Source organism: Acipenser ruthenus, chromosome 3, assembly GCF_902713425.1.
Source record: "Acipenser ruthenus chromosome 3, fAciRut3.2 maternal haplotype, whole genome shotgun sequence".
In the NCBI taxonomy this organism is placed as follows: domain Eukaryota; kingdom Metazoa; phylum Chordata; class Actinopteri; order Acipenseriformes; family Acipenseridae; genus Acipenser; species Acipenser ruthenus.
In genome coordinates this window covers 106,764,050-106,836,138 of record NC_081191.1, presented here as the reverse complement: position 1 = coordinate 106,836,138, position 72,089 = coordinate 106,764,050, and the positions used below count along the sequence as shown (strand labels likewise).

The window sequence follows — 72,089 nt, the reverse complement described above, 5'->3', positions numbered from 1 at the left end:
CAGTTTCCCAAGCACGCTTTCTTGGTGCTGAAAGAATAACTCCCAAAACAGAATCACGAGTACAGCACGGTATCACAGTGCATACCATCGGTGTGTAACATAGACCGAGGCGGCAGATACTAAACAACTGCCTGTATAATGCAGGAAAGCTTTGCTTTAATAGACACATACAGCAGTATATCAACCCTAGATCGATCAAGCAACAGTTTGCACCTCCTTACCTTGCATTCACATAGATTTCAATATCAAATACACTGCTTATACAGTAGTAGGCTAGGCTACTGATTACTGTATTGGTACATTTTGTCGGCATTTTGAATGTAAAGTTAATGTACGAAAGGTGCTCCTTTCTTATTCCACTGCCAGTTCAGCCAGTTTTATTTAAGTTGATTTGCCCCCCAGGTTTGTCAAGCAAGTTTTATATATATATGTATATATATATATATATATATATATATATAATACAAAACAGTTGATTCCAGCTGGCTCAATTAATCTTATTAATTATTATTGTTGTTGTTAATATAAGTATGTATTTTCTTATAACAGACGCCCTTATCCAGGGCGACTTACAGTTCTTACAAAAAAAACACATTACAAAAATCAGATCACTCCAGACACGGAGCAATAGCGGATCACGGGTAATACTGTAACATGGTACTGTAACAGAAAACAAGAAAGTCAAAAAATGTAAATGAATTACAATAGGTAACATGCACTCATATTTGTGTGACACCTGTCAAAATTGTGGAGACAGAAGTAGAGAAATCATAAACTCACTTCGCAGCAAACAGCACAGCATAGATACATCTGTTGGAATCCCATAGAATCTGTGCTGGCCCTTTAAATATTTAGCTTATTAGCCAAGCTAATACCAGTGATAATAATAAACATTAGATACAAATGTATGCATGAGTGCAAATTTCACAGGCTTGCAATGTGCAGAATGTTTCCATTGCATGCGTTTAGCTAAGTGCCCTATCCTCAGAAACATTGGCAAAGGGCTGCAGTGCCCAAGGGCTCAATCTGTAAAATCTCCCTGTAGTTGTATCTCCAGAGGCTCCCTTTCCTTCTCATGCCCCTCTCCCGGTAATTCCACACTCGAGTATAAAGACACAGCTGACTTTATTTATTTTTTTTTAGTATTTTTATTTATTTCTCATTGATATCAGAACACCCACGATCTGCGTTCCATGCTATTGACTATGCCATACGGGTGTGGTAGGAGCAGGGTGCGTGGTGAGTAGGGGGCAGTTGGAAGGGGCTTTCTGCAGGAGCATGAGTAAGGGATACACATGTGCAGACTGCATCCACAGGCAGCGTTCTTAGCCAGCTCCATGCTGAGATTCCCGTCTTCGGGGCTTCTGAATAGACTTCTTTTACAGTCCACACTTCTGTAAATATGTTTATGTATAGTGTAAGGAGCACAGGGTCAGAGCTACTCAGAACACCGGCTGACAGGCGTGTTTCTGTAAAATAAAGAGTGGAGTTTGATGCTACAGAGATATTTTGTCCATCTCCTTCATGTTGACACTTATCCAGTTAGCAGGTCGCTACAATATATTTTTGTTTAAGTTATATGTTGAATAGCCTACACTATCCTGTGGTCTATTGTTTCATTTCTCCATTTAGTAGCTTATTTATATACAGTATTTGTGGGGGTGGGCATGCAACTTCAGGGGTGCCAATGCTACCGATGTGTGTTGAGCTTTGATTCTGTATTCCATGTGCAGGTTCCATGTGAGTGTAGACTCGTCTGAGGAATATTGGTATGTACTGTACGCCTATGATAGCTGCTTGGCAGGGTGGTGTTAACAGTCCATTGCACACACTGTGCGAGGGGATTGAGCATCGCCTCAAATATCTGGACCTTGGTCTCCAATGGTACGCTACTGAGAAAAAGCTGTTTAAGTGGCCTTAAAAGTTGGACTAAACAAAGAAACCCTACTAGCCTCCATATTGTATGTTTAATATTCCTTTGCAACTGCTGCAGAAAAAAAAACACGAACATACACCATGGGTAAGTGGCTACAAACAAGCTTAAAGAACATACAACCAACAATACTATTCAGTTTAAATTACATCTGCCATTCATATACAAAGACATCAACCCATGGCAGCTGTAATTGTCCCCATTAATAGGCTGTCTGTGCTTTGTTTTATGTTATTCTTTTTTGGTCTCTGGTATATGTGTTACCAGATTATAATATTATAAAAGGGTAGAAAAAATGTTTAGTTCCACAAATGAAAAATAAAAAATAAATTGACACAGCGGTTTAAAAATATTGCTTGTTCCCATTTAGTATTTTGTGTATGTTCCTCAATTTACAGCATTCAAAAGAAAAAGGAAGCACTAAAACAAATGCAGTTCAAGTGTGTTTGTTGATATGAAATTGAAAACTAGCCAGTCAATAATCACAAGGCAATCTCTCAATTGTATACCAACGTTTGCTCTGTGATTAATGGATTACCCCAGCACAACCAGATCTAAGATCATGACCTTGTCATCGTTCAACACATTCTTTCGATTCATTTTTTTCAGGTTGTTTCTGTGTGAAAAAGTTCAGGTGTGTATATAATACATATTATATATGTTTTTATAATTTAAAATAACAGCAAGTGGCTGCTCTAGTAAAAGCACTGCCATTGATCTTCAATTCTCTTGATTGATAAATGGGCTGAGATGACAGTTGAGTGGTGCCCTGATGTGCACTAAATGGTTTTTTTTGATGGTTGGATTAACCAATGGAAGGGGGGTACAACATTACATTTAAATATTTAAACACTCATTTCCTATAACTCTATCTCTATCCCACTCCTGAAGCACAGTAAAATAATTGGTTTAATGGATGGCCTCAAAGACAAACCTCAGTTTTCTCAACATCAAGCTGTTTTCCCCACTGTAATTGTGCCATGAATATTATCTGTTCCAATAAGGAATTGCTGAATGAGGCTTCTGCAGTAATGTCTGTTGCTAGGGGAGACATGCCATGTGTGGAGCTGTTAGTGTTGTGATGTACTGTAGCTCCATTCACATTTAAATAAGCGGTTTCTGCATGTGATGCCTTTAGAGATACCCATACATTATCTGCTAATTGCTGTTAATATGCAACATTTTGTATCTCTGAACCATTTATGTCTGTTTCTATAGCAAAATAAATTAAACAGATCATACACTATAAAGCAAGACAAAAGTCTTGTAGACTATTCTCTGGCATCCATTACATAAATGACAGCAGATGTGAGGCACACAATCTACTGTAATACAGTCTCCTGTATGCTAGCTTTTCACCAAAGGACTTTTCTCTATTTTTCAAAAGAATCTTTGTTTTTAACACATTAAATGTAATATGAAAACATTGTATTTCATTGTAGAAGTTTAAGTCTTGTGATATATTTTCTTCTGATTTTTTTTGTTTGTTATGCATACACATTTAAATACAGTGAAACATTAAAGACCACTTGTATATAAAGACTCACTCTGATAAATCCACATGCATACAGTGTATATGGTTCCCAGTTAAAATTACCTGAATATAAAGAGCACCTGTGTAGAATAAACACTTTTAGGTTGCTATTATACAGTAAGCAAATGATTTTGAATTGGATTTTATACCTCTCATTGTCCGCAATGTACAGTAAGCAGTAGGCTTTCAGCTTAACCCTGTGTTGCCCTTGTTAAAATCTTGGCAATCAAAGCCTGCTACTATAAAACCAGATGCATTGCAGTATATCCTGTGTCCAAATCCTCTCAAAATATTCATAAAACAGCCAAATGGTTGTCCTGTCAGAATGGTAGTTTTGGCCTGTCTTGAGCTTTGACTTTATTTCATTATTTTTACAAACATTGAACCAGAAAATAAAAACTGTAGTGCCAAAAGGTTATTTCGCTGTGGGTTATTTTGTTGTCAGGCAGTGTACAGCTGAGTATATATGGAGCGGTTTCTCAAGCCTCTGAGAAATGACGCTGAACATAATGAAACACTGAACCTCCACCAGTACAAACAAACAGCTTCTCTCACTAAACGTATCAAAGTATACTTATTACTTTTTTTATTCATTTTCTTTAATTCTTTTAAAATGCTGTTTGCAATGAAAGCAAGGTACTCAGGATTCTATGGATTTATTGGGTGGGGGTCCTCTGTCACAATGTCTAATGTCATGGGGAACCTTTGTTATAGGTGATAATTAGGTTACAAAACGCAAGGGAAATCATGGACATACATATAAAGAGCACGGAACTGCTTTTGGTGACTTATTAGTTTCCTCTTACATTCATGTCCATTTCTCAGTTTAAATATTAGAAGAAGCCTACCTTTAAAAAATCCTTCCTCTTCTGGCTTTCTTTTGTCTTTTTCTTCTCATAAACTGCACACAGCATAGGTAGTGTAGTATAGTGCAGTCCTGCTCCTGAGAGTCTATTCCGTGTGTTGAGACTGCATGGCTACTATAGCTGTGACGTAGAACAATAAGGACAGTTCTATAGACTCAGGGTTAGATGCCACATGTACAGGAGTCTGTTCAAATAAATATGCATTTGTTCTGCACTGCATTCAGTCTCTGTTTTGGATTATTACAGGTAGGTTACCATGTCACCACTGTCAATTATGAATATCAGGGCCATGCTGAGCAACAAGTACAAATGAATATTCATAACGAGTATGCCAATTTTTCCAATTACAACTAATACAAAAGCAATTTTGCTAGTAGTATTTGGGGGAAAAACTTTTTTTTTTAGTTCATATTAGGTTTATCTGGGGATTTTTGTCTTTTTTCAAGGATATGCATTATGTCTATGTACACATCTGTGAAACTAAGTTTGTTTTCATTTATCAAACTATTTTTGTGTTGTTTTCTTTTATAAACCCACAGCACTTAATAAGTATGTGCCAATTGCTATTGTCTGTTTTGTTGTCTGTTTTATTGGAAAGATATATTCCACAAGAGTTAGAGAAAGACTACTAGGGCACCATGTATTGCAGAGTTAGGACATGGGGAAGCAGATACAATGTTCCATATGTATTTTTATGTAAATAACTTTTTGGTTTGAGTAGATGTATTAAACCAGGGGTGCACAACCTTCTTTTTGTGAGGGCCAGATCACGGAAAAGACAACTGGCCAAGGGCCAAAATGCATGATGTAAAATGCAATGCCTATATATATATATATATATATATATATATATATATATATATATATATATATATATATATTGTAAGATAGCGGGTTGTGAGAGACAGCAGGGAGGGGGTTAAAACCTCCCTGCGAGAGAAATGCACCTTTTTGTTAATTGTTTTGATGGATTGCTTTATTGTTTCATTTAATTTGCTTATTGTTTAGTTTAATTGTTTTATTGTTAATTATCATCCGCACCTGGACGTTATTAAAAATTAGGTCCAGGTGCGGGATTTAAAAGGAGAGCAGGCAGTCTGCTCGAGGCTGCTGAGTAGAAGGAGGCAGAAGAGGTGCTCTGTCTCCGAGTAGCCAGAGAAAAAGTAAGTGCGGTGTCAAACCAGTGTGTTTAAGTTTGAGGTTTTGGAAGGACGGGAAAACAGCGTAGCTGTCCCGTGTTAGTCAGGGTGTTCCTGTGTGTTAGTTAGTGCTTGTACAGAGCTAGGTGTTTATTTTGTATTTTGTTTTATTTTGTCTTTATTAAAAATATAGCGCAAACGCGCAAGAAAATCCATTTCTGTGTGTGCTGGGTCGTATTTTTAAAGGGGCACGAACCCGAGTGAGTTGCGCTTTATTACAATATATATATATATATATATATATATATATATATATATATTAGATATAATTATTTAACACTAGTTTTAAGCTATAGTAATTTTTCACAATTAACTTTTTAGTACTTAAATTCACTCTGGGGAACAGTCCAATTAATCAGTTGGAGATGTTGCAGTTATTCTCAGTTACCAGCTGAGAGATATTGGGCTCCAGTGAAGTGGTGGCTACTCTAAGCACTGCATGCAGGTTATCATCTGTCAGCCTTGTTTTGAGGTGTGACTTGTTTAGCTTCATAAGGGAAAACACCTGTTCACAGATATAAGTGCTTCCAAACAAAGACAGAAGTTTCAAAGCTTATCTGCTAAGATTAGGAAGCTGATTGTGGTCCAGTGATGAGTAGAATTCTAGGAGAGGCCGGTCCCTGTGTTTGCTCTTCAGTGCAGTGGAACACTGAAGATCAAGAACTTCAAGCTGAAGATCATCAGGTACACTTTCTGCATCAACAGAGAAGGGGTCCACGAAGAGTTTAAAAGAGGCTCGCTCGCTCCTGAATTGCTCAAATCTGCTGGAAAACACCCCATGTAGTTCTTTCAGGACACTTGCATGGCGTTTCCAGTTGTATGTCTCTTCACATGGAAAGGCTTCTTGACATGTTTCAAAGTGTGTCAGCTGCCCTTTCTCGAGTTGGTTTGTGAACAGCTTTAATTTCATTTCAAATCACAAATGAGATGCTGACTTCCTTGTAACTAGGTTTAAATCATTTAAATGTCCTGTGATATCAGTCAAAAAAGCCTGATCAGCAATCCACCCGCTTTCTTCCATGGCAGACGTGTCTCTTCCCTTCTCTTGCAGGAAATGTTTTATTTCTTTTCGCAGTGAAAAGAACCTCTTTAGGACGTTGCCCCGGCTAAGCCATCTCACTTCAGTGTGATGAATCAGGTCACCGTAAGTGAAGCTGATATTCTCAAAAAAAGACTGAAATTCACGGTGATTCAAAGATCACAAATGAAAAAAGTGAACTGCGGATACAACAGAGTCCATCATTTATTTAGACTTCCGGTATTTTGCACACAAGGCCTCCTGGTGTATTATACAGTGATACTGCTTCAGCAGCGCAGCTCGATCCCCCATGTGCTTTTTTAAACATCCTATAAAACCGTTAGTCTTGCCAACCATAGCCGGAGCACCGTCGGTTGTCACCCCCAACAATTTATCCCACTGCAAATTTAAATCTTCAACAGCTTTCTTAAAAGCATTAAAGATGTCAGATCCAGTGGTTCTGCCATGCAGAGTAACTAGAGATGCCAGCTCCTGGTGTGCTTCAAATGTTTCTGTTACTCCACGAATGAAAATTAAAAGTTGGGCTGTATCAGTGGCATTGTTGCTTTCGTCCAGAGCAGCAGAGAAATACACAATATTTTTTTATTTGCTTTTTAGCTGATCATAGCTATTTCCAGACATGTCTGCTATGGGTCTCTGCATATTCTGGAAAGACAAACGTTTTTAAAGGAATCTTTATTTTCTTTGCAAACAGCATCACATATTTGCATCAGGCAGTCTTTTACAAATTCCCCATCGGTAAAGGGATGTAATGATTTTGCAATTTGCTGCGCGACGTTGAAACTTGCTATTGTAGCAGCTTCAGATTCCTTCTTTTTCTGTTCAAAAACACCTTGCTGCCCCAGTAGTTGTATTTAGAGAGACTCCATTTTTTTGTTCGTGCTTCTCCCAGCAATTCTTTGTATTTGGGATGTTTTGTCGCATAATGGCGCCGTATATTGTATTCTTTGGCAACTGTGACGCATTCGAGGCAAATGAGGCACGTATGGACACCGGGTTTGACAGAGACATGTTTTCAGACGCTACGGAGGCAGCCTACCGTAATTTTGTGAAAGTATAAAAATATTTTACCTCGAAAATAATCGCAGAGCAACAACCATAAACATGAATCGCTGTCTTCCATTTAGCATCTAGCTGGCGCCTGTTCCCGAACCTTACGTCATGCTTTCCAAGGTCTACTGTACTGTATTACTATTGGCTAACATGACAGAATCCCGCACAAATGGGCTGGGCTTGTGTATATTCCAAGCACTTCTAAACTTTAATCCCCTCTGTCTGTCAAGTTATACTGTAATTATATTGGCTAACATGATACAAGTCATTTTGAGGCGTCTGCCACTCACACTCACTGTGTGAGTCACGTGTGGGTTCTCTCTTTCGAACGCTACTTGTTTCCAGTGAGCGGTGGCTGATGTAGAATTTGTGATTTTTCTTTTTTTGAGAGTGTGTATTTTCTTAAAGGCGCGGGCCGTGTTTCATTTATAATGTAAAAGTCCTTACGGGCCTTATTAAAGCAGTCAGCGGGCCGTATGTTATACAAATAATGCTTTTGCTGTAAATCTGTGGACAAGTTATATTTAAAGGATTAACAGCATACATTACTACAACAAAGGGAGAAAATTGTCCAATGTAACCCTGGTTTACGGTAAAGCAGTGTTTAATATAAAAAAAAATGGAAATAATACACTAAAATATCATTGGATGCCAAATGATGTTATGGCTTTCTAACATGACTAGCAATTACTTTTTTAATTGAGGCAGCACTGGGAGAGAATGTGGCGTCTCTGGATTATGTAATGAGTTATCAGAATGACTTGATGTACTGTAAATAGGGCAAATAGTATAAACAGAAGATCATTAGGAGCACAGAGCTGGTTCTATAAAGCATGAAGAGAATGCAAGCTGTGTGTGCTTGATAGATGTCACATGCATGCAAATCTGCATGCAACACAATTTTTTTATCATGAAATTCAAATGTGACATCCACAATCTATACCAGTATGTACCTCCTGCACAGATATCCTGGCCTAAAATTCGTTCGCTTTTAGATTGCCAAGAAAATTGCATCCAGAGGAAAGGGTTAGAACATGTTAAATATCAAATAAAAATGGAAGCTTTTCTTCTTTAATGAACCTGTTTTTAAACACCTCTCACTTGCCTTTCAAAAGAGCTGAAAACAGGAAGGGCTCTCTGAATTATTTAAAGAGATCCATTTTTTTCACAGAGACGTTCCTATCGTTTGTTTGCCCTGCATTTCAATTAGCTCCTCGTTCATTAGAATTCTCCACTGCTGCCCTGGTTTGCTACAGATCCTCTGTGACATCACTGAAGGCTCTGTGCTGTAACACGTACACTTCATCTCACTCAGCCATGGAGCAGTGCTTCATGATGATGGTCTATCATGCCAGCTTATCATCACTGAATTTTTAAAGGAACACTATCATACGATGGGCTGATCTTGACTATAATAAACAGTACTGGTGTGAGCTAGAAGGGACCAGCTGATTGGTTTTGTTTTTGCTGATCATTATGACTAACCTTGATTTAAAGGTAGAATACAATGTGAGTCGACATAAATGCTAATATAAAGGTACTTGTCTATATTTATCAACAATTTATTACTGTGTTATTTAACAACTCTAATCAAACAATTCTCAAGGTTTTTTTCTAGTTTCATTTTTTTTCTTTCCATTTAGTGTTTTTGGTTATGGATGACTAATTAGATTAATCTTTATTTATTTAACCATAATTGCCCCAAAGTGATGCATCCCATTAGCTCCTTTTACTTGAATCCTGTTATGCACAGTGAGTTTACATGGGCTTTGTCCACTAGGTCAGTAATATAAATAGTCTTTTATTATGTTTTTGATTCAGCTCAACCAGAACATAAGCCTGCTCTGACCCTTACTGAATGTTTGTTTTATGTTTATATTGAAATTTAGTTTTTTGATTACGCTACAGTAGCTGAGATTTTCAAACCATTGTTATTGACTGGTAAAAACCCAGGTCCACAGTTACTGTATAATGTGTTGTAGCAAATGTATGAGCTGGCTGTATGCAGTAGGGCTCTCTGCCTTGGCCATCTGTCTCGCTGATAGGAGTGTTTCTTGGAGACTTGCCCACTGCTGGTTTGCTGACAGAATAGATCCATCTCAAATAAATCCATGTGTCTCCTGCTCTTGACTGATGGTTGGATACTGTGAGATATAATAAATACGAATAATATAGATTGTGAAAATGTACAGATATTCTTTCTTATTGTATATTTTCCTTGGATATCAATGTATTTTGTGTTTAACATTCTTTGATGTTCATTAGACTACAGTATGGTTGGATTAAATATAGAAATTCATATTCAGGTAAATTATTATGCACATTGTTCAAAGCCTACTGTGTTCAGTTGAGAGAATGTTGCTATTTCATTGACATATTATTTTGCAGCCAGTGTTTTCTAAATAATTTCCCTTAAACCAGAACAGGAAAGGAAGAATGTATATGTTATGCCTCTCCAGAATATCTTTTTTGTGTCTAGAATGAGTTTAGCTTTTCAACATTCCACCCCTTAACAGTTAGCAAAAAAGCTTAATGATCACACTTCAAAACTTTAGGTTGTAGTGCACCAGGTATTAAGGGTGCAGTGATCCTGTCAACAAAACACCAGCATTTCACAGGGGAAACCTCAATCAGCTTTTACTTTTGGCAGTTTTCTCATTCCAGTAGAAATTGTCCACCATCCAGTCATGTAACTGCCTTGACATAAAATACCAGTACTTTATCGTGGTTTATAATAAATATAATAAATAAATGTTGTCGTAGTTGTTTTGTGCTTGGCTACCTACATGTTTTAAAATATAGTATTTTTATTACTTAACTGTATCTGGTCCCTGTAGCAGTGCTGGGGTCGTGCACATAAGGAGGGGGCTTCTGTAATTGTTTATTGTAAATATGAGTGTTGTGACTGTGTAAATAAGAATGGGATTGGTTTTAATGGGGAACCTGCCTGCTGTGTTTAGTTGCAGGAATGAGCAGCGTGCGTGTGTTTACCAGCTGCAAGCTCCTAATCAGCAGGTAGGCATGGTGCAGCAGAACGCCAGGAATAAAAGGGTCCCGATTATACAGATCAAGGCTGCTGTAAGCCATACGGGTCAGAGTGATGCTGCTGCTGCCGAAGCCTCGGCCCGTCTGTGCTGTTGAACGACTGGGTTCAGGGAAGGAAGCAACCACCTCTAATGGCGATCGTGTGTATACTCTGAGGTCGGGAGGTGGTCGGGGGTTTGTTCCGGGAGAAGGAAGCTGCAACGTACCAGCGATCGTGTGTATATCTGAGGTTGGAGTTGAGTGAACTGCCCGATGGACAGGGAGTTAGTTTCGAGATAGTAGATCCCACCCAGTATAGCAGACAGGTGTGGAAGCGGGACCTCCATTTGTTAGACGAGTAGCGTGAGCCGTCTTCACGGCACCTTTTATTTGATAGTTTTTTTGTACAGTATTTATTTTGCCTTTTGTACGCAGGGCCGTATGTCCTTTGTGAGCTACCATTGCTGGTAGCGCCACGTGGGGTTTCTGTCTGTACTATACGCAGGGCGTGTCAATCCCAACCTTCTAGTCTCCTTCTCCTGTCAATCAAGCAGCGAACACGCATCCACGTCATCCAAACCATTGCAAGGAACCATTAAGCCACGTGTAGCGAGTCCCCTGTTACAGTTCCTAACAATGTAAGGTCTGGATTTTGAAGCACATGCAAAGTCTAAAGCAATGTTTAAAAACAGCAAGAAACAGCTAAGAACAACAGTTTAACCGTCAACTGTTATATTTCTTAAACTTCTATTCTGTTAAAATTGTTTTATTCCTTTCAGAATAGGGACACACTTTTTCTTCTGCACCTTTTTGCTCACTTACCAACAATCACGTTCACATTTCAACTAACACAACATATCCAGATGGATAGAGGCGCTGCACTCAATTTAACTTAAACGATTAAGAAACAAAATAAAGAAACACATACATTTGCAATAATAGTGTGCCATAAAAATAGTCTGTCTGAGAAATAAGTGGGCCAGCAATTCTTTAGAAATCAGTCAATAAAAGTTAGGGCCACAGATATTTCCCCTGTAAATTACGAAGTCTATAAAAACTGACGCAATATAGTACCATCATAAATCAATAAAATAACGTCTAAACAGGTCAGTAACTGCACTATAAAGCAGTCGATAAGGTTAATAAAGCCCTGCCAATACTGTGCACACAAGCAGAAAGGTGAAAAAAATATTGAAACACAATTTAAGCCATGTTGTTTTTATAGAAGGCCTTCTGAGAAGCTGTTGTCTCTTATTAAAGACGACCACATTTGCATCATAATTGTGCAGTTTTGCCATGCTTTTACCATAGCCTACCATATTGTTCTGGGCTTAACAATGCTGACTTATCCTTTACCGTGCTTCCACTGTGCTTTATTACACTTGCTGGGCTTTTATTATGGGAACATTAATAAAGGACCTTTTTTATCCTCTCAAAGCACTGAACACATTTCTTGGTAATATCTATAAATAAAGTGAATAATAAGTGACAGGTAACATAATGTTACACTGTTAAACAATCAAGGGGACCTGATGGATAAGTGTACAACATGTTCAGTTTTCCCATCAGGTAGACTGTGCACTGTAAATCTCTTTATGTCAAAAGTCTTTTTTGAAAGCAGTATTCAAGAAACTTAAATGACAGCAGATTCCATAAAGTGTATCTATAAAGTGCTAACAGTAAAGCTGTTATGTTGTATACAGAGTATAGCTTTACACAATTAGCAAGCATAGCACCACACCTTAAGTGGGTTAAAAAAAAAAAAAAGCAACTCTTAACCTGAACCTAGTTTTTATTTTGTTTTGTTTTTCATATGTATTTTTTAAAGGCCATGTTATAATTAAAATAATGCAACTGACTCTCCTTACTTTTAGATCCTTAGAGGGAAACAATGCAATTAGTTCTATTCCCTGTCCTTGTTTCCCAAGTGGTGCCAATTAAACGTTTCCTGAAAGAGAAAGCAAAAGACAAGCAGTGAGCACAGACACAACCACAGAAGCCTGCACTATATCCCCTGTAGTGAGAAAACAGCACCCTGCTGGCAAAGACAACAGAGCTGTAAGGTTTGTGTCCTAAACTGACACTTTGAAAAAGAAGACCCCCTTGGCCATTTAGGTTTGCCGTTACCTGAGAACCAGTAAATGAATGGCTTTATGTAATCATTGCTGTCCACATTTTTAAAACACATTAACAGATCATCTTGAAAATACCTGAGTACAAAGTGAACCTTTTTGGGCCTGTAATCCTCTCATGAATCCCAATTTCACACAGATTCAGCATCTGATCTCAACTCACATAGGGAATGCTCCACGTCTTGTAATCGATGGCCACAGTAACACCCTATAAAGTGCTGTGTTAGTTTTGTGTGAGATTTACTACATGCAATGTATTATTATGTGTAAATTGGGGAACATTTGTATTTATATTTATTAATAATAATAGGACTTATTTATTAGGTATTGTAATTCCTTAAAACTAAAACAGAACTTGTACAGCTATATAGCTGATGATTGTAAGTAAACAAAAATAGGTTACTGTAAGTCTAAAAAATAAGCAGTATCCAATTATCTGTGCTGCCATGTGTAACCCAGGTTAGTTCATGCTTTCAGAAATGTATAGAAGTCAGAGGCAGTGCTATATGGTGAACTCTTATAAAGATGTTTTCTGTGTGATAGAGGGTACTAACTCTTACTTTAAAACACTTGGACAGATGTAGTTTGGGTTGCATATGTATATTGAATGCAAGTAGAACAGAAGAGAACAGAATACTGAACATTTTTTATATTTAATAAGAAATGTATGAATCTTATATTTTCCCAACATCATTCTGGAATTAAATAGAATCATATAAAAAATATATTATCAAGATTTTGTATACATTTTTCATACACCAAAATTGGCCCCTTTTCTAGATATGAAAAATATATGATATATGTTAACTTGTGAAATTCGGGGGGCGTAAACCAGGGCTTCACTATTTTCTAATTTCACCTGTCTATCATTATTGACTAATTTCACCTGTCTGTCATCATTGACTCCCTATTTAATTATTTATTTCTTAGCAGACAGTCCTTTTCCAGGGCGACTTACAATTGTTACAAGATATTACATTATTTTTACATACAATTACCCATTTATACAGTTGGGTTTTTATTGGAGCAATCTAGGTAAAGTACCTTGCTCAAAGGTACAGCAGCAGTGTCCCCACATGGGATTGAAACCACGACCCTCCGGTCCAGAGTCCAGAGCCCTAACTCCACACTGCTGCCATGTGATTTAATCACAGTCACAGCTCAGCTCTTTCTCTTGCTTTTTCCCTCCTCCCTCCCTCCCTCCTCACTTTTTTCATATGGCGCGTGCCTCTGTGTTGTTCCCCTCTGGGGGGATAGTGACTCTCACTTCCCCGACCTGGAGTTTCATTAACTTTGCAGGCTCTTCATGTGGTCAGAGGGGACCACCGGCCACACTATTCTTTTGCAGCTCATGCGCTATATATCTTGCCTTAAGAACGAAGGCTCTGTCTTACTTCCTCCTTTACCCTCCTGGGACGTGGTCATCTTAATCTTAGTGCTCGAGTCCCATAACTAACAATTATTTGTGTTCTTTCAGATTCTCTTTTCTTCCCTATGTCAAGGCTTCATATCAGCCGTCCTCTGATGGTCGACCCAGGTTGCTAACTGGGACCCAGTCGTGAGGCTGAGCCTATAAAGACTCTCCGAGAAGTCAGAGGACTCTGTCTTTTCAGGGGCCCGGAGGCCATTAGGGCTAGTCTTGACTCCATAGGGAAGGCTCTCTCGGTTAGAGTCCAGCCCGTTCTTTTCCCGCTCTCTCTCCTCCTCTAGAGGCCGAGCCTTGAATCCCAAGTTGCAAAACACTCCCTTCCTCTCGCAGCCCTGGTTCCCGCCCCGTGAAATGGTAAATATATGTTTTATGTATTTAAAATATATAAATGTGTATATATGTTACATATATTGTTAATGCTTTTAAAATATAAAGTAAATATATGTAAAAATATATAATTCATATGAGAAAAATGCATGATGTATACATTTGAAATATTTAATAATAATAAAAAAACAAACAATATTGTAGCCAAGCAGGGCACTTAAAATCACCTTTATGGAAGGAAGCAACACCTTCAGTGTTCATTTGGCATAGATTGTCAACAGCAGTGACTCACTGCTCACTAACACACACATGCACGCACGCATATATTTATAACAATATATTGTAAAATATATTTTTTGTCAGTTAAATCAAATGAATTACTAATGTATAAAGAATACATAACAAATATCTGGTGCACTTGGAGTATATTTTAAATATAATTTAATCTGTGAGCCATATATTTATTTTATATGTTGAAAATATATGGTATATGTGTGTTATGAACTTGTAGACCAGTAGCTTTGTACAGTATGTCCTGATGCTCATAAAATACTGTGACTCACAGCACAGTAACAACATAATCTATGCAGTACGTTAATATATAACAGTTTTATGACAATTTTCTTACTGTTTTTATGCCCTGATATTTTACAAACTGTATATGAATACTTTCCTGTGATAACATGTAAACATAAAAGAAGATTCATATTATAACTGCCAACTGCTTTTAATTGAAATTCCAGGGCCTTCAAGGATTACCGAGGCCTCCAATGATAAGAAAATCACTAATTGTTGTATACCTTACACCCCTCCAATGGTACAAAAAATGATTTTTTTTTTTTTCAGTTTATTGATGTATAATATTACAGTAACACAAAACAGATGTCTGTGTGAAGTTCTACAGGAGTTGCAGACTGTGACCCAAAGGAATGTGGTCTATTGTTGATCCTTCAAAAGCTAGTATTTCTATCTACCAGATGAGAGGGGGTATTGACCGGTTTTAGTTATATTTTTTTTAGTGTATTAGCTTTCATTTTGGCATATTTGTCCTAGTACTGTGGGACATATTACCAGGGTTTTGCAGCAAATAATGACCCAGGCTTCTCAAATATACAGTATGTACGAGATTAATGAGGTGTACTATTTTTAAGCAACAAAGTCAAACTTCCCAATGTATAAAAACTCTGAACAATCTTGTAAAGTTATATTTTACAGTTTTTCAGTAATGATAAGAGGATATCTCAAGATGGTTGTTGACAGATAAACAAATCAGATAACATAATGACATAAAGATCCTCTCATTGCAAAGCTATTTACATATTGTTATTTCAAAGTCTGGTGTTATTAATACAGTTTAGGGGAGCAATATTATACTCTTTATATAATAAAACCTTACCTTTTCTGTACAATTGTTAAACAGGTCTTAACTTTGCAGTTTTGAAAGAAACTGACTTCAACCAGTAACATGCTTTGACCCCAAAGACACTGGTGACAAGATCCAGGGAGTGAAAGTGTAGCAGTTTACCTGAGAAAAAGGGTATGAAAATCTTGTGATATGTTTTAAAATGGAAATACATGTTTGCTATACTGTTGGTGTGATTCAAAATTGCACTATTTAGAGCAATGCAGCGAATAAAAGAGCAAAACAGTTTAACAGCACCACTTTTATATTGAAACATTTGTCGACCGTTTTGGCTTCTTTAGCAAAATATACCAATATAAAAACAAGCCTTGGAAAATAACTCCCGAGTTAGAAAAAGATCAGAAATTAGACAGATGTATAAAACGATCCTGTATCAGGTTTCCTTTGGGAAATACAAGTAAGGAAAACAAATGCCTTACATGTATTTCTATATAAATGCCTGAACAAAATAATTCATACAAGGCTCTGCTCTGATGCGGATATATTTGTCCATACACCACTACATTTGTTAATGACAGGAGAAAGAAGAGTACAGTAAAAACCGTGTTTGCTGCTGGAAATTCTGGAAATTAGATGACAAATGGGCGGTATTTTATGTCCAATAAGATATTTTAAAATGTGCTCATTTGGATTGAAAAGAAAGAAAGAAAGAAAGAAAGAAAGAAAGAAAGAAAGAAAGAAAGGCAATGACTTGGAATGAGCTTCAAACAGAATATATGCTTCTGTAGATAATCTGCGTTGCTTCAATTATCATTTAGATTGTTGGCTGAGATGAGAACTACATATCACAGTTATGATGGCGAGAATTTCTCAAAAGTATGTTTAAGTGATTCTGCAGCTGATGCATAGTTCACACACCCTAGTCTCTGTAAGTTGCCTTGGATAAAGGCGTCTGCTAAATAAACAAATAATAATAATAAATACCCCTTAAAATGTATACAAAATGTGAACATGCAAAACTATTCATATCCCTGCAATGTTTAGACTTGTGATATATGTTGCTTAGCTTTACAAATCCCTAAGGGATAAAGGATACATGTCGAGTAAATTTAAACCTGACTTGAAAATATTTCCATTTCCTGTCATAATGACATGGGATATCGAGAGCTGGCAATCATGCATACGCGAGTCATATACAGTGCTTCAAATCCTCACTCGTGCTGGTTCAGCCGTGTATTCCTGACTTGTGTTATGCTCTTGCTCCTTTTGCCTGCTGCTGCATTTTGCCATCCAGCATTGCTGCAGTGTTTGTACCAGTCAATGCGGCTTCAAAGATTCCAACACAGGATTTTCTGTCACAAACCTCCCCAAGAGCTACAGTGTATCTAAATGTATGTTGGTCCAGTTACAATCTGACACTGTATATTAACAAACATTGAAATGATTTTACAAAAAGAGTAAGCACCAACAAAGCCTTGCAGTTGCATGATATGTTTTTATTTCTTTAATTGCATTGGGCAGATATTACACATGACAATATGATGTTTATAATAGGGTGCTAAGTACCAGAGGTTTTGTGCTGGTTTGAGAAAGAGCCAGTCCAGTGCCTTAAGTCCTGTTACAATTGAAACTACATAACGTCCTGTGACAGGATGACTGGGCGGTGACGTCACGGCAGAAGAGGGAAGGTAAATACTGACACCAGGCACTGCAGTTTTCAAAAAGAAAGACGCGGCTGGCCGCTTTATTTTCAAATAACAAAAATAAATCAGATATTTTAACAAAAAGAAACTGTGCTCACAGAGCAAAATAAATAGCTAAATAAAAACAAATCATGAGCACAAAATAAATGAAACAACACAGGTCAGGCTGGGCAGATTGTCTTCACTGTTCCTATGTCTATTCTTTTTAGTTTTCGTTCTTGCTCTCGCTCTCTACGCTCCTCTCGTACACCAACCCCGAGTGGCGAGAGCTGCAGGCTTTTATATTAAGGTGACCATCTCCCGATTAGCAACAAAATGAATCACTTACTTAATTCGGGAGATGGCCACCTTCTGCAAGAGCTTTCTAATTACTGTGTGGATGGGGCTTCCCATCCACGCTACTCAATACAAAAACAAACAAACATTCGTCTACGCCGTCATCTATAAATACAATAATAAACAATAACAAAACCCGCGGGGCTTCGCCGTCTTCTATACATAATAAATAAATCATCATCATAATAATAATAATAATAATAATAATAATAATAATAATAATAATAATAATAATAATAATACAAAACAAATACAAAATAATACAGGGGTGGAGGGGGACCCCGTTCTAAAAATAAATAAACAAATCAATGTACAGGGCACCTCGCCCTGTTACATGTCCTCTCTGTTCCATTATTGTCTAAATTATGACTTTGCACAGTTAATAACAGCCCAGAAATTCAGCCTGTGAGAGCTCCTCATTTTAAACAGCTTTGAACTTCCTTGGAATGCTATAGGGTTAATGCTCTGCAGCACTGTTTGGGGGAAGAGACAGCGTGGTGCTGTACTTTCAGAACAGCTTGGCCTCTGAAGTCCAAATAATCTGCAATGTACATTACACACATTTTGCTGTCATTTACAATTCTACCATTTACTATTGTACAACATTAAACTGCAGATTTTACAACAACAACAAAATGTTTCTTTACTTTCTGAAATAATATAATAATCTTTTTTAACAGTGTTTTCACTCACTAAAATAAACATTCTCACACTCCAGGATACATATCCAGAGATTGAGTTATCAGGAGAACCAACCTAATTACAGCAGTGTGGAGTAGTGGTTAGGGCTCTGGACTCCTGACCAGAGGGTCGTGGGTTCAATCCCAGGTGGGGGATACTGCTGCCTGTACCCTTGAGCAAGGTACTTTACTTAGATTGCTCTAGTAAAAACCCAACTGTATAAATGGGTAATTGTACTGTATGTAAAAAATAATGTAATTGTATGTAAAAATAATGTGATATCTTGTAACAATTGTAAGTCGCCCTGGATAAGGGCATCTGCTAATAAATAAATAATAATAATTATGCGTATATGGACATCTAAATGAAATACAGGATTGTAACATACTTATGACACTATCATCAGGTGGTTTATTAGACAATCGAACTGAAATCTTAATTTAATTACAAATGTTGTGCTATACATTTCAGTAAGGAATACTTTATATTCACTTTATATTTCGTTCTTTTACTGTTAAGAAATTTAAACTTATGGTGTATAAATATTTTTTTCCTCTGATTACATTTGAATACCTCGTTTCCTCATAGTGAAATAGAGAAGAGACACTGAATAGATACATATTGCACTTATCGACACCACCAGAATATAAAAATGAAACCACAGAAAGGTTCACTGCAGTGTTTACCATCAAGTTTTGTGATGGGCCCTTGCTCCTTACCGTGGGTTCAAGTGCTCAGAATGGTATCATTTTTATACATTCTTACTGATCTCTGCACTCTTTTCCTTTTGATGTGAGCTGTTTAAGCAGTAGCAGACAGTAAGTCAAATGACAGACCTCCATGAAATATGCATGCTTGCAGCTTTGAATGGTTAGTTCAAAGGAGATGCCAGGAGAAATTCTAAAATCCTCACTAATGAAGACTGAACACCTTGTATACAATCTACTTAATCTCCTCAAGTGCTGTATGGACTTGAAACTGTCCTGTTTTCTTTTCCATATACCATACATGACATGTTGTACATTATCCAACAAGTACATACAGTATGAATTAATTTAGAAAGTCTGGGGGCTAGTTTCACTTCTCTCAGACCCCTTCCTTGATAATAATCTGGGTATCCCAAATAAGATAATTTCCTCCTTTTTAATGTCATGCTTTACCATTCTTTGCAGTTACTTCATAATATTCTCTCAAGCAGGCTGTGCACAACCACAGAATATTGAGGTAGTGAATACAATAAGCCTTTAGGATTTACATACTATAGAGATATATACTTAACCACAGTGACTATCAGACAGCCCTATACAATGATGAAGGCACTCTGAATGTGGAGTAAAGACCCAGGCTAAAGGAAAGACACCGTTTGATGAAGGATTTGGTCCAAGTTTGAGACTGTGCAGTATCCCTCTAAATGTTAATTGATGGCAGCTTGACAGCCGTGGTGTACGTGTGTAACAGGAGTATAGTGGTTTCACTAGATTATCAATAGGCTGTTGCTGCCGCTTTAAAAGTCAGACAATTGTTTCCTCGCAAGGCTTCAGAGTAGTAGACTGTACCATTATACTAGTAATGGGTAATACAAATATTGTGAATTGCATTACACACTGTGTAGTAATTATTTCTAAGGAAATAAACATTTTCTAACTGGAATCTTCTAATTATTATAGATCTGTATGAGTAGTCTGTTTGAAAAAAAAAGCGGAACAATGACACTGAGTTACTTTGGTATAGTCCAAATGTAATGAATAGTACTGAAACGCCATTTCCTGTCTTGTGAAGTCGTGGAGGAAGGTGGATGCAGATGCAGTAACCCAGACTGAAATGCAACTTTCTTTTCTTTTCATTCTCAATGCAGAATAAAAACAAAGGCGATACTGAAAACGCATGTCTTCGTGTCATCATCTTTAAAACGAAACACAACGCAGAGTACAACAGTCAAGAGGGTGAACAAAGTAGTCCTGTTACACACACTGATATGAATCTACCATGCATTCCGTCTGAAACACGTCTTATTGATCAATGGTTGATTCTCATGTAGGGTAATGACCATACACATTCTAATAACATGGTAAAACACTCATTTTTAAAATCATTCTCATTCTCAGGGATGTTGTGGTTTGTTTAAAATTCCTGGTTGTTTTCTGACTACTGTTAAATAAGACTCTAGTCACAAGCTGTACCAAGTTGAGCAGATGTTTCAAATAATAAACCAACTTAAATGATATTAAACTTCAAGAGACATTAATACTTACTGGAATTTACTATAATAACCCTTAACATATAAAGGAATTGACTGAATAAAATAACCTAAATAATATCTTAATTGCTAAATATAAATAATATATTATATAATAATATTATATAAATAATAATTCAGTTTTAAGGATTCAAGTTTGAATCTGCAGAAAAAAACTATTTGTTTGCAATATGTTTACTACATTAGTTTTTTTTTTCAACTAATAAAGCATCTTACATTATATTAAATGTCAGCAGACATGAATATTTACTGGAATAACCCTCTTTTAAGAGTAACCTTCAGAGTCCTCTATTATATTACTGTCCACTACAGTCCAGTTCGCTAACATTCCAAAAGCTTACCCTTCTTTGAAATATACTTGTCACTTGTGTCACTGTGAGCCAAACAGGTCTGCTGTTTCTCATATGTGAAGCAGTCGGTTATAAATGTTCTCATCAAGCTCTGTTTTGATTAAGAAGCAAGACAAATGGTTTATCTTTTGTGCTGAGCAAAAACAGGAAGCAAATACAAAGCTGATAATATACAGTAAATGGGCTTATAATATACTGTGGCTTTACATATATGATTTCAGTATTCGGGACAAACCCCACAACACGAAAACTTGTATTGATGATTATGCGATGGTTTAACGGTCCACCACCCAGCGGCCTGGACGAGACAAGAGACCCCCCATAATAGATTGTACCTGTTTCTTTAGCACATCACTTTAGGTACTGTGCTGCTAAAAGTGTACTACTGTGTGCATTGCAGCTTTGAAATATTTGGGTCAGAGTTACATTTCTAACTCCGTGTCAAATCCTGATGAAAGTACTGTTGATCCAGTTGTGATGTAACATGGTCTCTGTGCTCTTTAGGGTACGTTACTGAGCACATTAGAATACGGGGTTCAGGAGTGCATCACTCTGTATGTAAAGCTCATGGCAATGTACAGCTATGCCCTATTTGCATTACCTAGAATTTTAGGTTTGAGACATAATTAAAAAATATATAAATATATACAACTATATGCATATAATTTAGATCTACACCATTGTCACAAAAATCTACTTGTAGCCATAATAGTATTACAATAGTATTTCATGTTAGATTTCAAAATGTCCAATTTGTTTAATTTGTCAGTTTTTTGTTAATTAAATGAAAAACTACGAAGCGGTCTGTAATTCAGTATGTCAACATAACATTATTCCACTGACACTGTTATCTGCTCCGTTATTGAATCGTATTTTATCATATACTTGTACTTGCTAGAACCAAAGTCATTGTATTTTATCTTGCTCTTAATTGTATTAATACTTGTACTGTGATTCTTGAAATGTATTTTTGCTTACGACTGTAAGTCGCCCTGGATAAGGGCGTCTGCTAAGAAATAAATAATAATAATAATAATAATAATAATAATAGAGAAGCTACTGGGGTGGAGATGGGGAGGTGGAGGGATGTGAACAAATCAAACACTAGAAAGGGGTGAGTTACATGGATATTTTTGATAGGTTACGATTAGATGATGTAATGTGTTGGCGCTGTCCTTTCTCCTGAACTTTAGTTATGAAAATATTATTCCCATGATTCCCATGTTTTTAAAGAAAAGAAAACAAGTTATTATAAATGAAACCCATGGGGCTCATTATGACATGTTAACACTGAAGGATAATCAAACTAATTGCATTTAAATTGCAGTCACGATAACAGTATCTAGATGATTTTTGTTTATGTGTTCCTGTGGTGGGGTGCACCGCCCCAAAGCATATTTTGTGTTTTCTGTTGTATGTGGGATGTTTATATGTATGTGTGTTGTGGTGCACAAAGTGTGGGTTCCCTTTCAATTCAAAGATGAACACCAAAACATTACTTATGGGATATGCCTGCTTATTGGTAGGTATTTACTGAGCTCTGTATATCAGAGCTGCCGATAGGCCTCTTCCTGGGGTGACGTCCTCAGTCCCGCCTACCGAGGGGTTAAACCCGTCAGTCCATGGAAGCCATTTCTCTTTCTGCCTCTCTTTTTGCTTAGCAACTGAGCGTAAAATTAAGAGCTTTTCTGAGTCGACTGCATTCTTGCTGAAAGCTGGCTTGCTGCTTTTGTGGAATCAGTGGCTCTCAAATAAAGCCTCTTATTCTCCTTTCTTCAGCAGCCTGCCTCGCTTGCGATGCAGGCTGCCATTTCTTTACTGTCTGTCATTTGTGTGCGACCACCTGTGCAGTATTGATTTAAAGGAGTGCGTGTGTGTGTCTTTTCAAGGGGAGAACGCAGTTCCTCCGCACATGGTACTTGGTGCACATAGCGTCCTCAGTGCTCAGCACACTCCATGCACCCGGTGCTCGGTGCACGCGGCACACTTGGTGCGCACGGTACTCTGGGCACTCAGTGCACACGATACTCGGTGTGCACAGTTCTCAGTACGCATGGTGTCTAGTAACCCGGTGCGCATAGCGCTCTATGCGCTCGGTACACTAGGTGTACGCAGTACTCGGTGCATGCGGTGCCTTGATGCACTCTGCCTGTAGACGGTGCTCCACTCCACAGTAGGCTACGCGCTGCCCCAGTTGTGTGACTGCACATAGTCCAGGCTAGACACGCTTGTCCACTTGCTGGGATCGAGCCTTTGTGAAACAGCTCTTTCTCAAGCTTTCTGGAGTTCCCCTGCAATTTCATTGCTGGAAGCTGGCTTGCCACTTCCCTGGAATCAGAACTTCCGTGAACACAGCTATAAACGCTGCACAACTGCACTGTCTTTACTCTTTTTCTTTTCAACAGCCTACATCGCTTTGCGATTGTAGTCTGCTTTTCTAACCTTACAGAGCTCGCTGTTTTGTGTTTTCCTCTGCTATTGCAGCTAAAAAGAGATACATGATCCTCTACTGACCCCAGCTCTGCTGTGCCCCGCTGTGGAGTTGACTCTGCTGGATTGTCTTGGCCCGCCCTCTTGGTGCGCTTAAAAGTTTAGTTCACCCACGTTGCCGTGGTGTCTGTTCTATTTACCCTCACAGCCTGCTGTTGTGAGCATGTATGTGTTGTTTTCTTTTACTGCCTTGCAGTTTAAAAGAAAAAAAAGAAGCGCGATTCCTCCACCGAGACCCAGCTCTGCTGCGCCCCGTTGTTGAGTTGCATCCACCGGCTTGTTTCAGCCCGCAACTTGGCACGCTGGTGAAAAAAAAAACAGTTACCCGTGTTGCCATGGTGACTGCTATTTTACCTTCACAGCTTTGAAGCTTTTTTAAACTGCCTTGCAGTTTAAAAAAATAAAATAAAATACAAGCGTGGTTCCTCCATCGGGACCCAGCTCTGCTGCTGAGTTGAATCAGCTGGATTGTTTTCTGCCCGCCTACTCGGCGCGCTTGGTAATAACAATAATAATACAGATTTACAGCTCACCTGCCTGGCGTGGTGACTGTGTTTCTCCCATAGCTGAATTGCTGTATGTGTAAGCCTCTATATTTTTTTCCTATTACTGACTTTGCAGTTTAAAAAAAATAAAATAAATAAGGACACTTTTTCTTCCTGTCTAACATGCTGCAGCTCCTTGAGCCTGTGCACCACTCCAATATACGCTAAGGGCTGCCCCGTTGTGTGACTGCATGCGGTCCAGAACCAGATTATCGCTGTGCACTTCCCTGTACTGCTCTCCTGATTGACTACCGCAGCCACTCGAGCCTACCCCAGGTTGTGTTGACTACACACGGTTAAGGTTAGGTGCCTCTCGGTGCTTCGGCGCCCTCGTTGCTTAGACGCTCCGTGCCTCGGTGCTTAGCGCCACAGCATGTCAATAACACCTGCACTCGGTGCTCCGATTCTTCAGTGCACCAGTACTGTATTCTACCTCACTCAGTGTCCTCGGTGCTTGAGTGCCTGAGTGCTTCAATACACAGGTCTACACCCTCCTGTGTTTAAACAACGCCCTTGGGGCCATACAGACATCAAGCATGGCTAAATTCCATGCTTCCATACGCGGCATTGGGAGCCCTTGGCCTGGTAGCAGGCTCAAGCCCTTGCTCTGGCCCTGGCTCAGCTGATAACGCCCTGGCCCCGGAGGTGACTGCCTGCTCCGGGGGTCACCCCGGATGTTACAGAACCGGATGTCAGCATTGCTGACATGATGCGATTTCGATCCTGACCATTCCTTTGGACCAGTGGTAGAGGAATTGCTGCAGGGTTCTCTGCGCAGGTAGCCTCAATGCTCCCCTCCTGTACTCTGGTACTGGAGAGAACGAGATGCTGGCTCCGGCCGGACGAATGGTTTACCACAGTGGACCGAAAGGACACGTATTCCACGTCCCTATTCGTCCAGCACACAGCCCATCGTGCCGTTTTGTTATACAAAATGTTTTGTTTGTCTAAAACTGTTATTTTGTTATTAAATCTGCACACCAGCACAATTCACTCACCAAAACTGTTATTATCCTTCCTGGTCTGACTTCACCACAAAGCCAGCCTGTTCACAGTTCCTAAAATCAGTTTGTCGTCGAGGCTTTAATATTTTGTTAGATTGTATAATTTACTTTATTGACCATTGACAATGCATTCATTATTGAGCGAGGTGTAGCCTATGCCTCAAAATGGTATCACTTCAGTAATGTTTATGAAATGTGGTGGAGTTCAGCAGGAGATTTGAGTAGAGGCGTGCTATGTTTAATATGTTGAATTTGTCATGAATAGAATAGTAGACCTACACAGAAAAATCCCCCAATAATAGACTGTAATGATCACTTAGCTGTGGCTGAGTTGACTGCATACATGTCCTCCATGCAGGAAATCATTCTGTCAATATATCCAAACAATGAGAAGAGTTGATAAGTAATATAGGTGTGCTATATGAGTGTAATGTTTAACTGGAGATGTAACATTTGCTGCTACATAGCTGTGGCATGATTCAAAATATGTTGCCCTTTTTTAAAGTCTCTCTCTCTCTGTCTACATATATATATATATATATATATATATATATATATATATATATATATATAAATGATATGCTTGAAGAGGCCTCTGTTGTGCTTTACAGTTATCTTGTAAACAACTGTCATTTTAAAGCAGTTGTCTTGCCTTGTATTTTCTCATTATTCATTGAATGGCATATGCTTCTGTGGTAATATGAGGGGTTGATATATTCTTAATAATAAAATTGACATGACATTTCTGCTCATTAATCAGGTTTTGTTCCAGTTTTTCAGCTGGAGTTTACTGCTCTGTACACACTCCTGGCTCTCATGATTGTTTAATAATTTAACAGCTATAAATTAACCAGCTCATTTCATATTTTTCACTGATACCAATAACATCATAAATGGGATGTGGTATAACATTACCCTTTGCTGATACCTTTGAACTCAACAATCATACTGTATCTGCATATAAACCTTATCAAGAGAGGTGGTTAGCTATGTAGTTGAGACGTAAGTACATGTCTTATGTTGATGTTAGTATATCAGCTGCTTCATTATAACAGGCTACAGTGGTTTAACAGCCCTGCTGCTTAATACGGAGGTAGTGCAATAGAAAAACGTAGATACACTAAATTATAATAGTAAAATGTTATCAATGCTAGATTTATTAATGACAATGGCAAAAATACTCTTATAAAGGGAAATTAATGAAAGAAAAGGATCTTTCTAAGTTGCTAAGCAAAGTACCTGAATATTAACTGATGGTGCCCAATTAAAAAAAAAAAAGTAGTTTAGAATATATGCTGTAAATGTTACTAGAAACTTAAACTATGCTTATTCTACGGATCATTGATTTATAGACTACAATACTTTACAGACATATGTGAGACATTTAATTAACATAAGTAAATCTTTCAAAACACTGTTAGGCTAGGCATGATGTACTGTATGTATCATGGGAAAATATTTACTGCTTCAATAGCTCAGTAATATACCATTACAAAAGCACTTGTGTTTCCATGTAAAAGAAATGCAAATCTAACAGTTTCAATGCTTTACAAATATTAAAATGATTTTGGTCCCTCTGCATTTCTGTGTCTCTTTTTTTCCAGCATTCCTGTGGTGATTTTTTTTTCTAAATTATATACTTGACTCACTCATTATGCTGATATTGGTTTAGTTTTGATCAGGCCACAAACTACAGTGTGCTCATTTGAACCCAATGAATATAAAGTGTAACTGAGAAAGTGTAATGGTGCTACACAATAGCACTTTGCAGATGGGCATCTGATAACCTTTAGTAATCACCCTCTGGTGACTAAACAAGAATAATGACCGCTTATAAAACCTGCACCGATCATAATGGCTCTAACAGGAGTTGGCTGTACAGTAGGCAGGTAATACAGTTTCCGGAATAAAATTACAGATAGTGTTCAGAAATGACATGGGATATTTTGGAGAAATACCTTGCTGTATTCCTTCCTTCCAGTTCTGGAAGTATTCATGTAACCAATACTGTTAAGTATTCCTTCCAGGACTACTTAAAAATGTTACCCTTCAGCCTATTCATTTTCTATCTGCATCCTCTGTTAATGTTGCCAAACTTAAGGCAGTTTTATAATTATTATTTATTTCTTAGCAGACGCCCTTATCCAGGGCGACTCACAAGATATCACATTATTTTTACATACAATTACCCATTCATACAATTGGGTTTTTACTGGAGCAATCTAGGTAAAGTACCTTGCTAAAGGGTATAGCAGCAGTGTCCCCCACCTGGGATTGAACCCACGACCCTCTGGTCAAGAGTTTAGAGCCCTAACCACTACTCCACACTGCTGCCCAAATGTAACCAATACTATTATAAGTACAAAACCTAACAGCTCCTCTCGGAAATTTGTGCCATCAAAGTACCTGACGTACACACACAGCTGGGCTACATCAGTCTTGTCAGTTGATTCGTCCAGCGTAACAGATATGTACTCAGCACGCGTCAACCCATCCAAGACAAGGCGCTGGACTTCCTCTGCTAAAACATGAACACGACTTGTGGTTGTTCTTGCTGAAAGAGGTATTTGCTTTACAGTGGTCAGAATGCTTGCTTTTATTTTTTCATGTGGAACTACCTCTTCGAGAGCTGCCACCATACATTCTTTAAAAGTTTCGGCATCAGTAAATGGCTTGTTTTTTCGGGTTAAGATCCATGCCACCTTAAGCGAGGCGGCTGTAGCCTTCTGTTGTTGTGTAGTGTAAGTAACAAGGATCTTATTACTGTGAGTATAGCTTGCTACTAAAGAATCAATTTTTTGGCGACGAGCATCCGATTGTAAGGGAAATGATTCATTAAATGTTTTGTGCCTGGACTCAAAGTGGCGCCTCAAGTTATATTCTTTAATTATTATTATTATTATTTATTTCTTAGCAGACACCCTTATCCAGGGCGACTTACAATTGTTACAAGATACCACATTTTTACATACAATGCAATACAATAAAGCGGTCCACGTTAACATTCCTAACAATTTAATCGTGATTACGCTTAATCAGGTAGCAATTGGTTTACTCTAATTACTGAGATACTCTCGTTGAACAAAAGACACAAAGGTTTAGCGTTCACAAATGATGGTAAAATACACACATCTCTTTCCAATCATCCTTAAAGCTGTGGTTTTCTACGTCGACTTTTCGTTTAAGGGTAGAGAGAGACATTGTCGCACAATAATGTTGTTACAAACATGCACTACTATAATAATAAGGTATTTGCTGGCGCATCCCCCGGTGCATGCTGGGATGGCAGGTCAGACAGAGAAGGTCTATCGGTAATAATGACATGATCGTTGAGCTGTCAGTTAATTTTCAGTTTCAATAGTTTGTAAATTTTTGTTAGGCCGTTACAATTTTAAATCAAGTATGAACATATGTATATATCTCAATGATTACAAAAAAAAAATCCCTCCTGTCGGAGGGGGGGGGGGGGGGTGGGGGTGTCTGTTTTATTGGGGAACGGCAATTGGCCCGCTCTGCGGCTGCCAAGGGATCAATTGGCCGGCTATTTAAATTACTTGCCGACCACTGGTCTACAGTATATTCCTAACTTCGTTGTAAAGTTTCCATTTGTGTCATTTGAAGTCTTCAAGACACATCACTTGTTCAGTTGGTCAAAATTTTGTGAGAATCAGTTGTCAATGTAACATTCAATTCTCATTTACTTTTACAGGAGATGTGGGTGAATGGACATTAAACTCTTTAAATGTAGGGTAATGACATCATTCTGGAGAGCTGTGGCAAAGTGGCTGATTGTGTACAGGTGCAGGAGTGATGCAGTGCACAATGAACAAACTGAGAATTGTAATCCAGTTGGAAATGGGTTTTAATGATTATAATCCCAGTCTGGTGACCAAACAATAACTCCAGGCAATACACAACAATGTGTAAAGCATTGGAAGAAAATAAACGGGTTACAGTCCCAAATAATAAATACACGTATCTTTCCCACAATGTACAAAACACAGTCACCAGTCCTGGGTGCGTGCTGTAGTGCTCGTGGTGGTGACACAGTTTATTTCATGACAGTGGTGAAGTGCTGTTCTGGCTTTTTGCTGGCCCAAGGCGACAGCTCCGGAATTGTGTTAGCTGTCTGGTGATTCACAAACAAGACAATTACTAACAGACAGAACAAACAAACAAAAAACACTCACGATACTGTTACGTCCATCTTCACGGTGCTTCTAGGTTTAAAAACACAAACCAAGCGAAAGGAACAGATTGTGATTCTCCGCCCCCTTTTATGCTTTCACACATGACCCCTTGGTAAACGAGTGTAATCGCCTCTCCAATCTGCGGCTGCCACGTTGTTTCCCTTCCGGGTCAATGCGTTCTTGCAACGGAGTCTTGCCTTCATCCAGACTGGCCGACTTCCTGACCCGGGGAAAGAACTGTCAGACCAGTCCATCCGAAGAACTCTGTTCTCGCTGCTTAGCGTCCTCACAGGTCGGGAGGGAGATTTACAACCAAAACTCATTGTATTTCTGTCACAAGAGCCCATGTTTTACAGGTCCAATAATGACACAAAACAATGGAGTGCACTTGTGTTGTGTTCGTCCATCGCTCCCATGTTCTATGATTTTGTGGGTAAGGGCTGGTTGCTGGTACAAATTGATTAGCGCTGGCTAATTCACGCACTAAACACGTCACTCTGGTGCTGAATGCAAACATACCCCATGGAGTAAAGTTATGCAGTAAACCTGTAATATATAGCAATGGCAAACTGTTGTACACTTTTGTGCTTTGTTGCTTTCTCTATCAAATTTGTTCTAGAGATGATACTGAGATAAAAAAAAAATAATCAGTGCACAGAAATATATATTTTTTATAACTTTACAACTGTCAGATGTGCAAGACGTTGTTGAACAATATGCTTTACGTTATTGTAATGTGCCAATACATGTTGAACCATTTGGGAACTGCTGTGTTTTATTAAAATATTTTTAAAACTATTTCATAGCCTATTGTATATGTGTCACACACACACGGTGCATTTAAATCAACGTGGGTTTTATTTCGCAGGGAGATTCAGGTCACTCATCACGGTAATTTTTTCCTCATAGCTCTCAGATCAGTTGACACAGGTTGAAATGTCATTAAAGAAAATAGTGGGTTATGGTAAAGATGCAGCTCTCCTTTCTTGTAAAGGTAAAGTAAACATTCTGCATTTTGACGTTTCTGTTGTGGAGGGAGGGGGCCAGCGGTAAAGTAAGTTTCAAACTGAAATCGTCTTCAGGGATATATTTCCATTTGGTAATAAAAATCCTATTAACTAGAAGGCTCAACACTATAGATTGTGTGCGTCCCTTGTTAGTAGCTGCCAGTCTGTTTTTCATTCAATAGTTTCCTTCAATTTCCTTGACAGTTTTTGTAGATTCGGTATTTGGTATTCGGTGAATCCCAAAAACTTGTACCACTGTATATCCTGTGTAGACTAATATCTTTCAAATTACACTGGAAAACTTGAAACATCCGTTATATCCGTTATATGGTTTCACAATCCGAATGTTAAATGTAAATGTAAATCTGGTTCTAGAATTTCAAGTTTTGTGAATGGTTTGCTAATTGTTAATCTTGTTAATGTCACCTGCATACTTGGAAAATATAATTGGAAAGTGTAATTGAGTTGATACTTCAGATAATGGTAACACAATTTAGCAGAATGCTCATACAACCTAGACTCGATTTTGAATGAATTATAAATACTTGTATTGCAGTGCCTTTCGAGAAAGCCCTACTGCAGCATGCAGAGCAATCAGATTCTAAGGGCACTGGCGACTCGTGGCTTGAAAAACTGGTGGGGCACAGCCCCCCCCCCCCAAAAAAAAAGTGTGCTCAAACCCGATGCCCGATTTTAACAATTTTTTATGTAAATATTAAGCTAGCTTTCTAACATTACCAGATCTTTCATCACAAACAGTTCTATGTCAGATTGTCACAATCAAGAGAGCTGCAAACAACACTTTACAGGCAAGGGTCTCTTATCGACAGACAGCTGCACCTGCACTAACCTGAGCATCTGAAATGGAAGGATCGTCACACTCTTGTGCTGTTCGTAACATTCTGAACTACAGAAGAGTCAGGTTCAGTTTCTGTTGATGTCTCTGGCATTGGTGGTTTAGCTTTTTTGTTGTAGAAAAACTCCAAACGTAGCTGTCTTTTTGCCATTTTAACAGGGCTCAAATTCACTCAGTTTTTAGCACATATTTTCGCTGACTGTAAAAGTGAAAGTCTCACACAAGAACAAATATAACAGTGAAGGGTCTAAGACTCTTTGGTTATGTTATTAAGTTTTGAAAGTTTGAAATAAACTGCGCACTTACGTATTTTTAAATAATAAACCCTGGCAACAGTGGCGTAGCCAGTTTTTTTCGGGAGAGGGTGGAAATGGTAACTTTTTTAAGGTGAGTAGTCACAGTGGTGCAATTGGCAACCTGATTTCTTATTAGTGCATTGACGTTTTATTTTCGAAATAAAAAAATCATTTTTTTTTATTTTTAACAAAAGATCTAATAACCAAATACACTGTTGTGCAAAAAAAAAAAAAGATTCAGTTCAGAACACTTCCGATTAAAAACAAAAAAGGAAATACAAAGCAAAGGACTTGAACTTTTAACATGCGCATCAGATTTCAATTTCACATTATGATAATAAATAAAAATAACTAGATATATAATTTCATTTGTACTTATGGTTGTTCATTTTTGTTAACTAACATTTGGTGTTCAAAGCAAAGCAAACCATTTTATTTAATTTCACAAATCCTGACTAAGTTAATTACCGTTTGACTGACGCAGGACTGCCGGTGGTACCTAATCTTCTGGAGGTTCGGGGGAGGAGGGACTTGTGCACACAGTTGCATTAACTAGATTGTATAACTACACTAAACAAATAATCAGAATGAAAACTAATAGGTAACTGAACTCAGGAAATGAAAGTTTTGCCGTTTCTCTCTCAGCAGCGTCCAGAACTGTTTTCATTCTGATTTATTTCTTTAGTTATTCAATTAATAGGTTGTACATTTACCACTCCATCTCCAAGACCTGGATGGACTTGGTTACCGTCCCTTGATGAAGCTGGCTGCACAATCCGTGAAAAATGATAATCTTATTAAGTAGGCTGGCCGCTGGAGAGGTCAGCTGGCAGTAAGATATGTCGAGAGGCGAGTGCATTCTACGTAAATACATAGGCTACTCATTACATAGTAGATGTCCTCTACATCTGTGTGTAGTAGTTAGGCTACATAGCATATACAGTTATAGCATATATGTTACATGCATCTGTGTGTGGTGCAGCTTGCTTATGTATTCTCATTGGTTGATAGCAACGCAGTAAATAAAAAGTTTGCTCCGTGAGTGAAAAGAAAAATCAGCGCCGCCCGTGCCACGTCCTCCCCGTGTCCTGTGTGAACACACAGGTAGACTATAATGGGAAGTGAAAAATATAACAATAATGCAATGTTGAAATAAATCAGCAGACTGTGTTGTCCTGTGGTTGGGTGGAATAATAAAGTATACATCATTCTGGTAACCATTTGTCATTTTCTACGTGATTCTTATTGCAACGCCTTGACACCAGAATAGCTGATCTACTGAAACATTGCATTATAATTTGTTATGAGATGCTACTGTACATGCTGTGGATTGACGTCATTGTTATTTTATATAACAATGCAGGATATATGTAAACATGCTCATTTCTCCAGAACAACAAAGCTTGCAATTTATTTGTATGACTTATGAAATATGAGGAGCAACAGAAAACATTCCAGTTTTATACAAGTATAAACTATTATTACAGGTATATGTGACCTGTGTTTTGATTCGCACACGCACCAATTAGAAAAGCTTAATGTTGTGTAGCTATAAGCAGGAAATCCTTCCAATGCCAGTGTCATGTCAAAGGAGTGCAAGTTTCATGGCCAGTACCCGTTCCATAGCTACAGAGTGAGCATCTAGATCTACTCATGGAAGCTTCCACTGGTACCCTGGTAGGCATGGTAACTGCAACCACAGTGCACTGTGGTTACGGGTCAGTTACTGTGCAAACACTTTATAGAAAGAAAAGAAAAACACACGTCAACTACTGTACTTTTGTAAAAAATCCCCTGAAGAACTATGTACCCTGGTAGGCATGGGAACTGCAACCACAGTGGGTTACGGGTCAGTTAATGTGGAAACACTTTTAAGAAAGAAAAAAAAAACTACATTTTGGCGGGTTTTTCTTTAGAACTTAAAAAAAAATACACCAGTGGTGTTTTAAATTATGTAGCACTGTGTCACGTTTTAAATTAGAGTCAGTGGAGCTTCGATCTGAAACAAGAACAAAAATACTGATTGGAGAAAGAAATGGTGACAATTACTTAATACATACAGTAAATGTAACATAAAAGCAACTAAGATTTAGTCCTACATGGGCTAGAAAGCAGAATTGATATTATCATGACCAACACTTGTTTTTCGTAAGGTTCCTATGTAAAAAATAAAAAAAAATAAAAAACTGATTAAAAAAAATCCATAAATATTTTTCTAGCTGAAAAACAACCTTTTCATTGGGTCAGCACAAATGCTGCGTGGGTAACATTAAACATGACAACAACTGAAATGTATTTTTTCAAGAAGGTTTGATTAAACACAATGTATGTTTATTATATTAATACTATACTGTATGCTATATTGGTACAATGCTTATCGGGAGGTGAGCGCTATGTTGTAGCATATAACAAAATGTAAGTCTACTTCATTAAATAAAATAATGCTATTATTATTATCAGTTAGGTTTGCCTTAAATAGCTACGTTTGTGCAAAATGTGGGGCTCCAGGAGATTGGTGTGGGGGGATTCTATTGTCTTTTTGTTCATATGCTACGTTCTCATTTTTCTGAACTTCTCATTTGAAATCTTAAGCAGAAATGATCTTCTTAACAAACAACTGTAAGCAGCCCATTAAATTCTCTGGCACACTCTACTGGAAAATAATAAGTTTACACTTCAAGCTGCACTTTAGGATAACCGCGGTGGAGCGTGACTTGCCTTGAGTTACCATGCATTTACTCAGTGTACAAGCACCTGAGTCAAATGAAAACATGTCTGTGTAGACCCAACGCCCTCACATTCATAGAAAGAATTACTAGCCTCCATTGTTGTTGTTTTTTTCAATTACTTACATTTTATTACTGTTGCACCATTTATACAACTACATAGAATTTGAATGCATCCATATTCCAAATCTTTTTTTTTTACTTTTGTATCAATGAGTGGTGGGGTGGTGACAGTGACACGGTATGGAAGAGAGTCTGGAATGGCAATGAATGTAGACATTTTATTTTTAATTTTTTTCCGTTTCCACTTGACCGATAGACAGAACTACAGGTGCACCCAACCACAGACATGCATTAACTTGTCAAGATAGAAGGAGAAAGAGACAGAAACAAAGAGCAAGAAAGATATATATATACATACATATAGATAAATCTAAGTAGACTATATATGGTAGATATGTCCCAAATTAAAGACACTGGAGTCATAGGAAGAAAGAGAAAGACAGACAAATTCTACTTTCAGATTGGCACTGTAAGACTGGAATGCTTTTGTTCTAATTGTGTTTGAAAGTGATGGTTATTACCTGTGTAAAACAGGCAGACAAAACATAAGTAACAATACAAAAAACACAGGAGCTGATTGCCTTAGCACTGACCCAACAGGCAGAGATGAAAACATAGAAAGCTTAAGGGTCTTAATGGGACTGGCAGAGTGCATATACGATTAGTAGATTCTACCTTTTCCATTTCCTTTTCAGGCATCTGTAACACGAGAGTCCAGGAAAAACAATGATTTCTTGTGAACTGGGACATTTCCTGATGAAACTTCAGGCTGAGCAGGTAGTGTGATATTCCACTGGACATGAAAGGTGGTGTGGGAAAAAACTGACTTTAATCAAGTTTGTTTGTACAGCAGAAAAAGAATGCAGGGTTTTTTTGTTTTGTTTTTTTGTTTAAAAGGGGCTGTCCATTATTCTTGAACTGCTACGGTTTTATCCTGGTTAGCAAGGGGAGCCTCTGAAGCTTTAACCTCCTGTGCTGGGACGGCACTGTCGGTGGCTACAGGGGTTGAACTGGGTGCTACTTCCTTGGCTGGGGCCTCCTTGGGAGGAGGAGCTGAGGCAGTGGCAGCTGCAGCAGGAGCTGCTTCCGTGGGCTTTGGCTCTGGGGCTGGTGCCTCACTTTTAGCTTCCTGGGCTACTGGGGCAGCGGGGGCCTCAGTCTTTTTGGCCTGGACCTCATCCTTACTGGCACTCTTCTCTTCTGCTTTGCTCACTGCAATGGGTGGTGCAGGAGCTTGGGCTTTCACATCTGCACTAGGCTCTGAAACAGCAGGGGCAGGGGCAGGGACCTCGCTAGCTGGTGGAGATACTGCAGGAGTTGCCGACTTCTGCTCTTCCTGCTTGGGTATGGCCTGCTCTGTACTCTGAGGGGGCTCAGCCTTTGGCTCAGAATTGGCGGCTGTCTTCTCTTCCTCAGTCTTAGATGGCTCCTCCTTGCTCTCGGCCTCGGCATCTGTCTGGTTGGCATCAGGCTTGGAGTCTTTATCTGTTTTCTCATCTGTTCCTTCTTTAGTCTCCTCTGCTGCTGGGATCTCCTCCTTGTTCTCTTTCTGTGCCTCTCCTTCTTCCGCTGTTGCCCCTTCAGCCTTATTGTCCTTGTCTTTTGCTTTCTCGTCGTTTACATTATAGCCCTTCTTCTTCTTGCTCAGCTTGCCTCCCATGTTCCTTGTGTCTGTAAATGAAGAGAAAATAACCCAATCAACACAGTGAAAAATGGGAATGCCCTGGCTTTTTATGTTGGTCCGGGCAATACTAACATTTTACTTCTGTGGCAGAGCGAAAGCCCTAAAATGTAAATAGTGTGTGTGTGGGAATGTAAGGTTGGCAGGGATGGGGTTAAATCTGCCCCTGCCAACAAACACAGGTGTGGCAATTCCCCAGTTAGGTAATTGAGTGCGAACTGGGGAGTGGCCATATGTATAAAAAGGGGGGGGGGGCTTTTTTTTATCTTGCACTCACATTTAAGCAACAACATATCTTTCCCTCGAAGTAATTAGAATGTGGACAAATATTACACAAACTCCAATACAATATAATAAAAACACAACTTGATATAACTAGATCATGTGTTTCTGAAATGCTGTCTCTGTATGCATGCAATACCAAAAAACACGTGAGATGCTAGAAATTGAACGTCTATAGTTTCTTTTTTTTTTTTTTTTGCATATTATATTTTTTATTTTGAACGTCTATAGTTTCAAGGAGTAAGTTCCTGTTTAATGCTATTTGGGTTGAAGAGTAAGTAGCGGGATTCTGAAAAATACAGCGTTATACGTTCCCACGTGATGCTGCAACTGTTTAAATAACATACCTGTCAAAGGTATGTTCAAAGCTCTTTTCAAAATGGCCTCACTAGTGCACTGACAGTGTAAAAATTCTGTAATGGGGTACGGAACAGAAAACCCAGAGCACTTGTTTGTTATGTTGGTTTTATTGCTCTTCCTGCAGTGATTTAGAGGACAGATCTCAAACCCCAGTGAAATATTATTAAATAATACTGTTTATAATTATGTGGCAATACTTTTTAGCAATAGTTGCCTAGGTAACATAAAGCATGACTGTTCAACTGAGTATCAAGCAGTGAACCCTTTGAAAAGACAGCAATACATTGGGAGGGCAGTGGTGCCAGTTGTGGCGGTTGGTTTATATTAACTGTCATACGATTTAAATTGTTTTCTCTTTGGGCCCTGGAGCATCTGTTATGACTAAAAATAATAACAGAAGTTGAAGATGCAGTGTCAGTCATGCATACCACAATTGCAGTACAGTTTTATCCACAAGGATTTCTCAGTTCCCCAAGCACCAGGGCCCAGTATCTTGTCCTGAAGCTTTACTTAGTAGACAAATCCTGCAGTGGTATCCCCAATGATCAAATATAAATGTACTAAACTCTTAGAGAATGACATGCCCTTTACTGGATGTATAGCATGAGATGGGTTACAGTCGCTTGACAGTTGACATTTCAGTATTATGTTTTCAACTGTTTATATTTCACACAAGTAATATACAAAGTAAAAGGTGCTGGTTATTAACAGGAGTCGGAAAACAGGACACAGTCAGTGTCTGATCTCTTGTCTCTTGAAGAGAAAATCAACTGGTACTTGGCACGAAAATGTTGATAACACATTTTGTAGCTTTTTTTTCTTCAATTGGGCACCATAGACTATGCATCCCATTCTTTTGCAAGTGAAAATTGTTTCAGAAAGGGACTGTTAAAACTAAATTAGTCTATAGATATTATCCATGAGTACTGCACATTGTGAAATAACTACATGAATCCCTAAAGATACAGCACTAATCTACTGTAAATTCCACATATTTGAAATCGTACTTTGCTAGCATTCAGTCCTTGTTTAACTCTGACGGAAATGTTCAGGGTTAAAGGGAATCTATATATATATATATATATATATATATAGGTCTGGCAATTTAACAAAAAACATTTTCCATCATTGCGTACAAGTCTTCCCTTACTCCAATGCATTGCTCTGACTTTTGACAGTTTAAACATTAACACGATAGAGAACACATCACACTGCTCTCGCAAAGTAAACACATTTTCAGCCCCAGGACTTCAGAGGACTGGGCGGGGCCAACAGGAATTACCTCTAACGTATTACCCCCACTATGTAGTTAAAGTATGGTAATTCAGTGTTACTTCTTGCAATTGTTGCAAAGGGATTCAAAGCAACCAGAAACCAGTGCAGAAATCCTGTCATTTAAAAAAAATGCACGTAGTTGTAATATAATGTAAAGTAAAAATGAATACCATTCTTCGAGTTGGAGGACACAACTGCAATTACCGTACAGAATTACAAACGTATTCATAAAACTTTTTCAGATGCACGGACATAGGGGGAAAAACCGGCATCAAGAATTTTTTTTTTTTTTACTGTAGTGCATACGCTTCTGCAGTAAATTACTGTTATACAATATTACAATGTGTACATATTCACCTATTTTACAGTTATGCTTATTAACCGGAAGGGTAATTTGAACTGCTAGCAGTAACTGTAATGTAGCTCTTTGACTGAAACATGTCTTGTCAGCCTTTCTTTTTCACAGTTTTGCCTAATCATGTCTGTCCATTCATTCGTCTTTGACGTTTATAATACACTCCCAGCCTCTTACTGACACTTCAAATTGATTTGGCTATAATCTAATACATTTATACAAATATTTGAACCGGTTCATGCACTCTTTATTCACGTTCTTACTTTTGCGATTCTGAGGACCCAGTGGTTACAAGTGACCACAGGTAACTTAATTCATTGGGAAAAGCATCTGGACAGGTTAATTTACTGGAGGGAGTGGATGAAAGCCACGCCCAAAATAAAACTAAAACAATGTGAAACATTTGAAATGCTTCCGGACTAAGTCAAAACTACCTAGAATTGTCACTAAAACAAAGCGAAACATCTTGGAAACTACAGCACGCTATTACTGCGGCTGTATAGTCTATATGATTTGTGTGTACATATGATTTTGTGAACAGCAAATACTGTGCTCATTTATTTTAAAAGAAAATATTTACACATTAAACCATTTGAAGAAATAGGATACATATTTTGGTAGCATAATGTATAGGCTACATAAAACCATAGACCACAATGTAGTTTACAAATAACTTTTCTTTAGCTTGTATGCGACAAACAAAAAATGCTACAATCTAATAAAATTAAAATAAAATGCACCTGCATGTCTAGCTAACAATCTCCATAATAATCACCTTACAATGACACAATATACAGTATATGGCAAAATTAGTATATCAAAGTGGTATTTAAAATAAAACATGAAAAAAATGATTCTACAGTAGTACACAGTTTTTAGGGGACCTTTTTTGGTGCACCAGGAAATGACGGTGTTTACTGCAAAGTTTGTTATGTATAGTAAAGAAAACTGAGCTGTTTGGATGCAAGGGAGATCTATAACGATTTTAATTTTCAAACGCATGAGAGACTAGAGATTACATCCAAGAAAAGGTGAAACGTGCACAAAACAAAGATAAGCACAACAAAATAAACTTCCATACCTATCAATATTCACTTTCATCCCTGGGCAATTAATAAACCTAAATACTTTTCAGTCCAAATAGTTTTCCTGGTTTCCCCCAAGGATTATCAGACCTATTTCCCCTCAGAATCCTGTCAGAAAATTGTGATTAAGTGTCAATCATGTGTTACTATTTATACAGTCATTTTCATTTCAGTAGTTTATCAACTAGTGTCGCTAATGAAAATATTTTGAAATATACTGAGGAAATTACAAAAACATACAGGAAGCAACTGTCCTTAGCTGGAACTTGTATTTGACTTGGTATCATCTTTGTTAAATTACTCACGACTACAAATACTAAGCATTCAGCAAACTGCATGACACTGTGTTATTAGTTTAATAGTATATATAACAATAAACAGACCATAAGTAACAACCTACAAGAATGACTTTATACCAGAGGTATCTACATCTGAATTTCCTACAGTATGTCTGTTTCTACTTCTGTATTCACAAATGAAACTGCTGTCGATTTCCTAGCAATCACATGCTTTTCAGAAAACAGCGACACATAAAATCCTGACAAGCCACTGTTTAAAGGTCCTGGATTACCCAACAATTGGTGACGAGAACATAATTAGTAATTTGGTAGCAATGGAAAAATGCAAAATGCAACAGTGAAAAACAACCAAACAAAAGTTCTTAACTTGTTTTGATAAATGTTTGCGTTTGTTTACTGCGCTTGTTTTGATAAATGTTTGCGTTTGTTTACTGCGCTTGTTTTGATAAATGTTTGCGTTTGTTTACTGCGCTTGTTTTGATAAATGTTTGCGTTTGTTTACTGCGCTTGTTTAGATAAATGTTTGCGTTTGTTTACTGCGCTTGTTTTGATAAATGTTTGCGTTTGTTTACTGCGCTTGTTTTGATAAATGTTTGCGTTTGTTTACTGCGCTTGTTTTGATAAATGTTTGCGTTTGTTTACTGCGCTTGTTTTGATAAATGTTTGCGTTTGTTTACTGCGCTTGTTTTGATAAATGTTTGCGTTTGTTTACTGCGGGCAGCAGGTGGCAAAACCACGTGTTTAAAATGTACACAATTTAAAGTAATTTTCAATAAATTTCAGTGGTTAAACTCACAGGGCCTCTTGAACCTAAAATGATCATAGAAGCTACAATACTTCTCAATGACTTCCTGCCACAGAGAATATTTAAAAAAACACCAAAAAACACTTATTAGGGAGCTCCCCTAAATCCCTTGTTTAGAAATATACAGGTTATTAATGCTTGTGACAGTAGTCGTCTGCCGTGTGTGTGCGTGCATTCGCTGCTGAGGGACAGACAGGAGATCCAGACAGAGGTTGAAGTTGATAAGCCCCTCCACCCATTTGAATGTAATCAGTGCATTCAATAGGCGTAATCAAGACACATGAGACACATTTGAATAGTCTATATGGTCCCCCATGAGCCACACATGGGGTCCGTAGGTGATCATCAACGCATTGAATGGTGTTCACAGGGAGACAGGCTGCACCCTGTACAACTGGATTCTATTTTTGTGGTTAAATAATTTGAGAAACGTGTCATACTCAATCCAGAGACAATTATTATTAAACATAACACCATGAACACCATGAATTTCATGGAGGTGTGGAGAACGAAAGCTGAAAATATCAGAATTATATCTTTTGTAGTTTTTAAGATATTATCGTTTTCGTAAAAATAAATGCTGTTTATCTTATTTGCATTCGTGTCGCTCACGTCACTGAGACGGGCAGGACACACAGGCCTGAGGTTTTCTCTCTCCTGTAACAGCGTCCCCTGGTGGGCATTTTCCCGGAGGTGTTTTTGACAAAGTTTTGACATTGGGATTATAGACACCATTATAAAGCATGCCTTTAAAGTGACATACACCCAAAAATACTTTTTTTAAGGACTGATCTGAATTTGGGCATGCAACGCTCACACTGCTACTCTGATCACAAATCACTTTGAACAGATTGTCTAGGTGCTATGCTTCCAGAGATATGCCTGAAAATGTGTTTTTTCGTGCCATAGAGATGAAAGGGACTGGTGGTGGGCTCTTATTTGAGCCTGTAACCCTGCAACCACTGGTGCAAGGGGGATCACTTTAGCTGTCCAATGGTCTTAGCTATCCAGAGAGCCCACACTGGAGCCTATATTCTAGTGCAGAAGAGAACTGCATGCGTTTTTATTTATTTAAAGTGACATACACCCAAAAATATTTTTTTTAAGGATTTATCTGAAATTGGGCATGCTACACTCAGGCGATACTCTGATCACAAAACACTTTGAATTGAGTCTCTAAGTGCTACTCTTCCAGAGATACGGCCTAAAACTTAAAACTTAAAACGGCGTTGTCCAGCGTATGTTCGTCTTCGCCGCTCCCGAGTCAGCGCAGGGGTGGTAGCGGTGAGCCCAGCTTAAGTAATACATGGATATATTCTAAATAGGGAGAAAATAATAATAATTAAAACAAATTGGCGACTACTAAATTTAAAAAAATAATAATAATCACGCTGTCTAAGCTAAATATCATTATAAAATAAATGTTTTCAGTTCTGTTTTTAACAATTTTCTAGAAGATTTTGGCCTACCCTGTTAAAATTTCTATCAACTGCTGATGCCCAGAAAGATCAATTATTGGAACCGCACATTACCTGGTTTCTACCTGGAAACCAGCTGGTACGGTATTTACAACTCCAATGCAGATAACTTAGCTTAATTTAACAAGGTAGACAATAAACATTTAGATTTAAATTTACAGCAAAGCACTTTAAATAGAGTGATTTTATTTATTGTTTTCTGAACAAGCACTGACAATTGATAGAATTTCCAATTGGTTAATTCACAATGTATTACAGATTAACACGAGTGAAAGCCAGCAATGGATCCAAAGGAAGTTGAACTAAAGGAAATGCTTCTGTTTACAGCTGGTTTACCGTTCCCCTGAAGCTGCTGGCTTGCCCAAGCTCCTGTTAGCAAGTGTTCACTGTATACAATGATTGCACTTCCAGCTTTGAGGGATTTGGCAATTCCCCTGCACAGGATCCCACTGCCAGGGTACTTTCTTTTATTAGCACTCACACTGGGCAAGCATTAAAAAATAAGTTCGAAGTACAATTTTATTTTTTGAAAAAATAACATATTGCTTTCAAAACAATACACAAAAGCATACAGACATACTAACAATATACAACTTTAGAATTAATTAAACAGGCAATTATAGAAAAAGAGTAAATAATAGCCCTTCATTCATATCACTAGGCGATTCAGTTTGTAACAGAAGTTTGTCACCTCCCATAAATTTGAGAGTACAGACTTTGTGCTGTTGTTCACTAAAGTGTCTTGCGACTGGTGATTTTATATCCTTGTTTCTAATTGCATTCTTGTTTTTCCGTTTGTGAAATGGAAGTTCCTCGATTGTCTTGCCAACATAGCAAAGACCACAAGGGCATTTCAACAGGTACTCAACATACTTTGACACACATGTATTCCTCTGTCTTACTTTGTATTGCATATTAGTTTTAGGATGTGTAATTATATCACTTTCAATCATAGCATTGCAACGCACACGGTTATAACATGTAAAATTACCTTGCGGTAATAATGCTAAAAAATGAGAAGGTGTAAATGTGTCTGCTTTTAATTACAGATATCTCTGATATCTGTTATGTCTTTTTTCTTGTTTAAAAGTGCAAAACTTAGGCTCACTACAGTGTCTGAATTATAGATCTCACCATTTTAGAAATGGGAGTTAATTTGAAACAAAAGTTATAGTGTTTGTTTTTTACATGACTGAGGTTGAAGTAACTGACCCCAGTTTAAAGACTTACATTTCAACATTGCATTATTAATCCAGGTATGTTTATACCCTTTCATTAAAAATCTCTTTTTCATATTTCAGATTGCAATACAAAGGCTTCCTCAGACTCACAGATACACCTTATTCTTAAGAAATGACTAAATGGCAAATTACGTTTCAACACCAATGGATGATAACTAGATGCATTTAGAAGACTATTTCCAAACATTTTCTATACAGTGGTTATCAAGCAATGTCCTGCTTTCAAAACTTGGACATCAAACAATGTAATGCAACTATACCATATTCAACGTGAGCAGATTTAATATTGTTGACATATTGTATATTTTATATTAATTCCTTGTTGGTTCCTGTCCAATTCAAATCTGAAAAATCTTATTTTCTCGCTCAAATATAGATATCAATATAACTGACAGCGGCGTCGGTGGATGAAGTCTAATTTTTATACCGCTTCCAAAAACGTGGAGCAAACTTTTCACCAGATTAAATGTTAGTAAATCAAGTCAAATTTGTTTATCAGTTAATTGTGTCTTAAAAAAAAGCTTCAATGAAATTTCTTCTGGTATTCATAAAACTCATGTTTAATGAATTCCCCTGTTTGTAAGAGGCATTCTGATAGCCCAATTTAAGTTTCTCCATAATCTACTGGCTATTTTATAGTTCTCCACCAGACATAACTCAAATAGTACTTTAAGCCCGTCCTACTGATTGAAGTCTATTCCCTGGATTTACTATAGCACAGCTCTTCAAAGCCAATGTAAAAAAAAAAAGAAATTCAAAAGATGATGTATTACAGATGTAAATGTGTTTAGTGGCCATAGCCTATCAAGGAAAAATAATAAAAACATACATATTCATTTTGAAAGGGGAAATCTGTTCCTGAACCAGAAAACATATATATTTGTAACAACGGTTACTGTATGCGTTCAAACAAACTAGTACATCTAATATAATACAAACTCACTAGGAAGAACAGTGAATGATGTTTACATGAAGTCTAGATTAACATAAAATGGGCATTCTACTTGTGTATACACTAAATCATTGATTTTAAATGTGCTCCCCACCCCCACCACGAGCCCAAAAAACAAACAGTAAAGTGTCTCCTTTAGATTAAGAGTGGGAGCGCTAGCCGAACTAAACAAATGAGTCGGACTGTTTTAAGACAAATTTAGAACCTCTGCTGTATACGCAAGGTAAAAATAAACACAATTTCAAAACTGCTTTGAAATAAAAACATGTATTGAAATAAAAACATCCTAATACCTTGATTTCATGATTTTAATTAATACACAACCCTGCTACATTCTGTAACTAGCTTGAACCATATTGCCAGGCTTAGTAGAAAAGACCCACTGAATATCAAACAGAAATTAAATCATTTGTACTATTACCACAATACCAAATACTATGTTTTGCCAGTAATCTAATGCTCAGTCCAAAGGAGGTAATTAAACACTAAAAATAAAATCCAACGATTAAAGTCCAATATTAATACTAATATTAAGACAATGCAGGTATTTAAATAACACTTTCAAAAAAGTTTTAGAATTCAGTATTGTAAGACTAGCATAAACAGGATAAAAAAAGTACTTTAAAGTTGGCAGTCTATGATAGTACTAGACAACAATTTTGACTCCTGATAAAATATATCCTGTTGCTTTCTCCATCTGCCATTATTGGCAGACAGTGACTGTAAAAACCTGTAAAAGGAGAGCTTTCAAACATTGCATCCAACTACAGAACAAAATCCTACACCCTGCTACAAAAGGTCCTATTTATATTCTTCTCTCCGTGTCCACACAGTTTTGCGAGTAGGGGCTCAGCAGGGTCATATGTCAAGATTCTATCAGCTGATCCCATGAAAACCTTTTCCAGATCAGCAGGAGCTTTTGGACTAACTAAAAACACATTTACCTAGCCTTTGTACGGCACAGACATCATCTGCTTGGATTCAAACCTCCAACCTCTCTTCTGCATGGAATACGGAAACCGCACTATCAAATTATAGGGTACAGTTAGATTTTAGCCAAGGAGTTTCCATAACACTGAAAATATGAAGTTGACATTTGAAATGGTTCGCAGTGGCAGGTTTACAAAATACATAAACTTCCCTTACAAGGTTGCATAATTAGTTTGTCCAAACAAATGTATGCGTGTATCATGAAATAGAAATGCATTTTAGGTTTAGGAATGTTATTATAGTTGAGATCAGTCAAGACAAAAAAAAAACAAAACTGTATTTTCATGACGGTGCCACTTAAAATAGGGTCATTCAAGTTAAGTGTATTTGGTACTTGACAGCACTTAATAGTACTTGAACATTTTGAATTCATAGCTGAATGAATTCCATTTTTTAAGCTCTATTTTATCTGAAAGATTGTCTACTTGACTTACCTCAGAACTGATGCATTGTTATTGTAAATTGTGATAATTCTTACCCTTCTTATAAAAGTTTACTGTGATGTACCATGGAATCATATATTGTTTCATACACAGCATACATATAGAAAAACAAACTTATTTCATATAGTCATTCATGACAAAAGTATTCCTACCCCTGCTTTAGTATTTTGTGTGTCCTCCTTTTGCTTTTGTTACAGCTTTCAGATATGTCTGATAATTCTTAACCCGTATGTTACATCTTGTTTCTTATATATTCCTTCAGCTCTGATACACTGGATACACAATGCTTGGCTACAGATTTTTTCAGATCAGTCCAAAGCATTTCTATTGACTTGCTCTCTGGTGATTTCGAAGGCCATTCCAGAACTTTTATCTTTGTTTTATTCAAGAATTCCAGAGTTCACTTAACCACATGCTTTGTGTCTTTGTTGTGTTGGAAGATAAACTGTCTGCCAATCAGCCTAAGAGCAGAGGGGATGATTGTACTTTGTAGATTGTTTTGACACATGGCTGCATTCATTCGATCTTCAATCACATGAATGTCTCCAGTCCCTGAACTGCTATATCATCATCGAACCACCTCAATGTTTACATGTAGGTTTCCTTCATTGAAGGCTTTCCCTTTTTTCCTTCAAACATAAACTGTGGTCCATTTCTGGGGAAAGGTTTTATTTTAGTCTTGTTGAAGAATACTTCAGATTCCTGTTCATATTTTAGACAGTTTGTTTTAAGAATTCTGTGACAGGGTAGTGTCACCGCTCAAGCTGTTAACGGCAGGAAACAGACCCAGAGACAGAAAGCAGCAGTTTAAACGCATGTTTATTTACAATACAAACATGAAAAAATGGAACAAAATAAACTGGTACGAGGGCCAAAATAAAATGTTCAAACAAAAGAATAAATCACTTGTACGCTGGGCATTAGCCTTCACTACAGATATAAAAAAAAACCTATACAAAAATCATATAAGTTCCTCTTTTTCTGGCTATTGACTTTATAATGCAGCTTGATTACTGAGTAATGGTTTTCAATTAATAACTATATCTTTTAATGAGTTTTATTACATTTTACAAAATTTGAATGTAAAGATGCCAATACTGCAGATATTTGAAATTGCTGAAGTGCTTTTGTTTTTTATAAAGACTGTTTGTTAAACTACCAGAAATTGTGTATTTTGGTCATTGTCATATTAATCAGTGGCCAATGTTCTTGTATTTAACATGTTGTCTTGAATTATCTTGTATGAAGTGTAGGGGGCCAATACTTTTGTCTGTGACGGTAACTGAATTTTAATACACGGTCAATTGCATATCAATACATACTTCTTTAGGCCACATAAAATAACAGCAAAAACTATGTCTCAACAGGAATTATAGGCGACATCTAGGACATGCCAGTTGTCATCATGGCTTAACTGCAGCCACATATTCATTTAAAACATCCCCAATAAGCTCACAATGGTGTATTAGCCTCTGGAAACGAAACTGCTGAGACTGCTTTTCCCAAAGACTGCAAATTGCTAATCAATTCTATATTGAATGCTAAACCAATTCAGACAGCAATTCAGTCAAGTTGATCACTGTTCCAATTTCAGTTGTTGACATCAGAACTGTAAAAATCCCCTCAGGTGTTATAAAAATACAGTAATATTTGAAATCTACTTGGATTGCATGCCAATAGCTACGAAGGAGCATTTTAAAATCACATATCTTTTTTTTGTTTACACACACACACACACTCACACACTCACACACTTATTCCAAGCACTTTACAGTAAGTTAAAGAGCGTAAATATCATAGTTGTTACTAAAAAATGATATGGTAACAGTTAGGTAATTAGCTTAGAGTTACCGGGTGTGGTAGGGATGGGGTCCCTAATGAGGTCATTGGTGCCAATTTGGGAATGACCACCTGTATAAAAAGGGAGGAAAACCCCCTGTGAGGGGGTGGTGTTCGGAGAAGGAAAGTGTTTGACTCTTTATTTTGGCCCTCGTGCCGTATTTGTTTGTTCATTATTGTTTTGTCCCCCTGTGGGATTAATAAACGTGTGCTTTAGCATTTAAACTGCAGCTTTTAAGCTTCTGGGTCTCCTCCCTGTTGGCAACAGCTACCCTGCCACACCAGGTAACTAATGTGCTGCATTACTGTAAATTTACACTCATTCTTCTCCCACTAAGTCTTGGTTCTGTACTGGAAAAGGGGACCATTTAGATTTTCTGAACAGGATACAGTGAAACTTCAAACATCCTTCTAAAAGAAAGTGAATGTCACTCATGGGACGATGGCTGTTTCAGTAATAAATTAGTAACATACCTCCACAACTGTTAGTAGAAAACTATAGTACCCGTATCATGAAAAACCTCCACCCGCCACTGCACCGTACAAATGTAATGAAATACAATACTATACAATACTAGTTACCCTCTGTAAGGTGGGAGGTGTGGAAAACCAACATGGCTTTTTCTAATTCATTTTTTTCCTGTTTTTGATATAAAAGCATATTTGTTAGTTTTCCAAAAGTAATAAAAGCCATTATATTGCTTGAACGCAAGCAGAGACAGCATAGCAGCAAGGGCAAGGGGGTGTGGCCCCTGTGTGTGCCTTTATTTTACAGCAAGACATTTCACTATACACTTTACCCAGCAGTAAAGAATACATTGTGTAGGCCTTACTTTACCCCAGTGAATTAACTACAAAACAAAGGATGTCAAATAGCAGTTCAAGTTAAACATTGTTTTGTTTATTCCCAAAATAAATAGCACATAAAGTTTCATTCCATGCCTTTGCCGTTTCTTCACAGTAAACAGTGGCCATAGACACGTTTTCAAAAAGTAATAACATGAGGTTTACTTGTGCCTTTTTGTAGCTGAACAAGCAAACAAATACTGAAATTTAACTTTAAACACTTCAAATAAAACAAACGTGGAAATGGCGTTGTAAAATGAAGGGGAAAAAACTCACCGTTTTGGCTCTTGTTTATTACATTCCACATAGCAGAAAGTCTCAAAAAATATATAGTATATAAAATCTATATAAAAAAATCACTTCACAACATTTCCAGCAAGTTCGGCACTGTTTAAGCGAGGCATTTCAGAATGAAGTGCTTGCCTTTTTTCTGTCCCATGAGATTCTGAATCGCTCTAAAGCAGCACAATGCTTTTTTGATCCAGATGGCTTTCCATACAGATCACTATGCGTGCGCACACATAATCTGGTTTGTTTACTTTGTACTGTCTAAAACTTTTAAATAGAGGCTGAAGTGCTGCTGTGTGGATTCTGTGTTTTTATATATATATTAAATCTCACATATCACATGGAGCTCTTTTTCATTTGCCATTTTTTAAACTGTCATGCAACTTCTGGTGAGACACTAAATAAGTGCAAGGTATCTTTGTCATTTCTAGCAAATACGAACATCTGATTTTTGTATCCGAATACATGTCAAAAAATATTCGTTCAAATATTCGGATATTTGTCTCAGCACTACCTAAAATTGTATTTTTTTTGCCTATGCTTTCAAAATCAAAATGCATCCCGAAGACAAGTTGAGAGCCAAATCACACAGATGAGAAAAGGAGCACTGTGGCGTTTTGGAATACGAATTCTCCAGAATTGCTTTATTGAAGTTGCAAAACCAAAAATATATTTATTTTTTACAACAAAATATTATACAACTGTATTTTGATTAAATAAAAAAAGTATATTATATGTATGCACTATTTAATATTGTTATGAATGTACTATTCATCAATATTACAAAATCAACTTGGCTCATCAGGCACCTATATATATATATATATATATTTTCAGCCATGTTTATCACATGGAAATGATAAACACTGACATCATTAGTTGCGCAGAAATCCACTGAGCACCAGCTGCGATTGTGTCAGTGCAGTTGTAATACACACACACAGTTAGTGCGCATTAACTAACCGAACGGAATTAATAACCACACTCGATACTTGCTCTGAAAAGGATTAACTAGTGCGGTTGTCGCTGCCCTTTGTAACCAAACTGTGTGTGTATACAAACCGTATTAAGAGTAAAAGGTGACCTCACAACTGCATTTAGCCTGTGTGTGTCTGCAGCTTAGGGGTGCCATGAGTCAGCATTTATACGCAGAGAAGATTCAGTTCCTCCCAGATTGGCTAGTCTGTGCACAGTGAAGTACAGAAATATTTGTACTGTAATTCTTGATATGTATTGTTTGTATACCACTGTAAGTCTCCCTGGGTAAGGGTGTCTGCTACCAACGTACTGAACCAACAAAAAAAAATAGTATTGATGGATCTGTGCCTTTCTTCCAATTATTGTAATTACATTGTGCCCTTGCTTAAAAAAATAACAACAGCAAAATAAGTTAAACTACAACCGCATTTTTATATTTTTAAAGTTCAGGGGCTGTTTCACTTTTCTCACAATAAAGAATTGTTCATTTTTATAACATTTGAGAGAATCGTTTATGCCAGTAAAAAACATGGAAGAAAGGCATAGATCCATCAATACTATTTTTTTTTTTTTTTTGGTTCAGTACGACTGAATATTGATACAATCTCTGTATTTGGTTTAATGGTACTAAACAGCTTAGATTAAAACTGTCCTGGTTTTTGTCATTTCAACACCCACCTTCAGCATTGACACACATCCTCTGGAAAAAGTCTCGCTCTTTGAGATCATCTCTGCAGTGAACACTTTAGCATGCCACAGTGACTGTGTTATTTGCTCTACTAATAACAAGTCAACTTATATTCTTTGTGTGATATGCTAGTTATGTGGTATTCACATCACAGTGCTTCTGCATCAGCAGTATACTGTATTTGGTCTTGCTGCATTGTCTTTGTTGTTCTATATTATTTTACTTTATATGAACCTTCGACAATTATGCTTAATTACACACTAGTTGTGTAGCTACTATGTAACTACAGTACATGCAATAACATGTTGATAAACACGATAAACAGTGATAAACACTTTATTAGAACTACAATTACACAATGCAATTTTGCATTTGCCGTGTAATTACTGTGTAACCTGTTGTACAATGAGAGAGCTATTATAGATACATCAAAGTAAAGGCAGTACGCCCAGCAAAAAGTTTCATTTTTTGCAACAACCTATGATGTTTTAATTCTTCTTTGTATGTATCAATAAAATAAAGTATAAACAAGGCAGTATAACAGTATTAATTTGGCAATTTTCTAGTGGCCCTGGTAATGAGTAATCATATTGTAAGGTCTGATTTTCCATGTTGGGAGTGCAGTGGTACAGAGTTTGACTCCCAGTACAAACAGATAAGCTTCACACACAGGACTGCAGGACGCATCGTCACTCACGCAAAATGCATTCAGATCCTTATTAGACATAGTCCAACCTGTTGTGCATATACCTACATTTACAGTACAGTGACACCTTATCAGGGTCTAAAGCAATATTGATCCCAACGTTCTCACTCTACAATGGAGCTAAGCTGTACTAGCCAGTCCAGAACAATCTAAGGAGTGGATCCTAAGTAACGTAATGAGAGGAGCACTTAACAGCCCTTGAATCATTACATTCTAAAACAAATATATTTATTTGTTTTAGAATTTGTATATATTTGTTCAACACGCACAATACATTGGTTCAAAAGCATTATATTCCTTGCTGTCTACAGCACTCAGTATCCATAAAGTACATCGGACCAACAGCCAAAGAAAATCTGACAATTAGCTTGGCATGATGAAAACCTGGCATGAAACCCTATATATTACCACATACTGTATTTTAGGGTACAACATCTCTAAAGGTACCGACTGTTTTAGTCAAAATACAGTACTACCTTTGTTTAGATTATTGTAATACAGCATGTTGTTTATTTAGATATGCCTAAGTGAACAGTTAATTACAGTATGCATTCAGAAACATTCAGATTCTGGTCTACCTGTTTAAAAGTTAAGTAACATCAGGCAAACAAAATAATTCAGTATATGCTGCATATTGCTGATGTTTCTGGCTTACTGTTGAAATCAAAACAGTAGGAAGCGGTGTACTTCTTGACAGCAACCTCTCCTTTGATGCCCACATCTCCTCCGTAGTCAAATCTTCCTTCTACAATCTTCGAAACATCCCCAAAGTCCGTCCCTACCTTTCCCTCCTAGATGCGGAGATACTTTGTCATGCATTTGTCTCCTCTCGACTCGACTACTACAACTCTCTAGATGGTGGTCTCCCGGCATGCACCATAAACCAACTGCAGCTAGTTCAGAATGCCGCTGCCAGGATCCTTACCAGATGTAAAAAAACATGATCACATCACCCCTCGTCTTGCCCAGCTGCACTGGCTACCTGTAAAGTTCAGGATTTTCAAAACTCTCCTGCTCACCTACAATGCCCTTCATAACACAGGTCCCTGCTACTATTTCATGTATTATGCTACTATCATGTATTATGCACTTTCCACTGTACTTAATATATTATGCATTTTTCACTGTACTGTTTTATGCATTATTTTCTTTTTGTTTGTGTTTTTTTTGTTTACTGTTGTTACTGCATCTTGAAAAGCGCTTTGTGATGGTGGTCCACTATGAAAGGCGCTATATAAAATAAAGAATTATTGATTGATTATTTAACAAGGGTTTGCAGACCAACATCCCTAACTTTGGATGAAAAATCTCTAGTGTATAAATGTCTGGAAAGTATTTAAATTAAACTAGTGAAATCCAAATATATATATATATATATTTTTTAATATTGTAGGAATATAGATATGTTGTTGTTTAGATAATTAAAATAGTACTGTATGGTAACGTGAAGGACCTACCAAAACAAGAGAAAGGTGTACAATAAGCCAAGCAGTGTGTGAAAGGCATTACAATACCAGGAAAAAAATGTGTTCAGCATATCTGCCCTTTTGTAAGTTGAGTATGTAAGTTTAGATATGCCTAAGTGAACAGTTAATTACAGTATGCATTCAGAAACATTCAGATTCTGGTCTACCTGTTTAAAAGTTAAATAACATCAGGCAAACAAAATAATTCAGTATATGCTGCACTGTGTGCTTGTAACTCATTTTTTGGGACATTACTCCCGCTATCAATTGATCTCTTGAAATTTGAGATGCAAGTCTGTTCTGATTGGTTCAGCTTTTAACAACTCTTTCAACTGTTTTTGACTTCCACTTGGTTTTCATTAAAACTGCAATGAAAATTTAAAACCAAAAATACAGACTGAATGTGTACAGCCAAGGGAACGCGACATACCATTACTGCATCACTCATAGTAATGTATTATAGAATTAGACACAATCTAGAAAGAATAAAATAATGTCAACCTTTTATTTTAAGATGTTAACGTTTTAGTTATTATGTTACTGGTACCCCCATTGTTGCTGTGGCTGGCTGTAATTGGTAAATGACGTGCAAATCCCATCTGAGTAGAACTGCAGCTAAAAAAATTGCAGCTAGAACTAAAGCCAGATATTTCCCTCCAATCGGTAGGCTACAATGGCCCTTTGAATCCAAGTGATTAGTAAGCATGGTCTTCCATAAATTACTATTAAAATTGGTCCAAGTCCGCAGCAACTCTTAGCTTGTTTTGCAGCTTTGCCCAGTTTACTGTTTACTCCAGTTTCACAATGATTTGATCTCAGCTAACATTTTATTTTCTTTCAATACTTTTGCCTTTGGCTGTTTTAGTCAGTTTAGAACCATTATTTTATTTAAAGCATAATTAGGTCTACACGGAGTAATTTAACAGATATGACTTTTTAACAAAGATTTAAGCACCAGAACCTTTCATCAACAATAACCTTAAAACAAAACAGCCCTAGACATCTGAACACCCAGACTAAGTATGAAGCTGCCGTTATCTCTACTGAGGGCTGTCAGAATCAATCACGTAAGTCTTGTTGTGTCTTTTGATTCATGTTACTATATTAAAATTAAGGGATGTTGTTATGAGGTCCTGAAAATGCCACCAGCTTAGTGCTGACAGTGCCAGCACTTTTTCATTGCATGGTTCAGTTTGATCTTTTGTCAGAAAGACAAAGCGTTGCATCACACTTAAAATACCTTATACTTTGTATAACGGCTATAAGTTATTGCCTGAAGGTTACACAGGTCAAAAAGACTGAGATAAAAAGTCTGAAGTATTTTTAAAGACAACCTTTCATAATAAAGTTTTGTTATTAAATAAAATAAAATGCTGTCACTTTTGTTCCAGCCTCAGATTGTATTTTCATAATATTTAGGCAGAGCAGAGACATGCTGTCCCTTTTAGAAATTAAGGAACTGAAAGTAAAAAAAAAGTGTTGCACATACAAACCCAAAGTATCACATACAGTAACTCTTAAGGGTCATGTGAAAGTTTCCCGCCTTGGAACATTCATGTTATACAAATGTGCTTGTGTCCAGTGTAGAACTACCTTCAGTTAACATATACACTACATATGCAGTGTATTGTTCTGTATAGTCAAATGTTTTTCAATAAACAGACATTTCTAATATGTGAGTGTATGAACAGCAAAATGTTACCATTTATTTTTTGGCTAAATAGAGTCTGCTGTATGCACTGTGGGGAGCATTTTAATATTGGAAATGAATTACCAATTTACATTCAAACATAATAAGTCTATTTTATTTAAGATTGTCTGATCATCAGATGTCTGAAATAGCAAGATAAATTGTTTGAAATCTGGGTGCTGATAGCATCTATTTGTAATTGATGTAAATATTCTAGATACTGCATTGTACCATCCAGGCAGTAAATTCAGTCTGACAGTGCCACGGTGAAGGGCCAAGCTGTCACAAAGGGTTTGCCAGAGAACAGTAAAGAAAGAATGGCATGGGGCACCAGAAGCTCAGCAATGCTGTTTCACTGTCCCCTGTAAAACATGTGCCAAATTACCAACAAACTGAAGAAAAACAAGATGTGACAACCCAAGTCAGTCTGCACGACTGTGTTATTTTCAAGCCTATAAACTTTTAGAAAGAAATTTAAAATAAAAATGGAAAAAAGCCAAAAATGTATGCCAGTGGTTGCTTCTTTTCATAATAAACTATATCCAAGGATGTTTACCAATGAACAATTCAACAATATCTATAATCTGATGTGGAAAATCAGTACAGCATCTGCTGCATCTCATATACATGACCTGCTGCATTGGCTGCAATATCGCTAAAGACCCAATTACGGTATATGCCTGGATTAGTCAGATTGTATCTGACTGCTGTAGACAGTTATACTTCATCTATTTTTTTGTTCTCTGTATAGTTTTATTAAATATGTATAACATTAGTACATTTTATAGAATAACTTGTTATTTTGTTTTGCAGAAAGAAAACGAGGACCAAAAATGTCATCATGCAAAAATGTTATAGAGCAGCTTAATGACAGCAAATGGGCTATGAGGCAGCAGTGTGGAATAGTGGTTAGGGCTCTGGACTCTTGACCGGAGGGTTGTGGGTTCAATCCCAGGTGGGGGACACTGCTGCTGTACCCTTGAGCAAGGTACTTTACCTAGATTGCTCCAGTAAAAACCCAACTGTATAAATGGGTAATTGTATGTAAAAATAATGTAATATCTTGAAACAATTGTAAGTCGTCCTGGATAAGGGTGTCTGCTAAGAAATAAATAAGAAGAAGAAATTAATATTAAAAAACAATGCTGTTGCAGCTCAGTAGTTGTGTCTGGGGATCTGTAGAAGATGGCAGCGGACGTGCAAGTTAAAAAGAGAAGCACTGAGGTATGTATGAAAGAAGGCAGGGACAGAGACATTGACTAGGTCTTACAAACAACAGCTCCTCACATTCCATGCAAAAAATGCATACTTGTTAGCTGATAACAAATATCAACTGTAAGTACGTTTTTCCTATCTGTTATTTAGAACTACTTAGAACACTTCAGTTTCATTATAGCCTAAAAACCAAATTGGCATTCGAATGAAACACTCTCCGGTAGAACAATGATGTACCAGATGTCTGGAACGTGTCTCCATCAAGAAAGCTGTGGCAGTTTACACAGTGCTGCTTTCCAACCGAGGCGGTATGTGAAACTACAATGAGCCATTTCAAAATGAATGGAAAGAAATCACTGGAATCAAGCTAGCCGTTAACCACAGGAAAATGAAGGACAAAGGGCTGTTCATATTGCAACTTTTGTTTGTTAGCATCCACATTATATTCACACATTGACACTTTAACAACCATTTTATTAACGCATGTGTCTGAAAGACCACAGTTATTTTAACTTTGTGTTGTTTCACATACTGAAATGGGTATCCAGGATTTCTCACCAATATTATCATTTTCTTTGAATGCCTAATGCAGTGGCACCAGATAAAATTCAAGATAAGGTAAGGTAAAACAAATACTCTCTCACATCAATGGAACTCATATGGACTGAGTCACTGCAAGTCTCCTTGTTATTCAATACCCCAAATTTCATCATCTGTGCGAGAGATTGAAAAAAAAAAAACCCATTCCAACACTGCAGTACAATTCAGAATATTGGCCTTGACTACTGTATTCCCAATTAGTTACAGGCTGCTGACAGAAGTAAGCCAGAGACAACTGTAAGAATACATTAATGTCAGCTGCTGTGCTCCCTGGCATTGCCAACAGCATAAAGAAAAGAACAAACAATGATTTGTATAACAAACAGACAATACTGTATGTCCATTGTAAACTTGTAGGAAGTCAATGATGCTCTTTTGTGACGTATGATTAACTTAAAAGGATCTGCAGTGAGTCACATAAACACATCTTCCTTTTGGTATGGAAGGTATGTCAGATATGGGGGAGGGAGGGGAGGGGAGGGGGGGGGGCGTGTCAGGGGAATGTGATTTCTTGCCACCTCGGATTGACATAGATGGAACTTCTCAATATGTTCACTGTAGCATACCAGAATCCTTTTTTTCCACTTTTTAAATAAATGATGAAGCAAGGTGAAAGTAAATATTCTCTGCCATACCACATTTTGCTTCCTTATTCTATACACAGTTATAAACCAACAAAAAACTGCAAATTGTGGTTTGATTTTCAAGGCTATTTAACAAACATGTCACAGCTGCTATTGCTCATAGATCAAATCATTTAAAGTAAGCCTTTGTGAAATGTCCCAGCCTTCTTCCCATAGACTAAGTCAGGTCAAATATAGTTTGTTAATGAGTTTCCTGGGTGCTTTTCCTGAGAAAATGTGACCTCTGACATCACAAAGTCTTTCATTCTACCAACATGTAATCATTCTTCGAGGTTGCCTTAAAGAAAACACCCCATAATATAAACACAGATAACAACGCACAGTTCACATTTAAAGAGATATAATAATACGTAAAGTATTAGTATGATCTCTTACCTACACGAGTGCATATAATCAATGATCTCCTGTGGCCAGTTGTATAAAACACCTGAAGTATTTTATTTATTTATTTATTTATTTATTTATTTATTTATTGCATTTATATAGTGCTTTTTATACAAAAGTATCTCAAAGCACTGTACAGTATATAGCAGAAAAAAAGAACAAACTACAATACAATTGTATAGCATGTCACACATACAACTGCCACAGTCAGACCATTTAAATAACAGTATACACATAATAATACAAAAGCAGCCATTTGAAAGTTAAAACCCACTAAGATAAGCACTACACTACACAGGATAATACTCCCTTATCCGAGGTATCTAGTCTGTTACTAAAAAGCTTAAATAGCTTCAGATTATAATTTTCTTTACCTAATTATGATGTTTGCTGGGGAAACGCAGGTTCGCTCCCTCTATGCCCCGTTAAAGCTGCACTTATTTTCCACATGCTGTGACCCACCAAAAATGTGTTAGGGACCAACTTTGGGTCATGACCCATAGTTTAAGAACCCATGGTCTAGCAGATCAATAATTAATCATGAACACTTGACAGAAACACAATATTTACACATGAAAATTGTTCATCAAAGCAACCTTGCCCCCCCCCCCACCTCCCCTCCCCCTAAAGAAGCATGTGAAAGCCGGCCCCTCACTTACACGTGGGTGCTCAGCTGGGTCTTTCATAATGGTAAAACAAGTCTGGTAATGCACCACTGGTTTTAAATCTCCCATTAACTGTAACAGTGTTGTGCTTTGAATGTGCAAGATTTTCATTCACCGGCAGCTTGAGCATTAAACACAAAACAAACAGCTGATTGGCACTCCTTTTCAGTTACAGACATAGCACTCGAGAACACAATATATTGTATATTCAGTACTATATTCATACATCCATTTTCACAGCAGGTTTAGCAAAGCTTGATAATCAAAGAATCGCTTACCAAATGATCTTCAATGGCAAATCAATAGTCCATGTTACATTAGTATCATTTTCTATTCTGACATACCTATTGCATCAAAATGGTATTATAAAATGGTAAGAAGGGAGGAATCTCATTGGCTAATAAGTTGCCATACCAGCACAGCTTGGAACTTTTAGAAGCAACCGATTCACTTGACAACCATTTCACTGTGGAGTAGGGAGGGGGTGCCATTTTACAATACACTCCAGGGTGTTCAAAATAAACTATTATTAAAATATGGTCTAGCAGTGCATATTTTCTCTCTAGTTCATTTTTCTATCCAAGCAGAATTAACTTGCCTTTCAAGCTCACTGGTAAACTGACTTGAATGTTAATTTGTATTTGACAATCCCTGGAGGAAGAGGGTAAAAGAGGTTTAACACCAATTTGTTTTTAATATGAGAAAGAAATAAGCCATAAGGATCTGCAGTGAGTCACATAAACACAAAGATTCTTGTACATCCTGTGTACAGATTTCATTTGATTGATAAAACTGTTTGTGGATGGCTTTGAACAGATGTTTTACATCATTGGTTTATCAAGTGCATGGGTCTCCAACCCTAGTCCTGGAGATCTAAATGGTATTTTGGTTTTTGTTTCAACAGAGCTCTGTTATTCCATTGAACCAATTATTGGCTTAATTAGTCAAGATTAACATGTTCCAAATCTTTAACCATTGATGACATATAAACACTTATAAAAAAAGGTTGGAGACCCCTGATCTAGTGGTATTAACTTCATTTTTCATTCACAGGCCTACAGTACAAACTCAAAAAACACCAATACAGTTCAGAACATTTCTGTCAGCTGAAATTCGTATTTGCAGATATGCAGACAACAGCTCACACAACTAAAACTTCCTAAAACAAGGCAAACATTTTCTAATGTAAGAGTTGACTGCAAATAATTTTAATCTTAAAAAAAAAAAAAAACCTTTAGATGAGTTCTGAGTATCTCTTCCATAAATATGCTGCCATGGTGATCAAAAGCAGGTAACCATCAGTTGCTTTTGAAGTTAAATCAGTGTCTCTTGTCAGACTTTTCTGAAGGACAGCCTAATCATTCGTCAACAGCAACACACTGCACCATTTTTTTTTGTTTACTTGTAATGAGGGAAATGCAAGAAATGTATACATAGTGTGCATTCTTGTTTGGGTCATGCATGCATTGGAAAAGACAATCTTCTTAGTTTAGTACTCTGCAGTTGACACCTAAGGTTGTTTGCAACATGTGCAGGAAGGACTTTACCACCCATAAAGCATGTTGTACAGTACTTTATATTATTATTTATTTATTTATTTCTTAGCAGACAAGTCCAGGGCGACTTCCAATTGTTACAAGATATCATATTATACATTATACAGTTATCACATTATTTTTTACATACAATTACCCATTTATACACAGTTGGGTTTTTACTGGAGTAATCTAGATAAAGTACCTTGCTCAAGGGTACAGCAGCAGGGTCCCCCACCTGGGATTGAACCCACGACGCTCCGGTCAAGAGTCCAGAGCCCTAACCACTACTCCATACTGCTGCCCTTATATAACCCCAGACTTGATCTAGAACTATTATTTTTCAACAGTACCTAATTAGACAACAGAATTATATTCTATTAAAGTATTTGTATCTGGTTGCCATACAACATAGTCAAATGACCTAATATGTAATGGTGGTTGATACAAACTGTAAAAGATTTGACCACAAAAAAAATAGCAAATATCTAATCAGTATCAAAGTATGTTTAGGCATCAGTTAAAACCCCAAAGCAAACACTGTCCAAAAACATTAAGGTGTGAAAGAAATTCCAGGTTTCTTAATGCTCCATAACTCAATATTGACTAACTGTTCAGGCGGACTATTGATGCAACTCCCAATCTAAAGCCCTTCATATAAGCTCTTTAACATGAAGTAAAAAACAAGCCACTACAGTACCTTGTTTACCTTAGAGTACACAGATAAGGGTGCTGTGGGTTGAAGAGTGGAACAATGTCCTTCAACAAGAACAAGTGCTGAGTGTGCATGAAGTCTGGGTGTTAATAGTTTAGAGTTCTGTCTAAACATTTGGCGGTTGTCAGAAGTATACAGGCCAAATACGGGTCTGGGCCAGTTTTATTTTCAGACTTAATATTTCTTCAGTTTTTTTTTTTACACAATGGCTTTTAGGGTTGGTTACAAACATTCCCAATATGTTTAAACATTTAAGAAATCAAACAGAAACACCCCATTTCTCATTAACAAGAGGTTAACTTTGTGTAAAGCACATCTACAGTACTATTATTATTATTATTATTATTTATTTCTTAGCAGACGCCCTTATCCAGGGTGACTTACAATTGTTACAAGATATCACATTATTATTACATACAGTTACCCATTTATACAGTTGGGTTTTTACTGGAGCAATCTAGGTAAATTACCTTGCTCAAGGGTACAGCAGCAGTGTCCTCCACTGGGGATTGAACCCATGACCCTCCGGTCAAGAGTCCAGAGCCCTTCAGTCCATTCAGTTAATTATTTGGTTAATTATAATAAATAAATCAATCCTTCATTTGCTCACAATTACACTTTTATAAAAACAGTTACCTGAGTAAGTCTATATTCCTGAATGGCCTAGAATATTCTTCTGTAGGGCAATGTATTAAGCAGTTCATGTAACAAGGCAAATATTTCGCACAGCCCTGTACTTTGTGAACTTCTCTGTGTAAGCAAAACAATGGAATGGCTTCAGCTAGTATGCCAGATTATGAGTGGTTATAAATGAATACAGATCTGAGTTAAGGAATGAATTAGAGCCCTTCATTGTGAGTAATATGCTTTCCAAGACAGAAACATTTATTTTGTACCTCTGCTCTACTTTTTCTGGAAATGGTTTCATCTAAATCATCTGATTTCTGCTTTTTTAGGTTTTCCCCCAAAATAGACGTTATTGTTTAGTTTGCAGAATCTAAAAATAAAAAACGACATGCATACACAAGATGCATAAACTTATTATAAATCACATAAATGAAGAGTGTACTCAGGAACTACTATTTAACATTAGAAAGGTGTGAACTTTATAATTACAATGTTTTATGCACTTAAGGACATCTGTACACAAGGCAAATCCATAACAGCAAATGGTTGATTTCTCATAAGTAATTATTAAGTACGATATGTGCTACAAAGGAGGCAGAAACCAGAAGGCTGGAAAATCTTTAAGGGGTGCTCACTAACTCTTTTGTGGCGCTCACTAACTCTTTTGATATTTGAAAGCTATAATTATTGCATTTTCAAATGAAAGGCATATATTATTATGTTACAGGTATCCACATTTAAAAAAGTGTTTAAAAACATGCACACATTTACCAGCAATACCCACTAAAACTGTTCTGTCTGTTTACTAAAGGAACATAATTATTATTTCCCAGGGGCCAAATATTATATAGGATACAACAGCTATACAAGGATTTGCAGCCGCTACAGTTTTGCAGAGCCACATGATAAATGTACAGACCTAAACTACCTCAAGTATGTAAAACACTGGAGAAGATCAAATAAACATTAAATTCATTAAACAAAGATGGTCCTGCTGAATGTGATCAATAGGGTTTGTTTCAAACTCAGTAATGTGAAAAATAATAAGAAAATAAGAAAGTAGTCATACAGTTGAGGGTCATTGGTGTTGAGTGGATTCATTTACCAGTCCAAATGCAACTAGTGCAGAAACAGTGACTTAGATTTGGGTGGATTGCTGCTTTCCACAGAATCTAAGAAAAGCAGTAATCATTTAATCAGTAAGCAATTTGGTGTTTTCTGTTCTGGTGAGTTGCTTCACCATTCTGTTACATAATGTGCATGTCTTGTATCTTGCTGCTGCATTTTGTAACGCTTGTAGGGGTGCTGTGTTCATTTAGTTTGACAGTTAGTTTATTAACGTTAAGTTAACCCTAAGTAACGGCCATTATTTTTGCCTCTGCCATTGTGATAGACCGAAACACACCCGCCAGCTAATTTCATAGTACATAGCGATTTATGCTTTTTGACCATCTTGTTTTGCTTTAGTTTGATTCAAAATAAATCAAACAACTGCACTCCCGATAAGTGTAGCCGTAGGTGCTTCGGAGATCACAAAGCAAATCAGGAGTAATACAAAAATAAATCAAACAACTGCACTCCCGATAAGTGTAGCCGTAGGTGCTTCGGAGATCACAAAGCAAATCAGGAGTAATCCAAAAATAAATCAAACAACTGCACTCCCGATAAGTGTAGCCGTAGGTGCTTCGGAGATCACAAAGCAAATCAGGAGTAATACAAAAATAAATCAAACAACTGCACTCCCGATAAGTGTAGCCGTAGGTGCTTCGGAGATCACAAAGCAAATCAGGAGTAATCCAAAAATAAATCAAACAACTGCACTCCCGATAAGTGTAGCCGTAGGTGCTTCGGAGATCACAAAGCAAATCAGGAGTAATACAAAAATAAATCAAACAACTGCACTCCCGATAAGTGTAGCCGTAGGTGCTTCGGAGATCACAAAGCAAATCAGGAGTAATCCAAAAATAAATCAAACAACTGCACTCCCGATAAGTGTAGCCGTAGGTGCTTCGGAGATCACAAAGCAAATCAGGAGTAATACAAAAATAAATCAAACAACTGCACTCCTGATAAGTGTAGCCGTAGGTGCTTCGGAGATCACAAAGCAAATCAGGAGTAATCCAAAAATAAATCAAACAACTGCACTCCTGATAAGTGTAGCCGTAGGTGCTTCGGAGATCACAAAGCAAATCAGGAGTAATACAAAAATAAATCAAACAACTGCACTCCCGATAAGTGTAGCCGTAGGTGCTTCGGAGATCACAAAGCAAATCAGGAGTAATACAAAAATAAATCAAACAACTGCACTCCCGATAAGTGTAGCCGTAGATCACAAAGCAAATCAGGAGTAATACAAAAATAAATCAAACAACTGCACTCCCGATAAGTGTAGCCGTAGGTGCTTCGGAGATCACAAAGCAAATCAGGAGTAATCCAAAAATAAATCAAACAACTGCACTCCCGATAAGTGTAGCCGTAGGTGCTTCGGAGATCACAAAGCAAATCAGGAGTAATACAAAAATAAATCAAACAACTGCACTCCCGATAAGTGTAGCCGTAGGTGCTTCGGAGATCACAAAGCAAATCAGGAGTAATACAAAAATAAATCAAACAACTGCACTCCCGATAAGTGTAGCCGTAGGTGCTTCGGAGATCACAAAGCAAATCAGGAGTAATCCAAAAATAAATCAAACAACTGCACTCCCGATAAGTGTAGCCGTAGGTGCTTCGGAGATCACAAAGCAAATCAGGAGTAATACAAAAATAAATCAAACAACTGCACTCCTGATAAGTGTAGCCGTAGGTGCTTCGGAGATCACAAAGCAAATCAGGAGTAATACAAAAATAAATCAAACAACTGCACTCCCGATAAGTGTAGCCGTAGGTGCTTCGGAGATCACAAAGCAAATCAGGAGTAATACAAAAATAAATCAAACAACTGCACTCCCGATAAGTGTAGCCGTAGGTGCTTCGGAGATCACAAAGCAAATCAGGAGTAATACAAAAATAAATCAAACAACTGCACTCCCGATAAGTGTAGCCGTAGGTGCTTCGGAGATCACAAAGCAAATCAGGAGTAATACAAAAATAAATCAAACAACTGCACTCCCGATAAGTGTAGCCGTAGGTGCTTCGGAGATCACAAAGCAAATCAGGAGTAATACAAAAATAAATCAAACAACTGCACTCCCGATAAGTGTAGCCGTAGGTGCTTCGGAGATCACAAAGCAAATCAGGAGTAATCCAAAAATAAATCAAACAACTGCACTCCCGATAAGTGTAGCCGTAGGTGCTTCGGAGATCACAAAGCAAATCAGGAGTAATACAAAAATCCCACACACTACATTATACAAAATCTCACTTTACTGTTTAAAAGAAATCACACAGAAAAGAGCTAACGTTTCGGTCGTCAGACCTTCGTCAGAGCATCACTATCTTGGAAAATGTCAACCCATTGTAAACGAGGGCACACTTGTCACGAATTAGCAATAGCAGTTCTATTGAATAATTTTCAACCGGATATCAATTATCTAAGAGCCAACAAATTTATACTGAATAGAATTATGCCTATTAGAGGGCATCTCCTGACCATGAGTCATAACATTATACGTAGTATATCATATAATATTAAATATAACATATTTAAATGTCACAAAAGCTTCGCAATTTAACCAATGCAACACTTCCGGAATTAATTCATAATATATTAAGGAATCTGTTCAATAAATCTAAGTACAGACATTACAAATACTCCGTGAAACCCTCCTAAATAGGCAATTCATTATATCAAAAAGTCGTTATGTACAATCAAATGTCTGCAATACAATCAAAATGATACCGGCAAGTCCAATCACGTTAATTGGATCAAAATCCTCATTAAGGCTTTTCGGTTTTAAAGTTTGTAAGGTGCAGGTCCAGTAAACTTCTCTCATCTTTACTAACTCAGATACATTTCCTCCTCGTATTGGGGTTTTAATTTTTTTAATTTTTCGATAGTTTGATAAACATTAGTTTGTCTGTTACTTTATTATTATATTTTATTAACATACACTTGCCTGTTGTTTTGCTTTTACTATCTCAGTTCATTTCATATGTTGATGCACATGTGTCATGACAAGTAATACATACAGTATGTATTATTTTTTTTATTGATTCATATTGTTTCTGGTGGCTAACTCAGTTTCAGAAAACACTTTGGCTATAAGAACACGTTGCTTGCTTCCTGAGAGCTGTTCTCTTAGCCGGAGACGAACATATTATGAACCAATGCATAGTTATACCATCACACACAAGTATGACAAAACAGTTTTGCTGTCAGATTTGCTGACACCACATTAGGTAGATAGGGCAGCAGTGTGGAGTAGTGGTTAGGGTTCTGGACTCTTGACTGGAGGGTTGTGGGTTCAATCCCCAGTGGGGGACACTGCTGTTGTACCCTTGAGCAAGGTACTTTACCTAGATTGCTCCAGTAAAAACCCAACTGTATAAATGGGTAATTGTATGTAAAATAATGTGATATCTGTATAATGTGAAATAATGTGATATCTTGTAACAATTGTAAGTCGCCCTGGATAAGGGCGTCTGCTAAGAAATAAATAATAATAATAATAATATCACAAGCCTATTGTCTGTCAAAAAATCAGTTTAATCATATTACAGCCAAGGGTATAAATAACACATTAGCTATTAGTAGTACTGTGAGAAGTCACCAAGACCTACATCTGCAGTGTGTAGTATTAGCATTTCATAAACAATGACCATGCAAAGTTTGAATTGAATCGCAAGATACAGCTATCAAACCATGAACCTGCATTCACTCACAGTACACAAAAAGACCCAGAAAGAATGTCCAATGATATGATTTAATCAAGTTCAGGCAAGCGTTTCTGAAGATACAAAATAACCTTCATAAGCCCAACCAACCCAGATGCCTGATTAGTGAAAAATAAAAAACCCTGTAATCAGTAATAGATAACAGAGCTGTGTTATTAATGGCAAGTATCATGGGTGGTGGTGGAATCTGGGAATAAACCTGCAAACACGCAGGGCACAGCGAGAGCTGTGATCTGATATGGTTAGTTACAAAAAAGTGAGAAAATAAAATTGAACTAAACACAATCAAAGCTGGCTTAAAGGATTGTAGTTGGGTGGGTTAAGGGACCAGGTTATGATGATGTGGACAGTTATACTTACTCACATAACCAAAAAAATATGAAACACAAAACATTAGCGTGAATACATATGAAAGAATTTATATGGAAAGCTAATTGGCACCAATTATTTGTCAGACTGGCTCTTTCTATTAAAGGTGGAGTGCAATGACACAAAAAAGTCATTGTTGAGTGCAGCTAAACTTTCTCTACATGTCTTGAAAGTTTAATTCATATTCGTTACTTATAAAATGGAAAAAAGGCAAATTTGTGGTTAGACCGTTTTCAAAAGACCTCTACCCCGAAGAGCGTGCGTGCATGACGTCACACCAGGACGTTCACTGTTGTAAACAAATGCAGTAGATGGAGGACAGAAGTGAAAGCGCTGTTACCGGTTCGGATGTTTTAGCATCTGTGGCAGGGATGGCTGTAGTGGTGACGTCAGGCCAGCAGCAGGAAGAAAAACACAGGCAGGACTGAAGGGCAAAAAGACGCTGCGGCGCCGTTTATTTAACACAAAAATAAATAAAATATTCAAACAAAAACACTTGCTCACAGAGCAAAATATATATTACACAAAAACAAATCTCTACCAAAAACACAGGTCAGGCTGGGCAATCGCTTTCACTGATCCTGTATTTTAGTTTGATTTTTAAACTGCTACTGCTCTCGCTCTCACGCTCGCTCTCACTTTGCCCTGCCCCCTTTTCATGTGCAGGGCTTCTCGCCCTGCCACAGCATCTCAAATCAAACAGATCAGAAATGTTGGTCTTGTGCTTCATTTATGTTGGCTTCACGATGTAAAAAAAAAGCTTGTTTACATTTGCACTTACTTCTCTCTCTTCCGTGGTTTGTTGTAGTCTGTTGATGGTAGAGTAGCACATGACAGTTTTTTTTTGTGTGTCACAGTTTCAGGTTTCTTAATTTGAATTTGGTTCTTTTCATGCCTGCTTTTAATGAAAAGCGTGTACCAAGCATCCTTATTCAGACAATGAATTTATTTTGAAGAATATCGCTTGATTTTTGCATCTTTGCATCCTTGTTGTATCGCATTACTGGTTACTTTAGTTATTAATCAAACAAGAGGTTAAATGATCAATTGTATGTTTCGACTACGCCACCCTCAATACAGGTGAGGGACCTCTAATTATCTCCCACACAGGTGGGCAGAACATCAGTGACTGATAGGAAGTATACAAAACAACAAGGAGGCAGATTGCAAAAAAATGTAGCTTTTATTGTTCAGGTTCACAGTAAAAACAAGACAGAGACCCTGAAGTATTCTGAAAGTTTTAGTTATTGTTACATTTTCTTTTATAATAAGATGTTCAATAGTGATAGGATTTACTTGAGGTAACACCAGAGTTTACATAATAGTGCAGTCAATTACACAGTGTCACGCACACACAGCCCGATAACCTTCATGTCTATGTAGGCTAGGCCTTGCTGTAAAGGTTCTTAGTCACTCGCTTGGCTGACACCCTTTAAACAAACAAATAAACAAAAAAGAATACAGACTCTACCGTCTTTGTTCAGAGACACAAAGAACAAAAAAAGGTGCATTCTCCCAGCTCAGGAACTTCGTACAAAATAGCCAGTCTCTCGTTTCTTCACTGTAGGCTTTTTAAAAGCCGAGCAATAGACACAGAGTGCGTCGGATCTCCATGGCAACAGATCAGCCGCAATTTAACATACAAAACAAGTATCTAAATATTACAATATTACAAGTATCTAAATATGCAAGTTATCGGAATATCTAAATATTCCGGAGGCAGAAGATGTGTCCCGAGTGTCCCGACGAAATCAAGAGACTTCACAGGAATGCATACGAGAACGTGACATAACGTGATCATTTTATCAGGTTGTTGGGTATATAATCGCGTGACTCTATAGATATTTTCATCAAACAGCAAGAGACTTTTTTTTACTAGAAGAAGATGTCGCTTTCCTGCAGGTACCACCCGGATAAATGGATGGTTCTGCATCCTTATTTAAGTTAACTTTTTTAACAGCACTCATCTTGAACATCATTGCATTAATAAAGCTGTCTTCGGTAAAGTGGGTGCTGCAGATGTAGCTGTGTTGGGCTTAGCATCCCAATCCCTGGTCCTCCTCACGAACTTCACCCATTGCCAGCATCGTACCGGCTCTTTAGGAAACTGGTGGAGAGATACCAACGGCCCTGCTGTGTTGGAGCAACCCTATATTACACACCTATTTACCAGGGTATCTCTCCCCTGGGTGCGCTGTGTTTTGGTGAGCGGTAATGCAGGAAAGCAGCAGGCGGGATGGCAAGCTTGTCCTGGTGTGACGTCACGCATAAATTAGCCGCAGCTTCGAGTGAGCTGGACTTTTCATAGAGGTGTCAACTTCAGAGTTGTTTTTATACACTTAGTGTAAAAACCTATACATTAAAACAACACAGATACTTTTATTGATCTACCAACAGTAACATATACAAGTGAATTCTGAAAAAAATGAAAAATCATTGCACCCCACCTTTAATGATGTCTATGATCACTCCATTAAGGTTCATCCAACAGTGCTTTGACTGAATTCAGTAATTGGGCAGGGCCAAGTGATTCTTCTGGATTGATGGCTTGGATCACTGTCATGTTAGTAGTGCCCATTCTCGCCAAGAAAGAAAAAATAGAACGTTCTTGCATGTCTAATAGCTGTATCTCAATGTAACCAAAGAACTTGACTGGTGTCCTCAACTCTTAAATGTGCCACATTCTGGTGGAAGACAGGACTCCTTGCAATGACTAATTTAAAAAAAAAATGAACAACATAACTGGGATCTTGGTTCAACCTAGAATTATCAGAACTCAATTTGAATTTGTAATGAAACCCACTTTTTTTTTATTCAGAAGTGATCAAAGGGCCCCATGATCACCACAACCATGGCTTTGGTTACTTATGCAATTTAAGAATTCCATAAACAAAATATTTTCAATTCTGACTGAACTGTACAAAAACGTTAGTCAACGTGGCAACCCAGACTGCCAAGAATAGACATCATGAATCACAGACATGAAAGGGAAGAGCCAAGAATGCCTATCCTTGAACTACAGCATTATGTGGTGGCTGTACAAACTGCACAAAATGGTGGCTGTAGAATGTGCATCAATTCAATTTTACAGATACTGGCTTTATATAGTTTATAAATATATTATAATATGCATTTTTATTTTAATGCATCATCGTACAAATACTTTTGAACCTGATTTGGGAATTTTTTGCTAGAAACTGTGTATGTGTCTTTAGGTTGATTCACAGCTTGTTGTGTTCTGTCAGAAGATGAGACACACAATCCATATCTTTTTTATGTCCAATCCTACAATTGCAATTCAATATTAATATAGATTAATCAACATTAACATAACATTAAACATATTAATTAATTAAATTCAATAGAACACCTCAGTAATGTACATTCATGCACTTGTCCTACTAATTTTAAGAGATGGTAGAGGAAAGTAATTGTACATTTGCATTTCATTTTCCATCCAACACATGCATTTTTAAACCGGTGTATAATGTATGTCTGGCAAACCCCAATTGTTTTGACCATTAACAAAGCTTCATCTAAAGCAGCCATATGAATTATGAACCGTTTTAAAATTGGCACCGCACCTTTCAAGACACAGAACTAAAATTATTGGTACGAAAACGCCTTTGTACCACTGACTGCAGCTATTGATGAAAAATATATATTTTTGTCTTACTTCCACACCCTGCGCTCATTGCGCATGTGCCATGTGAAACAAAGGACTAGAACAATTACTGAACTGAATTCATTCATTCCACACGGGTAAGTGATGCCCAGTATACTGACATACGATCTGCAGTGTATAACGATGCACACATGCGACACGCTAATTCATTAGGTTTGTTTCTGTTAACGGTAATCAATGTAATTAAAAGGTATAAAAAAGCACAAAATAACATATAGCGGTATAACACTTAAAGTGGATTTTACAAAATAAAAATAAATAAAAACAAATGCAACAAATTACGACAGTTCATATTACAAATAATAATAATAATAATTGTGGCCGTCGAACACACATCACAAAACTAAATTAAGTAAGCTTCTTCCGTGAGTAGTAAAATATATTAAAATATATTATAAAATATATCCACCGGTACTGATGATCAGGCAGGGCAGTTCTTTGCTGTGCATGCATCCAGACAAATGTGTCTGCATCCAGCCAAGCACACACCCCCAAAAACAGACAAAAAGGAGGTGGGGGTGTATCATTTATTATTGTTACAGCCACGGTTTATTTTATGTCATATATATATATATATATATATATATATATATATATATATATATATATATATATATATATATATATCAATGTAGTAGTCCTACTACCAGTTTAGAATATGGAAATATGAATACATTGATCCAAGCAGCGTTTAATATTTTATTTATATACACGATTATTCAGTATCCAACTGATAATCACTTTAATTTGGATTATGCCTAAAAGTTTCAATCCCACTGCTGCTCATACATTTAAAAAAAAATAGCAACACTATTTTGTGTTGGGGGGGATCGAAATTACTTGTTTTGTGGTCATCTCTATAAAATGCAAAAGATACATGTTAAAATAGCAATAACTGCTGGTGTTATTTTCCTAATGGTATATTGTCTTGATTTTCTCCACTTTCATCCACATCGAATGCACCATATTTAACCAGATTCAACTATAACTGGACTGATCATATTCTTTGTGCCACTACTACTACTACTACTACTACTACTAATAATAATAATAATAATAATAATAATAATAATAATAATAATAATAATAATAATAATAATAATAACCACAAAAGAATGCAGTGTCGCTTACCGTGCTTTGCAGTGAAGTTCTAAAGGAATCCCTCCTGAAATGTCGGTAGAATCTTTTTTTTCCGGCGGTGGTGTCTCTCTGCTCAGTAGCTGTGTCTATTCGGGTAGTGTTCTGCGTTGCTGTCTCTGCATTTCCCACTCAGTCTCTCACACTGTAGCTGGGGGCAGATCAAATCCTACACACTAGTGTGCGACTAGGCTACAACCAGAAGGGCGCTCTAACCCACTGTGGATCTTTGCATATCAGACAGTGAAATTCGGTCAAGCCCCTCAGATAACACCAAAAAAGTCTACACGAAATGATTCATTCTCACCGAGGTGCATTTATTTATTTTACTAGTGTAATAAATGACGCGAACTTCGATTAATCGATTGCTATGACGTTTTGCAAAATGTGTGTGAAAATAACCTGTCTGAAGTCTAGACGCCCTGATAATAAGTGCAAATAACTATACCTTGTTTTCTTATTACATTTTTTCATATTTAATTTATTCAAGTTTTCTTTTGTCGAACATTTCAACAACTGCTTGTGCTTTGTTGGAACATACATTTAGTGATTTTTTTTTTTTTTTTTTTTACTAGATACAAAATTGGTATTTAAAACCCAAGCAATATTGAATCAAGAATTACAGCCTCTTGAACCACCAGGAAAACAACCACGCAACCAGTTTCGACCGCCAGCTATTGTTGAAAAATCCAACAAGGATCCTACGTCGAATTAAATAAAATAAATATAGCCTAATACCACTACTAATTTCGGCGTACTTTATAACTGTTAATCTATTTTAGTTGAAAAAACTAAAATAGATTAAAATAGATTAATTAAAATAGAACAAATGTACACCAAAACACAAATAGGTTTCTGACACGTATTGTTATATTTGAAAATAAATATTTTTAAATATGCACAATTGATTTTATTGGACTGTTTTCAGTAAAATATAAAATAAAATAACCCAGATATATATATATATATATATATATATATATATATATATATATATATATATATATATATATATATATAGATAGATAGATAGATAGATAGATAGATAGATAGATAGATAGATAGAGATATAGATATAAACATCTGCATATTATTGAATAGACTTCAGGCGCCCCCTGTCCCCTAATTTGTGAACTGCAATATATTCTTTACCAATAAATTTATTGTACGTCTTCCCACACCATTCAATTGTTATTGTGTTATGAATGTATTAAAATTGAATAGTTTTGCGTGCGAAACAATTATACTTACCTGTGTAAATGTGCTATAGTCCAAGTAACGGGAGAAGAATGCTGAGTCGACAAACAAACAAAAAAAAGTTGTTAAATGAAGACCCGGGAATGGATGTTTTTTCATTGCCGACCTGATAGATTTTGTTTCTTGCTATTTCAGTTGTGATTTGAGGATAAAGCAGTTCAAAAATAATATCACAGTAACTGCTATTCAGAATACACAACAGCCGGAACAATTATCGGTACCTGTAGGCTACTCCTCAATACGAGCAAATAACAATACGCTGTGCTAGCTCTG

At 37.1% G+C, this 72,089-nt stretch overlaps 1 protein-coding gene and 1 long non-coding RNA gene across 2 annotated transcripts in view; both read right to left on the bottom strand.

The window, feature by feature from the left end:
* Positions 1–16,063, bottom strand: part of LOC131730832 (uncharacterized) — a 20,890-nt gene extending 4,827 nt beyond the window's left edge. Inside the window, exons 1-2 of the long non-coding RNA XR_009324361.1 lie at positions 15,933–16,063; positions 12,517–12,596 (exon numbers count right to left, since the gene is read on the bottom strand). This is a non-coding gene — a long non-coding RNA (uncharacterized LOC131730832). The remainder of the gene's footprint in view (positions 1–12,516; positions 12,597–15,932) is intronic.
* Positions 16,064–34,425: 18,362 nt separating this feature from the next.
* Positions 34,426–70,844, bottom strand: LOC117435771 (brain acid soluble protein 1 homolog). Its single transcript, XM_034059187.3, has 2 exons — positions 70,554–70,844; positions 34,426–36,074 (listed from the first exon to the last, which is right to left on the bottom strand). Exon 2 carries the CDS (start codon positions 36,061–36,063, stop codon positions 35,311–35,313), a length of 753 nt encoding a protein of 250 aa, XP_033915078.1. The 5' UTR covers positions 36,064–36,074; positions 70,554–70,844; the 3' UTR covers positions 34,426–35,310.
* Between the last annotated feature and the right edge of the window lie 1,245 nt (positions 70,845–72,089).

Bases quoted from the DNA above. Each gene is read 5' to 3' on its own strand.
- LOC117435771 (XM_034059187.3), bottom strand. From the start codon at position 36,063: ATGGGAGGCAAGCTGAGCAAGAAGAAGAAGGGCTATAATGTAAACGAC.